General features: G+C 44.8%; 2 protein-coding genes across 3 annotated transcripts; both read right to left on the bottom strand.

Moving 5' to 3' along the window:
• Positions 1 to 9535: 9535 nt before the first annotated feature.
• mfsd6a (major facilitator superfamily domain containing 6a) lies at positions 9536 to 27636 on the bottom strand. Of its 2 annotated transcripts, none has more exons than XM_061715355.1 (7): positions 27412 to 27636; positions 23570 to 25031; positions 19481 to 19578; positions 16701 to 16862; positions 16517 to 16615; positions 15705 to 15988; positions 9536 to 11801 (listed from the first exon to the last, which is right to left on the bottom strand). In XM_061715355.1, exons 2-7 carry the CDS (start codon positions 25027 to 25029, stop codon positions 11628 to 11630), a joined length of 2277 nt encoding a protein of 758 aa, XP_061571339.1. In that variant the 5' UTR covers positions 25030 to 25031; positions 27412 to 27636; the 3' UTR covers positions 9536 to 11627. The 2 variants fall into 2 exon arrangements, with proteins under 2 accessions (XP_061571339.1, XP_061571340.1); XM_061715356.1 differs by having other exon boundaries at positions 27510 to 27604.
• A 4973-nt stretch (positions 27637 to 32609) lies between these two features.
• LOC133425430 (reticulon-4 receptor-like 2) lies at positions 32610 to 35437 on the bottom strand. Its single transcript, XM_061716284.1, has 2 exons — positions 35347 to 35437; positions 32610 to 33698 (listed from the first exon to the last, which is right to left on the bottom strand). Exon 2 carries the CDS (start codon positions 33684 to 33686, stop codon positions 32610 to 32612), a length of 1077 nt encoding a protein of 358 aa, XP_061572268.1. The 5' UTR covers positions 33687 to 33698; positions 35347 to 35437.
• Positions 35438 to 68252: the final 32815 nt, after the last annotated feature.

Here is a 68252-nt window from a genome sequence, read left to right as displayed (position 1 = left end):
ATTGCTATTATTATTATTATTATTATTATTATTATTATAACTATTGTTGGTATTTCTGGTCGATGACCAGCTGATTGATGATGATGACCAGCTGATCAATGATGGTGATCAGCTGATCAATGATGGTGATCAGCAGCTCACGTCTGCAGCGTCCCCTAAGTGCAAAATTTCCCACATGATTTATTTTGTTCAATACAAGAAAACATTTTATCATTGTTGCTACTTATCAATACTATAATGACGTAATTTATTAATCATGTTTTATTTTCTCAACATTCTGACTTTCATATAGGATCAAAATGGGAGTAAGAACTGCTGCTGGTGGCTGATCAAACGGAACATGAATTTGTTTTCTGCGCATGCTCTGTTCACAGGGAATCCTGGTCTTTTGAGTCCAGGAAGTTCTTATAAACACGGAGAAACGCAAGACCAGGCCATGTAAACAGGGATAACCCTGTTTGCTCACGCATGTAAACGGAATATTTCAAATGTTTCAGTAACCGGAATATTAGCAATAACCCACATTTTGACTGCATGTACATGTAGTCATTGTCGTCCGTAGAGAAAAACACGAGTTAGCATCGAGCAACGGTAAACTAGAGTCGTGTAAAAGTTGGTAGCACCCTCTTTTATTCTCATGGTTTTATTTGCAAAAAAGCACATTTTTAGGCGTAGCCGGATGGATGGATGGATGGATGGATGGATGGATGGATGGATGGATGGATGGATGGATGGATGGATGGATGGATGGATGGATGGATGGATGGATGGATGGATGGATGGATGGATGGATGGATGGATGGATGGATGGATGGATGGATGGATGGACGGACTAATTTTTGCACATGGACGGACTAATTTTTGCACATGGACGTACAGGTTCATACCTCACATTTGTGCACATGTGCCTGGTCTCGTCCATCTGACGGAAGCATCTGCCGGAGGCTGCAGATGCTGAAGCATCTGCCAGAGGCTGCAGATGTTAAAGCATCTGTGAGAAGAGCATTTCTGCTGTAATTAGTCCGGTTAGTCACACTTCACTCTGCAGCTCCTTCCCATCCCGCCGTAATTATCATCATAATCCATCATTAACCGCACAGCCGAGCCACACTTCAGCTCGCTAGCTCGCCCGCTATCATTGACTTTTAATGATTAATAATTCATGTCCATTACAAGCACTCTGCGTGCACTCGAACGCTCCTCGTCGGGGTTCAGAGTCGGTGGCAGGAAGCAGCATCTCTCAGCTCCTTCTACTGATCAGCTGCTGGTTATTAATATGAAACGGAGAGAAGAATCCTGCAGACACTAATCTGTGAGAGACAGAAATGAGCACACGGCTCAACGTCAGCGTCGTCCCATCCCGCCTGAAAGGCTCTGGTGAAATTTGGAAGGCAGCAACTATTGTGACCGTTGGATGGAAATGTTAATTTGCTCCCTCGATAATGATGCATGTCATTCCCAAATGTGATTACACCGACAGAATGGTGTGCTTGTAATGTGCTTATGATGTTTTAAAACACATCACAGTGCATGCACACTGTGAAACATAAAAAAAAAAAGCTGTGGGATTAAAACCGCAGAGGAACCCGGCGCGGCTCCTGAGGAACCCCAGGATTACAGGATACTAATTTGAGTATTTAAGGAGATTATTAGATGTGCGGGCTCTGAGAAGACGGCTTTTCTAAGGAGGAAGGAACCAGAACTTATGGACCGAAGCGGGAATTGGGATGGGACATGTAAGGGACGTCTGACTGCGACCTCGTCACCGGGACCGCCGTTAACGCCTGATGGTGACAGGAAGGTAGCGTCCGGGGGTCCTCCCCGTGCCGGGTAAAAACAGACGAGGTTGTGAACTCACCCACTGGGGAGACGCCAGAGTGGCCGCGACAGCTGTCTGCTCCGATACGTCCTGACGGGCTCGGCGCCGCCGGGTGAGCGTTGCTGTAGAACACACAGCAGACTATCGTGGGGATGAGGAGGGAGCTCCACACGAGAAGCAGCATGTTGTTCCAGTAAACCAGAAGGAGGATGAAAGGTCTCCAGGACCGGCAACGGCCAGGCTCCTGGTGTCAAAGTCACAACTTTCTGGACAGCAAGTCAAAGCCACCAGTTCAGGATCCAGGTGTAGAGAAGCTCCTTCAGAGAATCATCCAGGATCACAATCCCTCCTTTACTCACGCTCAGAAAACACCTACAGAGAGCATATGGTCCAGATTATGTTCCTATTGGCTTCTGCAACCGACTCCCAGGAGAGAAGGTCCAGATCCAGACCTGCAGGTCCTCTACAGACCACTAGGGTCCAGATCCAGACCTGCAGGTCCTCTACAGACCACTAGGGTCCAGATCCAGACCTGCAGGTCCTCTACAGACCACTAGGGTCCAGATCCAGACCTGCAGGTCCTCTACAGACCACTAGGGTCCAGATCCAGACCTGCAGGTCCTCTACAGACCACTAGAGTCCAGATCCAGACCTGCAGGTCCTCTACAGACCACTAGGGTCCAGATCCAGACCTGCAGGTCCTCTACAGACCACTAGGGTCCAGATCCAGACATGCAGGTCCTCTACAGACCACTAGGGTCCAGATCCAGACCTGCAGGTCCTCTACAGACCACTAGGGTCCAGATCCAGACCTGCAGGTCCTCTACAGACCACTAGAGTCCAGATCCAGACCTGCAGGTCCTCTACAGACCACTAGAGTCCAGATCCAGACCTGCAGGTCCTCTACAGACCACTAGGGTCCAGATCCAGACCTGCAGGTCCTCTACAGACCACTAGGGTCCAGATCCAGACCTGCAGGTCCTCTACAGACCACTAGAGTCCAGATCCAGACCTGCAGGTCCTCTACAGACCACTAGGGTCCAGACCCAGACCTGCAGGTCCTCTACAGACCACTAGGGTCCAGATCCAGACCTGCAGGTCCTCTACAGACCACTAGGGTCCAGACCCAGACCTGCAGGTCCTCTACAGACCACTAGAGTCCAGATCCAGACCTGCAGGTCCTCTACAGACCACTAGGGTCCAGACCCAGACCTGCAGGTCCTCTACTGACCACTAGGGTCCAGACCCAGACCTGCAGGTCCTCTACAGACCACTAGAGTCCAGATCCAGACCTGCAGGTCCTCTACAGACCACTAGGGTCCAGACCCAGACCTGCAGGTCCTCTACAGACCACTAGGGTCCAGATCCAGACCTGCAGGTCCTCTACAGACCACTAGGGTCCAGATCCAGACCTGCAGGTCCTCTACAGACCACTAGGGTCCAGATCCAGACCTGCAGGTCCTCTACAGACCACTAGGGTCCAGATCCAGACCTGCAGGTCCTCTACAGACCACTAGGGTCCAGATCCAGACCTGCAGTTCATATGGGTACCACCGGAGTCCTGCTGGTCTTTCTCTAAGCTCTGGAAGCAGACGCTCCTGTAGTGAAACCTGAGCTGGAATCACGGGGAAATAGTTGATCAGAATAAATATTGGTTATTATTAAACAGCATCACAGGTGATCCCCGCGGCCTTCCAGACTGGTCAGTTAGCCATTTCCACAACGCTGCCTATGGATGACATCACAGTAGGTTTTCTCCAGTTCTTCTGTTCTTCTTTTACAGTCTCTCCATCAGACTTCCTCATCAATCTTGATTTATGGATTTAGAGTGTAGATCTGAGAGGATATGATGGCTTCGGCTGCTTTACATACATCTTTCATGCATGAAGGAGGGATTTCCCTCAGCGGTGCAACACACGCTGAACAGAAGAGGCAAAATTTAATTAATGTGGTGCCGACAGAAAACTAAATCCTCCACGGTGAAATGTGTCGAGACTACTGATAAAAAGAAACAGCCCCACGAGGGACAAGGATGCCCAACAAAAAGAGCAAGTGCTCCAAAATAGAAAGTCTCTCCCTCCAGAAGGAGAGGCGTGCAGCCGTGTGATTCTGCAGTTTCCTGACAACAGCGTGACACACGGTGGTCTTCAGTCTGACTGGGGTCCCCCCCCCCCCAGACAGCGGGGTCGTCTGGGGGTTTCCTGGACCCCTGCCACACTCTGCTCTGCTCTCTCCCCGGGTTAGTCATGTGGCTCACCCGCAGGGTGAAGCGTGTACAGGTTTCTGGAACAGGGTTTCACTCCCTCCCCTCACAGACGGAGAGTCAGAACCCCCATGGAGGTCTGAGGTCAGACCAGCACCGGGGGTGACATCACCTCTCGTTTGAGCATCATCAGGGCCGAGCTGCGTTTCAATGACTGGATGAGCCTCATCTACGACTCAATATGATCGTTTTAGGTTTTATATTTGTACATCACAAGACTTGCTCTCTTTTTTTTTTATTTATTTTTTTTTACCTTGTCTGCACACATATTAATGATTGATTGATACCATTGATACCATTGATGCCATGACGGTAGAAACCAAAGGCATATATATGTGCATTATTACTATATTTAATATATATACATATATATATGCATACATATGCATACACATAAGATATACTATACATAATAATAATAGTAATAATAATAATAATAATAATAATAATAATAATAATAACCATCTTTGTATAATATAATATTGATAAATTATTAAGTTTTGTTGTCCTGCCAATGGAGGCTCAAATCCTCCATGGCAGGACACTTCCACACCGCATTCTCACCGACACAGACACACAATCACGCACCGTTTCTCCCTCCCCGGGGGGGTCCAGCACCGCCAGAAGGCATCCCGGGCTGCATGGCGAGCCCCGCCAGGCCCGGGCATCACGACCCACCCATCCCAGGCCGGCGAGGGAATGCGGGTGATGTGGGACTTGCTCTCTTAATGCTGAGGACGATGAAAAAAGTACAACTCCCCCGTCAAACCACCATGATGTTTTGATGGTGGATGGGCAACATGACGGGTCACAAATACCATCTGGTGACTGATGAAGGTGGAAGGAATCACAGAAACATGTCGCTAATTAAAAACCTAAAATGTTTTTGTTGGACAAAAAGAATGAGAAAATTAAAATGTACATATCAAGTTTTAAGTGGAACAGACCATCCTTCCATCCATCCTTCCATCCAACCATCCTTCCATCCATCCGAACCACCCATCCATCCCTCCATCATCCATCCATCCATCCACCCATCCATCCTAGAACCAAATATCAACCAGCTACAAACTACAAAAACATCTTCAACACAGTGAAGTGAGATTTGATCAGGTACGAGTGAAAAGGATGGAGGTAAAGGACGGATGAAGTATTTGGCGGCTGTGTGAAGCGTACCAGCGTAACATCGAGCAGACTCACCTGCTCATTCATGAGTCCTTGAACACCTGAGGAGTGAACCTTTACCCAGAATGCACTGGGGCCCTGAAATGTAAGTCTGCTCTCATCCGAGGTGTGAAATGACTCAGTAATGCTGCTGAGCAGGTTTGTTTTCGTCCCTGATCCCTGAAGAGTCTGGGAGGACACCAGGAAGACCCCCCTCCCCCAATTTCTGAGTCGGTAATTGGGTGGAATCAGGGAATTAGGGGAGACAGCAGGATGCAAATGTTGCTTCATTTCTGCAGAATAACACATCCTTGCATCGTCTCAGTGAACGGAAAAGTGGTGGCGTTTTGGGGCTTTTTGCATTCAAATGAGGTCCAGACGTCCTGCCAAAGTGCTCATGAGGAAGCGGCCAGCGTAAGTCAGCACCATGGCAGTGCTGCAGAGGTCGGAGGTCAACGTCTGGCAGCAGCTCACGGTCACGTGACCCCAGCGAGGACCAGCAGCACCGTCGTCATGTTCGTTATTACGGAGCACTTAAGGCCAATCAACGGCGGCGTCGGCAGCGCCGGGGCTGATGGAACTTCTCCACGGATGTCAGACAGGCTGAGCGTGCCAAGACGCCACCATTTCAGTATTTTTTAACTCTTTTTTTTATGACAGCAGTCTAGTTTTTGAGGAAGCCTATTACTGTCCTCCCACACACACCCATCAGTAGCAGGCACACCACGACCTCAATAACCCTCCGCGCGCGCGCGCGCACACACACACACACACACACACACACACACACACACACACACACACACACACACACACACACACACACACACACACACACACACACACACACACACACACACACACACACACACACACACACACACACACACACACACACACACACACACACACACACACACACACACACACACACACACACACACACACACACACACACACACACACACACACACACCTCCACTGGGGCGATCGGAGCGCTACTGCCATCATGTGGCCACCGAGTGTCACTGCAGCTCCAGAAAACACTTCCAATCCCAATACACCCCCTACTTTCTTTCACTCGCCCTTCTTTTCTTCACTACCCATAAAAAAAGAAGCAACAGATTTTAGAGCACTTGAAATCTTCCCAGGGGCCTGTCCCAATTCTCCCCCTACCCCTCGTTTTCATCCCTACTCCTAATCAGGAAGCCCAGAGCTAAAAGCTGTTTTAATTTCAGCTGTAGCGCTGTTAATATGCCACTTTATTAAGTTTTAATATTTTTTCCAGGCGTAAAAGTAACATTTAAGATCCCCAACCTGGGCTCAGTTTATCCAAATAACGCCTGTTAAGAAATTTGATCCGATGTTTTCGGCGATGATGAGACCGGGGCGCAGCAGCAGCAGCAGCAGCAGCAGCAGCAGCAGCAGCAGCAGCCGGTGTAGACGTGATCGCCAAGTCAACCTGCGCCGTCGTCCCGGGGAGAAACCTGCAGCTCTGTGGAGAATTACCGCTGGCTGAAATAAATCATTTAGGAAGATAAATGTTGGTTTAATAGATGAAATCTAACAGTTGTAGCTACGCGTGTTAAGAAATTTGCTCCGAAAATTTCAGTATTTCTGTCTGCCTGCCGGCTTCGGGAGCTGATTTATGGTTCTGCGTTAAATCGATGCAGAGTCTACAGCATAGGGTACGGCGTACGTCGCCGCGTAACCTACGCCGTAGGCTCTGCGTTGGTGTAACGCGGAACCATGAATCAGCCTTCATTCTGGCGAGGTTGCAAAAAAACGGGCAAAAAAGTGATTACGGTATGTACATTCACTGAGTGAATATTATGAAAGTAAAATATATATTTCTCGCTAGAAATGTAATCAAAACTCTTTTATGCAGAAACTAACTCAAAATATTGATTTTATTCACTTAAAAATAAGAAATGTCCGCCATGTTTTTTTTCTTTCTTGATTCAGACAATGACGAAGAAAAGCATTCTGGGAAATTTTTTGGTCCCTAGGTCAGCTAGTGAGGATCGGAAATCCCTCGCTCCGTAGGGACAGATTCATAGCCACTACACTCGTTTTCTCCACTCCCACTAAGTGAAAAGAGGAATTGGGACACCACTACCCTCACGGGAACGTGCAAAATTTAGGGGTAGTGATGAAAACGAGGGGTAGGGGGAGTATTGGGACAGGGCCTTATTAGTCTTCTGTGATCATGTCCAGGTGCTTTTCCTTCTCCGGTGTCTTATTTGCTTTAGGATTCATCGTTTTAATATACAGTATGTTTCCATTTTTGTCCTCTGGGTCTCCTTTTGAGCCTGGAAGAGGACATCCTGGTCTTTCTCTGGGTGCCCCCCCCCCCGGCAACCTAGCTCGGGGTGGGGCTTTCACAACTCCTAAACCATCTCTTACCATCATGGTAACAAGTGAGGTCATCATCGCCAACATTCAACGTTTCTCTTTAACATCAAAGGTCTTAACTTCACTGTGGTTTTATTCAATGTCCAGCAAGTGCAATATATGTTTGTGTGTTTTTAAAAGCCAAAACAGCTTCCTATTGTACCGTTCATTATCTGATGTAACACATTATTAAGTATTCTGCTAAATTGAAGAAAAATAAACAAATTAAAGACAAACTTTGATGCAAAATATTTCTTTCACCCACAATTCTTGGAGGGAAAGTATTTGACTTGTGGGTCATCAGCGGTTAAAGGAGCATGAGGCAGGATTTATGAAAAAAATTCTTAAACGTTTTAAGTTTTCTAGTAATAATGTCAGATGAAGCGTTCCAAACCAAAAAGATTGAGCCCTCTAGCGTATCCCTCCGTTGCCTTGAACAGGCTGTGTGCTGCAATTCTGGGACGGAATTTCCCGCGCTGTCCTGCGGATGTGACGTCACATGACGCACATGACGCTGCATGTGCGTTCTCGGCGGCGCACGAGTAAACATTGGATACGCGTTTGAGTCATGGAGGCAGCTTCAACTTGAATTGGGACTGAAAACAGATGCTGACATGGCTCATTTCGTACTGACCAGGTAAGATTACATTGTATAGACCCTCCAGGAATCCGCGATTCCGTGATCGCGGAATTTTTCGCGGATTTCACGGCTGTCCGTGGATTTACAGACCTTCCGTGGATTTCAATGTCTGGTGCAGAAACATCACTTTTACTGGGGTTAATATTGCATATGTCCGCGCTGAATATGCGAATTATGCGGGGCTCGCTTGATTTCACCGCATCATCGCCGACATTTTCGCATAAAGTTTGGAAAAAGGGGGGAGTGTTGTGAGTGACATATCGGGACGCCCGGTTGCGACGTGCGGGACCCGCCCGGGGACCTCCGCACCCCCCAAACAGGATCCGCGCTGACCGCGCACCACTGCGCCTGCGAGGGCCGGCGGAGGCGGACGCACGTTCCCATCCACTTGGGGGATAGTGGCGGCGGACGCGTGGGGGGGGGGGTGACTGAGCTCTGTCTCGTCCCCCTCGTCGCGCCGGTGCGCCCGGCAATCACCCGAGCACCGAGCCGCGGGTGGAGAGGAGAGAGGCGGCCGGCCCCCGGGCCGGTTGCGTCTCTCCTCTCCACCCGCGCTCTCCTTTTTTTGCTCTTACCTCAGATCAGACGACCCGCTGAATTTATATAGGGAAGAGCTCAGCGCCGAATCCGCAACTTCCTGCATATTTCGCATAGGCCTATTTTGCAACTTTCCGCATATTCCGCAATTTACAGCATATTCCGCAATTTCACCGCATAAAAGCACATAAAAAACCCGCACATTTAATCGCATAATCAATGATTTTAGCCCGCAAAATCAATGATTTTAGCCCGCGGAATCAAGGATTTTAGTCCGCGGAATCAAGGATTTTAGTCCGCGGAATCAAGGATTTTTGCCCGCGTTTTTCTGGAGGGTCTAATTGTAAGTTATTTAGAGCTTGATTTGAAAATCAGATGAGATTACACACGCGCTCCTGTGCCGGCTTCGCTGTTGGCTGCAGTACCCCCGACGGTCGTCGTGTCGCTAATGAGTCTCATTTCTTATTCTTGCCTCATGCTCCTTTAAAAGGTGGTTAAGGTGTTTGATAAATCCAAACAAGTCCCAGTTAGACTCTTGATTTTCCTTTTTTCTACCTATAAAGTCGTAACAAATGCGTTCTAATGGCATTGAAACCGTTCTGAAGCGTTCCAGCGGGTCAGCAATGAGACTGAAAGCTCCGGTACTGACCCGGTGGAGTTTGTGGCGAGATTATCCAGAAAAAACAAAGAAGCGTGAACCCATTTTAAAGACAAAACCTTTTTTTCTCAAATGTCTTTTAATCGTCTGCACAGCAAGACAATAAACAGTTCATCGTCAGACGACATAAAAACACTGAACGTTGGAATTATTTGGCATGAAAATCAAAGACGAGGCTCCGTGTGTGTGTGTGTGTGTGTGTGTGTGTGTGTGTGTGTGTGTGTGTGTGTGTGTGTGTGTGTGTGTGTGTGTGTGTAACCACTGGCGGGAGGCTGCGTTGCAGACAGCACATCTCCGTAGGAGGGAGGTGCAGTAAAGGGTCTTTGCTGCTCACAACTTGGAGCTTAAGAGCTTAAAGAGGCACTTCTTTGTCTCGTCTCCACATCCAGACGTGCAGAAAGAAACGCAGCCTCCGTCAGTAGATCATCCTCCGCTCTTGAGAAGTGCTGGATCTGAAACAAAGGGCCGGGAGATGTGACATCTTTAGGTTGATCATGTGATCCTCTGAGCTGTTATTCTGCAGCGAACTTCATCACTTCATCATGAATATAAAAAGGTCATTTTGATAGAAAACCACCATCAAACCCCCCAACTTACACAAAATATGAACTTTTAAGGGAAGTTCTCCTCACCATTTCTGTTTGGACAAAGACGATCCGCTTGTCTTTGTTGTAATCTGCCTCCCACCGTTATATTTCAGCTGAATTTGCTAAATCACCATGATTCTGTTATAAAACACAACGTTGTTCCAGGCTGAGCCCCTAGGGTTGCCATGGCGACGGTCATCATGTCTCCGGGTTAAACTTTGTTGTTGGACGTCCGAGCAGAGACATCGGAGACACTTCTGTCTTTTCTGTGTTGTCTTTAAAGGCAGGGTAAGTGATTTTTTTTGGATTTCTAGCCCAGAACATTTTTCCTCACATTCAGTCAACTAGCTGCTGAGCTCAGGAGCAAACCACAGGAAACCCAGGTAACAGATGAGACCACGCCCCCCAAAACCAGCCAATCACAGACAGTGGGAGGTGGGAGGGGATGCGGAGCAAAGTTCATGGTGTGGCATGTTTTCCACAGGAGAGATGCCACCCAGAAATCACTTACCCTACCTTTAAATACGGCTTTCGTGCCCTGTGTTTTTAGACCCCGGTCTTACTTGTTGGTCCAGCTTTAACAGTTGTCTCACCGCAGAACCAACTTGACTTCTGGACAGCTGATGCTCTAAAAGGCTTGAAACTAACTTATTATCCTCAAAAGATATCAGGGACCCCCTTTGGAGGACAATAAACTTATTTTGGACAGAAAAGACAACTGGAGGGGGAAATGTGAACAACCAACATTAAACAGAGTACAGAGAGACTCGGGTTTCACCATCAACACGCACCCGGCGCCTTCAACCATTCACTTATCTCAGAAACCTGACGACACCTTCCCGATGGACGCCTCCAAAGTCTTCAAGAACACAAAACAGAGTCCCGTTCCCTCGTTTCAAGTCTTTGAGTCTTTTCTGTCAAAGCTCCTCCTGGCTCTCAACCACGGCTGGAGCGGGACGACGGCCCGGCCACGGCTGCTGTTTCAGGATGTTAAAGTAGTAACAGCATCAACCTGCTGAATAAACCTGAGCCGGGGCGGCGTCTCTGCAGCGGCGGGGTATCCAGGAATGTTCAAGGGTAAAGTTCGGGAACTTCACGGATCCACATCAGTTTTAGTCGTAAAAAGTAAAAACTGCGGGGAGCCTGCGAGTTAAAACTCAGCTGAACAATTTAGAAAAGCCTCAAAAAATATAGTTTTTTAACAAGAAAGACACTTCGTTTACTCAAATAAGTGCTGTGGATTTAACCGTCTCTGTTGGGTCAAATCAACACATCTCAGGCTAATCAAGTGGAGGGACGTATCTGGACCCCGTTGAGGTCAGAGCTGCATTCGCTCACCTCCAGGGCCTCGTCCACCTCAGGTCGGAGCTCCACTAAAACTAAACCGGAATAATTTAATCCTCAAGACCTCGTTAGCTGATACGTCTGATTATTTCACATAGACATTAATTACAGTAAAGTATAAATACGAGTTTAAGTGGTGCAGCTGCTTCAACACTGACTCCGGTTCAGGTGTGTCCTGGTCTCCAGGGGGGCGTGGTCAGCTCTGGAGCCCCTCCCCCGTCTCAGGAGGGGGGGTCTCCGTCCGAGCCCGTGGCGGCGAGCTGGGCGGTGCCTGGCTCTGTTTCCGTAGGAGACGCCCGCCGGTCGTCACTTCGGTCGTCGCTTCGGCCGTCGCTTCGGCCTGGGCAACGCTGCGCCACCGAGTTGTACTCCGCCGGTGCCCGCTCATCGGTCACCTAGCAACAGAGAGAAGACACGTGGATGGAGGTTGACGGCGGCTGAACCAGCTGTTGACATGAAAACATCTGGAAGCATGAAGAGAGTTTGTTTCAAAGCTAGCGTACCCATCTACTTGGTGGCTGACCTTCCCTGACGCTCCGACGCACCGCTCCGTGTCTGACCTGCCAACCTTCTTATCCAGATGTTTTTACTGACGTGACTCTCCTGTAAACTCAGCAAGGTGCTGGGCTGCAATAAAACCTTTTGAGGAAAGAGGCGGAGGCTTGGAGCCGCCGAGCGCTTCACCAACGCTCCTGCCGACGCTCCTGCCGACGCCAGAGACCTCAGGTGACCTCTCTCTCAGCCGCGGGCACGGGAACCTTTACCGACTGCGGACGTTTTTGGCTGCTTCGTTTACCGTAACTCTTACTCCAGAGGGAAATCACAGTTTTAAGATGACAAACGCTGCACACAGTTTGAGCATTTTAGAGCTCCGTCTCCACGGTGACCAGGTTCCTCAGCTCACATGAGTGACTTTGGTAGCGATGAAGCCGCTCAGACACAGTAAAGTCAGTTCTTCGTTGGATACAGGTTGCACCTGTATCCAACCATCATCCAACATCTAGTCCACGTTACCTTACTGTAATTAGACGTCCCGTCTAATTCGTTGTCAGGTTTTAAGCGGAAGCCCAATTTTCAAATCTGTATCATTATGATCAAATGTTGGAATACAATGTTGTTCCAACCTCAGACTAACTTCAGGTGTTACCGCTGCAAACGATGAACCAATTAGAGAACAGGATGTAGTACGACTCTTACCTCCTCCACTTTCTGTTTTAGTTACAACTGAACAATATTCAGAGTTATTGTGAACGAGTTGAATAAAGTTCGACTGACCAGACTGTTTTGTTTCGCTCTATACGTTTTATCTATATGAAAATAGACCTGCTCATTGATATTGCATCTAATGGTCCGCAAACTACGGTCAATCTAATCTAAATAGATGAAATGAGCCAGTAGATCCGAACCCGGCCGGCTCGTTTACACCAGCAGGACTCATTTCATCGCTAAGATTAATTACTATCCGATAGATTTGTGTTGTTCTCCATCTTAAATCTTAAGACTTTTCTGTCCATTTCCACAGTTGTGGGTGTAACATCACAGACAAGCTTTCTTTATTCATCTTTAAAGTTGCAGTAAAACTTAAACTGTTGAGTGTTATTACTGAGCAAAAAGAAATGTTTCGTCTTGCTCGTCGGACAGTATATGTAGTATAGGGTTTATTTAATTTAGACTGAATGCTTTTCATTGCTCATCCATAAAAGACATCCCTTCGTCCCCGAACAACAAATAAACCTGCTTTTTCTTTAACAGGCTCACGGATTCCACACCCAAACCTCCTCATGTTCCAGGTTAGAGTGCGACGGGATCAAACTGGTTTGTGACCTCGTAGTGGCTGAATAACCGAGGGGTTCAGGTCGGGACGGGACGGAGACCAGGACGGAGGTCCCGGGCCAAACCTGCCCGGCCCCTTCAGACCCGGTAACCTCCACGACTCGGCCCACTACCACAACTAGCAGGAGTTTAACCAGCAACTTTCCAGCTGCAACACAACTGTCTAACTTCTCACCAGGACTGGAGACAACGGGACAACAAAACGCTTCCCTGGTCTCGTATCAGCAGTTCTCTTTGGTTCATTTCAGTGAAATATTCCAATGTTGGTTCTGCTTTTATCACTTCTAGTAAAACGTAGGATGTGTTTTGGTTTGATGAAGTTTGCTGCTTTGTGTTTTACAAGATGTTTTTATTTCTGTATTTGGATCCTCTTTATTTTGGGTTGTTTTGTTGGTAGTGTTTGGCCGACAGAGGCTGCAACATCCTCCTCCGTTGCGTTTTTGGCCCGCGAGCGCGGGCGCTCCACTAGAACCGGCCGACCCAACCTGACGGTGTGGTACAGCAGCTGAGCCCGGCAGCCTCAGCGGGCGTGAACCGCGCATGCCGTCAGCAGCCGGTGTCGTGGGAGGTTCACGAGCGCAGACACGGACGCAGGAATGCAGGAACACGCCCACGAGCCTCACGCCCAGGTACAGATTAGTCACCGCCGACCGTGACATCAGCACGCACGCACGCGGAGGACGTCACCGACACACCGACACAAGCGGTAGTTTTCCATCAACCTCCACACGTCTTTCTGCAGATGGCGTGGGCGGCCGGCGAGGAGGAACCTTCCGATTAGTGAAAGATGAACCTTCAACAGGACACTTCAAACCTCAAAGCATCACGGACGCAGCACCAGGAAACGGTGAAACGCCGTCACCATGATAAACATCTGCAGCAGCAGCGGGGGTGCAGTTCCAGCGACAGTGTGACTAAAATTCAACTTAAAACATGCAAAATGTTAGTTTGTCGTCATGTCTGAATTCAGTGTCAAAATTAACTGAGATTATTAGTTTGCCACGACCTCTTTAATTCCAAATGTGCACGTGTTTTCTGTCGTTTACAGCTCGTACAGAAGCATATAAATGTGTATTTGGTATAAAAGGTGTAAAAAAGAGACACAATTCCCAGTTTGATTAAAAACAACAGATAATATAACTTTTTCCCCAAAATCCAAACATTCAAAAGCGCCGAGTTGGTCGACATCAACACTGCTGACCCAACTGTAAATAAACAATAAAAGCCAGATGTTGATGGTGAACTCCTCATGAAAGACTGAGCTCAACTTCCCCAGATATTTATCAGGGTGTCTACAGCTTTGACCAAGTTAGATTTAAGACTTTTTAATACCATTTTCAAAGTAAATTTAAGACCAAAAACACAGTCACACAATGTAACAGTTGACACATAAGCTCACTTATGTTACTTGAGGCACTTGACACAAAACTCTCCCTCACACACACAAATGTCTCACTTTCTCACTCACAATACAATACTCTTCTGCTAAGTTAACATTTACACATATTTGCTTGCCGGCTCTCGAGACTATGCAGACTAAGAAATCCAGCGCTGAGGTCAAGGTTGCCAGATCTAACAGGTACCAGCCCAAACGCGATGTAAAACCCGCCGAAATAAGGAAAAACCAGCCTGAATCATACATTCTCTATGTTAAAACTGTAAATTATTAAATGCATAACACATTTCAAGTCATAAGCAAATTAATCTTCACAACACCACTAAATAGCCAAAAGAAGTTCAGGCTCCAAACAAAAACTACAATTAAATTGAGCAGATTAAAGTAAATATAATATCAGTGAGTTTATTGTGTAAGTTTCTACTTTTATCTGCCATAATGGAAATTTGTTAATAATTTATTCTTAATATTTAGTAAAAAGCAGCCCAGATTTTATCAACCCGTCAGTCCTATATTTTTCAGCCCAAAGTCAAATGAAGCCCAATTGGGCTGAAACCCGCCCAACCTGGCAACATTGACTATTAGGCGATTTATTTCTCCTCAAAAGTATTTAATAAACTTTTTCCTTTTCAAAGTGCAAGAAAACTTTTTAATGTTGAGCAACTTTTTTGTTGATAATTTCTCCTAAATATTTAGTAAAAACCAGAAAATTCAGCCCAAATATGGGCTGAAAGTTGCCCAACCTGGCAACTCAGATTTAGAACCTCCGCAGGAGATTCTCCTCAAACGATGAAATAAACTTTTTAATGACGACTGAATACATTCTCTCTAAAATTAAGACCCTTGGATTGAAATTTAAGACAAATTAAGACATTTAAAGTCCTTATTTTAGGAAAATGGGATTTAAGACTTTCTAAGGACCCACGGCTGCTAGCGTCAGTTTAAATGTGATGGATCTGAGTCAGTTTGTGTTGAGTCTGATGGTGAAAATGCTGGGCGTGTGCAGCCCGTGAGCAGGATCTGGACCCGCCTGCTGTGCCGATGTGCTGGCCGGCGTGTCGGGGTTCACCTGCAGGGGCTGGTTCTCTGCCGGCGGCCCGCCTCTCTTCTTCATGGCCATCAGCTCCCGGATCTGCACCACCGCAAAGGCCAGGCTGACCCAGGGGGCGCCGGACAGAACCCACGCCGGCTTGGTTACGTCCTCCTGGTCCTCCTGGTGCTTGGTCTTCCTGACGGGTAGCACGGCCGGGGCCGGGGCCGGGCCGGCGGCGCTGTGGCTCTGCACCAGGTCGATGGTGGCAATGGGAACCGGGCTGGAGGGAACCGGGATGTTCTCCGCCAGGATCCCGTCCTCTGAAACACCACGGAGCAAACGCCGTTTAGAGGAGGAGGAGAAACACCACCAGCTGCATCCACATATAACCTCCTTCTAGCTCTCTCTTTCTGTTCTCCATCCTCAATCTCTCTGTTCTGCATCCTCTCTCTCTCTCTCTCTCTCTGTTCTCCATCCTCTCTCCCTCTCTCTGTTCTCCATCCTCTCTCTCTCTTCCTCCCTGTTGTCTCTTCCTCTCCCTGTTGTCCCTCCTCTCTTCCTCTCCCTGTTGTCCCTCCTCTCTTCCTCTCCCTGTTGTCCCTCCTCTCTTCCTCTCCCTGTTGTCCCTCCTCTCTTCCTCTCCCTGTTGTCCCTCATCTCTTCTTCCCCCCAGCTGGTCTTAAGCCCCCCCTTATGATCCAGGTGTATTGTAATAAACGATATATAAATATAACCGAATCAAACTGAAAATGAGTTTATGACATTTTCAAATCGCTGCTTCCTGTTTTAGTTTCTCCTAAACTGACGTGTTAATGGCGAACTCTCTCAAAGAAGTGTCTTCACTCCACCTTTGTCTTCACTGTGTCCACTCAGACACTGGATGAAGGAGAAGATGAGGAGGATGACGAGGGAGGCCATGCCGATTCCCCTGAACGTTGCTGCCGCGCCTGCAGAAGAGACACAAGTTGTGTAACCACGGTAACCAGGTTGTGGTACCCGAGCGTTCCCGCTCCCCTCCAGGCGTGGACGTACCGAAGTAGCTGACGAACACTCCCCCCACCATGGCCCCGCAGCCGCGGCCCAGCCCCAGGTGCAGGCCCTGCAGGATTCCCTGCGCCGATGTCCGCAGCGCCGGCGGCACGGCCGCACTCAGGAAGGAGATGCAGGCGGCCCAGACCGAGGCGTGGGTGACGCCTGCAGACACGCGGGGACACAGGTCAGGACATCTATGACAGCTTATTCTGGTTTACTGACACTGAAAAAGATCATTAATGAAGCCCCGTTTATAACAAACAAACCTTTTTACACGTACGCTAAACCGGGTTGTCTACAGGTTTGACCATGGTCAATTTAAGACTTTTAATACCATTTTCAAGCAAAAAGACAAATCACTAAGAAATCCAGCGCTGCGGTCGAGGTTGTCAGATCTGCGATCTGCCCAAACGCGATGTGAAAATGTGAAACCCGCCGAAATAATGAAAAACCAGCTCAAATCATACATTCTCTATGTTAAAACCCTAAATTATGAAATGCCTAATACATTTCAAGCTTCACACACAATTAAATTGAGCAGATTAAAGCAAATAAAATATCAGTGAGTTTATTGTGTACGTTTCTACTTTTCTCTGCCATAATGGAAACTTTGGTTAGTAATTTATTCTAAATATTTAGTCAAAACCATGAAAAGCAGGCCTGATTTTATCAACCCGCCCAGTCCTATATTTTTTAGCCCAATTGGGCTGAATCCTGCTCAACCTGGCAACACAGATTTAGAATCTCCACAGGATATTCTCATCAAAATGATGAAATAAACTTAATAAACATTCTCTCTAAACTCAAGATTCAAACATTAAGACCCTTATATTGAGATGTAGGACAAATTAAGACATTTAAAGGCCTTATTTTAGGAAAAATTGAATTTAAGACTTTTTTTTTTTTTTTTTTTAAAAAGGACTCACGGCCGCACTGTGGTTCCTACATATTATTTTCAAGTACCATCATACGTTGCATATTAAACTTGCTTAAATGAGATGAAGTAATAATCATTTTTTTAAATGTTGAGGCTCTTAAATAAACCGTCCAGCTCTAACGAGTTCAGACTTAGTTTGACTCCCAGCTGTTTGTTTTCACATGATATCTGAAGGTTTTCTGCTGGTGGACACAAACGAGATAACGTTTCAGTTCAACTGTGTTCGTGTCAAAGACAAGTGTGTGCACGTTTGTGTGCTAATAAAACCATCAGAAGTTGAAATCTGATCTACACTCCCCACACTTTCACTTTCACCCCCCAGTTCAGCTTCCCGTCTTCAAGTAGAGCAGGTCACATGACCAGGTCACATGACCACCAGGCCACCGCAGGCAGCCGTTAGCAGCTCAGGTGACAGCAGCACCGTCTCCTCTTTCCACTCTCCTTATCACCATCTCCACTTGGCTTGTATTCAAAATGGATAACTTTATAACTTAAACAGTTCTCAGAGTGAGGGTTTAAATCCCGAACGATGCATCCAGCATCGTGCAGCCGCTCATGTCTCATCACTGCAGCTTGATCAAGTCAGTCTGACATCTGTATTTACTTATTTTTAACTAAGCCGTGTTTCATTTAAAGGCTCTAAGACCTGGTTAGATAGGTTCCAAGTCAAAAATAATGTATAGGTCGTTAGTAGAGACAGATCTCCTGCAAACACTCCACTCCCAGACTTCAGTTTCATCTCTGAACGTCACATGGGGTTAATATAATGGGCCTATACAAACACTGAGTCATAAAAGTGCCGTGTTGGACTGATAGAAAGGGTTTTATTTTATGACTCAGGTCCAAAGTTAAGAGAGGGAAAGTGACTGAGGTGATCCTGAAACCGCAGCACGCTTGCTTCAGGAAACACACTGAACCCGAGCGTTTCTGCAGGAAACCGTGACGGGGCGTCTGCAGAGCACTGCCCGCTTCTGTGAGTGTTTCCTAAATCCTATACAAGCAAAGACATCAGCAGAGAAAGCCTGAATGGACAAAGAGAGGAGCTGCGTTGCTATGGTAACCATGTGTATGAATGCATGTATTGTCCCGCCCCTCGGCTGATGTCCTGGAGGACTTGGCGTGTTTTGAATCCTGAAACGTCATCGGCTGGGTGAGTTTTGAGTTTTGAAAAGCCGACATCTTCTTCCCCGAACATGTTGATGTAATTCACCATTTAGATTTACGGCAGATTATAAGCCGTGAAGTTCACAGCACTTTGCACAGCAACTCAAACGGGATATTTCAGATTATTTCCCAAAAATTTGAGTTGTGACTTCATCACAGTTGCTATAAAAATATAAAATATTCAAAGAGCTGAAATTGCGATTTCTTTACCATAAATATGACCCATGGATCCAGTGTTGTTAAAACTGACAGTCTGAGTTTTAGCTACGCCGGAGCAATGGTCCTCCAATTTGTGCGATTTGGTAAATTTTATAAATACCATACGTTTAGGTGTTTTTATTCAGTAGGGGGATGAAGAGTTAAACAGTAATGTTTGCATCAACATCCCTTCTTTAGCAGCCTCTGTAAAACTAAGAAAAGCATGATGATTGTTCAGGAGGTTGTGCAGCCCTGAGGCCAGATCTCCCGTCAACACAGGGAACAAGATCCTGTAATAGAGTAAGTGGAGCTGATTCACATCTGTGATTTGCAAATTTGCTTTGCCGGCTGATGTCAAACACGCTGCAGGAGGAGAAGAGGGATCCGATAAGCTTCCTGCTGGACAAACACAGGCGTTCCCTTCTGCCCTGCCTCGTCCCCTGGGTCCACCTGCCCCCCCCACAGACCGGGAAGGACTTACCTTGAAGGACCTCCATGGGGAGGACGACCCAGGCGTTCTCCAGGTAGGAGATGTACAGGTAACGGGCGGTGTTGCAGGCCAGGCCGATGTACAGCACTCTGGGGAGAGACGTTCACACACCTTAACAGATCTGAGCTGCTGCTCCTTTTCACTGAGCTGCAGTATTTAAGTCATTGGGAAGAACTTATCAAAAATAATGATTAAAATGTCCTATTTTGATGAAATATTTTGCTAAGTTAAAAGACTTCTCCACCCCCTCGACAGTCATTAAAGCCCAACGTTTTCTCCGCTGCTCCAATTAATGGAGTCATTGTTTCAGCTTCCCTCTTGAAATCTGTGTCAGAGGTCAGTTGTTCTGTTTTGTACACAACAAAGAAGAAACAAAAGCACTTTGTCATCCCGGCCCAGTTGCTTCTGCTCAGCTTTCCTCTCTCACCACCAAACTGAGAAGTTTATCAAAAGCAAAACTAAGGAATCCAAACTGGTGTGTTAAAGTCATGCCCTCTCGTCCTAAACGTCCGCCTGCAACACGCCCTCTGTCCATCAGTCCATCACCGGACCGGATCATGTCAGTGTTTGCTCATCGGCGGCAGTTTGCTGAGCACACACACAACAACAGATGTACAAGCAGAACCATAATGCGGTATAAACAGGTGAAACAAGGTGTTCCCTCCACCGCTTCCTGGGTCGCCTCCCGGAACTCCTCCGTCCAGGAGGAACCTACACCAGGTACTTTATCGGCTGATGTCACCTGGTCATTCCTCCCCCAGTTATGAACGAGAACTCTGATGGAAAATACAGCCGTGGTCCAACTAAATGTACAGACCGGTACTCCAAAAAATAAAACACTGACCTTAAAGATGTTTTTATCTACTCGAATCATACGAATGAATCATCCTTTATGTTTTAAAATCATTATACTTCCTTTGTTTCATTGTCATTCTTCATTGAGACCCTCATGTATGTTCTGACCCGTTTACATGCAACTGTTTAATTAAATCTACTGAAATCTGAATCATCTCTCAAGTCTTATTCTTCAGTTTAAGTCCAGTCACTCACCTGGTTGGAAAGAACATATTAAAGAGCGCTTGATGGATTTTTCCACAGCAAACTCGAGATTATTAAACTCCTCCACTTGATGCACAACCTCACAAAATTCAGTCATGAGCTCGCCTCGTCCATACACACCGTCATCATGCGTATTTCTACTAAAACGTTCATATTTAGCTCTTAATTTGGTGTCAAAACTTCTAAGAGTCGTAACAGGATTTCATTTTTATTTGCTCCAGGTTTTTCAATCAAAATCACTTTTTCAGCTATTCAAGATTTCTATATTGATAAAGATCTGATTTTTTATTTATTTCATATATTACTGCTGCAGAAAAACAACAAAACCAGACGAACATGGTCTGTAAAAGGCCCTGATCATACAAACGCGGCCTGCAGCAGCTCCTGGACCCCGCTGGCTCTAAATTATTGATTAATCTGAGGCTGTTGAGCATCTCCCAGCAGGGTCGTGGGTTTTAATAGGTTAATCCCTTCTGAAACGGTCGTCTCTTGACCTGCACCTCCCGTCCACTCGGGAGCCGTTTCAGGTTCAGCGCCTCGGCCTGAAACCTGAAACGCTGTTCTCGGATGTCCACCCGTCCCCAGAGACAGAGACAGAGACTCTGAGCATCAATGACGGTGTGTATGGACGAGGCGAGCTCATGACTGAAGTGTGAAGCCATAAAAGCACGTTTTTAATATCTCATCATGATGAAACTGCAAAAGAGATGATGACATCAGGGAGGACGGACAGTTTACTCTCACTCCAGACCTGTTACCTCTTCGGTTGCTTTAGAGGGTCTCGCTCTGAGCTAGGGCTGTGCGATTAATCGATTTTAAATCTAATCGGATTTATTAATAAGGACGATGTTAAAAAAAGGAAAATTGGAAAATCGATTCTCCTCTCTCTTTTTCATATAGCTGGAAAAGAAGAAGAGAGCTGGCTGCATTACAGACGCAGCTCGTCTAGTCATCTTTGTTTGGTCAAGAAAATTATAAATGTTGTCACTTTACTAAACTCAAGGAGGATTTACAATATCTTTCAATTGCACTTCATTCCCAATAGGGAAATTTGTTTGCTATTTTTCTTTAAAAATAAAGATAAAATATTTGAAACAATTTATACCATTGTCTTTTGTAGTTTTACCAAAAAAATCGAAATCGAAATCGAAAATCGGGTTTTCAGAGAAAAAAAGAAAATCGGGATTTTATTTTTGTCCAAAATCGCCCAACCCCACTCTGAGCTTCTGGACTAACTCTGTTCCCGAACGGTTTCCTTCCTCCTCCCTCACTTTTTAAAACCTTACAGAGTGTTTAAATTACCGACCTCAGAAACCTGCTCATCTTTGCATATCGTGCTTTTACAATCAAACTCAACAGTTTCTTCTTAAAACACTAAATAACGAAGCCTGGGAGGACGTGTGTAGAAATAGTATCTAAAATGAGCCAATCACAGTCCAGCTCTTGCTGGAGGGATGATGGAGCAGATGCTGCCAATCATACCCATATATTCTGGTCGTGTCCCAAACTAAAGACGTTCTCGGGTATTTGATGGTCTTAAAGAGGTTTTTCAACAGGATTTATCCAAAGATCCTACTGTGATGCCTCAAGGAATAAACGGGAGGTCCGAAAAATATCTTTTAAACATCTTACTTACAGCAGCACTGAAGTGTATACTCTACAACTATTGGATGGTCGAACCAAATCCCCCCTTCATATAATATATGGATCAAGACGGTTTGGACCTCTATCAGATGGACATTACCTATTTATTAAGGCTCCAAAAGTCCATCTTTACTAAACGGTGGAGTCCCATAGTGTCTTTATTAACACAATAAGACTGGATAGGCGTCTTCTTTTATATAGCTCATACAGTGACTCACGATGTTTTAGTGTCCTGCTGGTTTCCTTATGACTTATCTGTATGTTTGAATGTGTATATTTGAATTAATATATTTATTGTCCTAATTTGGGAGTAGATACCTGTTTTCGTTTGGTTTCTGTTTGATCCTCATTTGCTTGCAACCTTAATTTGGATATAATTTTCATCCACAGCTGGACAGAGAAAGTCCAGAGAAAGAAAGTGTATATACTAAATGGTGTTGCTGAAAATGTAACAAAAAATAACCAGACCGCTTCTACTGTCAGCAAGGCTCCTCTGTGGGTTTTAGTCACATAACAAAGGCTGGGTGGGTCACGAAGGGTCATGTATGACCTGTGAGCTGTGATGTCTTCAAATACTGATGTTAAAGTTGTAGGAAGACCTCACTGCAGACGTTTAGTCTCCATTTTTCTTCTCTTCCACCTCGAATTGGCCTGTGTTGAAAAGATCGACTTTCCAATTCTAAATCGATTCTCATTCATTCCTAAAAATCGATTAATATGTCTAAAGATCGATTTAAAATCACTACAATACAAATTTTGTTATTTTTTTGTTTATGGCCAAAAAAGGAATGTTTTGTTGGACATGAGAATAACTAGTGGCATGTTTTTGTCTTTAAATATGTTGGGGTTACATTTGCATAAAATGCTAAAAACCAAATTCTCATAAATGGGAAAAAATAAAAGCGATTTCCTCCGTCTCTGTTTGCTCTCCTGGATCTGTTTGGTAATTCTGACCCACAGATGTTTCCTAAAGCAGTTCTATCAGCATTCTGGGAGCTGACTGGTCCTTACAGCATCATTAGCTGCAATACTTGCTGTTGAATCTCAATGTAATACTAGTATTAATATATTGCAGAACTACACAGTCATATAATTCATGCAATAGCTGAAAAAACATTTTTAACAACACCAACCAAATGGATATCGGATTGAATGGAATCGGATCAAAAGCATGATAATCGATTCTGAATCTTAAGAATCGGAATTGAATTAATTCTTGACATTTGAAATGATCCCCAGCCCTAACCTTAACACAGATGCAACTCCCCAGAGATGTTTGGATCTGGCCCAGCTCAGCCCTGAGGCCAGAGTTTCCCTGAGCTGGTTCTGAGTTCGGTTCCCAGATCCAGATTAACTCAGCGCCGCATTGGCTCTTACCTGACGTGTCCCACCAGCTCGATGAACTTGTGGCTGGTGAAATAGGCGGCGAGCTCGGAGACGTGGCTGACGACGGAGCAGACCCCGAACAGCGTGGGCGTCCCCTTCAGGTCCTGCAGGTGCCAGTACAGGAAGCTGAAAACGAAGCCGTAGCCGAAGCCCATGAACCAGGCCACGAAGAGCACGGAGCTGTAGCGCAGCGTGCACAGCAGCCGCAGCAGGTCGCCGTAGTGGAAGTCCTGGCCGGGGCCGGGGTCGGCGCTGGCGGGAGTCTGGTCCGAGGGCGGCGCCGGAGGGCCTGGAGGGCCCACCGACCCCTCCGACCCCTCCAGCTCCTGCTGGTAGTCTCCGCCCTTCTCGAAGTAAAACTGCGTGGCCACGATGAAGGCCACGCCCATCAGCACGCCGAAGACGATGAAGGCGATCTGGTAGTTGTGGAAGTCGGGCAGGACGCAGCCGTCGCCCTGGACCGGGGCGCGGATGTGCGTGTGGTCGATCCAGATGCCCACCAGCAGCATGGCCAGCCCCCAGCCCAGCGAGCCCCACATCCTCTGCAGGCCGTAGCGGTCGCGGGCCTTTCCCAGGTACTGCAGCGTGACGGTGTCCACGATGGTGGCGGCGGGCGCGCTGAAGAACTCTCCCACGATGATGACCAGCAGGATGAGCAGGAAGATCTTCTCCACCTGGTCCTGGTTGTGGACGATCTGGTGCTCCTTGGCGGGGGTGGGAGCCGGCGAGGGGGTGGCGGCGCTGCCGGTCTGTGCCGTGGAGTTCGGCCTGAGCCTGGTGGAGGAGTTGGGGGAGGGCGACGTGGCGTTGGCGCTGACGGAGAAGAGCGGGACTCTGGGAAGCTCGGGCGGCTCCGGGGAGCTCCGGCGGCCCCTGGAGCGGTTGGTGGAGTTGCTCTGCTGGGTGACGTTCCCCAGGGGCCGGGCCGTCGTTGTTGTGGTGGAAGCGCCCACCACCTCACACGTCATCTCGGCGGGCTTGACGAAGCCGATGCCGGAGTTGAAGAGTAGCCAGCAGAGGACGGAGAACAGCAGCACGGCCTTCCCCTTCCGGAAGCGGTCGGCCACGATGCCCCAGAAGGGGGCGCTGCAAAACTCGATGAAGTAGCGGATCCCCACCAGCAGCCCGCTGCGGCTGGCCGACATGCCCAGCTGCTTGTAGTACAGCGCCAGCAGCGGGTGCAGCGAGCCGTACGCCGCGTAGAAGAAGAAGTAGAAGACTTTGGAGATGAGCAGGTGGCTGTTGATGCGGAGGCACATCCTCTCGCAGCAGTCGACGGCGGCGGGCTGCAGGGCCGCCGGCTGCTGGGCCGCCGGCACCGGGGCGGGCGGCGCCGGCCCGCCGGGGCGCTGGTCCAGGGACAGGGTGTTGAACGGCTCGGCCAGCACATACCTCCTCTTCTGCTCCTCCTCGTCCTCCGTCAGGATGGCAACCTTGTCGTCGGCGGCCATATCTGGGAGATAAGAAAATGAGCGTCAGAGCAGCCCACATTTAAAAACCAAATGACGGCGAGTTTCACGCCGGCCAGAAGTTTCTCTGCTCGATGAACCGACACCGCGCCTCATTTCCAACACCAGAGAATATACTCCACCATCTAAAACACTTTTTTCCAGGAGGTTTCTCTCCCTCTCGACACCTCGAGAGGCTTTCAAACATCAACATCTGTCTTTGTGTCATGAAACAAAGTAAAAATAGCATCTGAAGAGCTTTAAAAACACCAAACAGCTTTTTTAGGTAAAAACATAAATTAAAAGTGTGACAGAAGAACATTTATACCTGATTTTCAACCGACCTGTATCGTCCAATTATTTGGAGAGAAACACTTAAATTACACCTCAGATTTGCACCATGTTGTGAACCAAAAGGTTGTTTTTTTTAACAAAATCTTATTAAGACAGAAGTTCTGGTTCAGTCTGGCTCCTCTGAACAAGTTTGTGAGTTTTTGAAGGTAAAAATTCTGACTTTTGCTCGTGGATTCATGAACTTAGATTTTGTTGTTTCTCTCATTAAAGGTTAACCTCTTCCACATCAGAGCAGTTTATCTTTCCACTAATCGTCCAAACATACTCAGATCAACTTAATTAAGAGCTTCAGATTAAGAAAAAAGCTTCATAGAAGTGTTTTATGCTCGGATACGTACAGACGAGGCCTTCTGGCCATATCCCGCGTTTTTACAAAATAAAAACTCTGCTAAAATGTGTCTTCATTTTCATTGACCAAAACGAGACGAGACGAAATGTTCTACCAAAGATCCTTAATGTCCATGTTTTCAGTAGTTTCTCTGGTTTAATGTCCATGTTTTCAGTAGTTTCTCTGGTTTAATGTCCATGTTTTCAGTAGTTTCTCTGGTTTAATGTCCATGTTTTCAGTAGTTTCTCTGGTTTAATGTCCATGTTTTCAGTAGTTTCTCTGGTTTAATGTCCATGTTTTCAGTAGTTTCTCTGGTTTAATGTCCATGTTTTCAGTAGTTTCCTCTGGTTTAATGTCCATGTTTTCAGTAGTTTCTCTGGTTTAATGTCCATGTTTTCAGTAGTTTCTCTGGTTTAATGTCCATGTTTTCAGTAGTTTCCTCTGGTTTAATGTCCATGTTTTCAGTAGTTTCTCTGGTTTAATGTCCATGTTTTCAGTAGTTTCTCTGGTTTAATGTCCATGTTTTCAGTAGTTTCTCTGGTTTAATGTCCATGTTTTCAGTAGTTTCTCTGGTTTAATGTCCATGTTTTCAGTAGTTTCCTCTGGTTTAATGTCCATGTTTTCAGTAGTTTCCTCTGGTTTAATATCCATGTTTTCAGTAGTTTCTCTGGTTTAATGTCCATGTTTTCAGTAGTTTCTCTGGTTTAATGTCCATGTTTTCAGTAGTTTCTCTGGTTTAGTTCTGCTGGGTGACGTTAGTCCTCAATCCAGTCGCTGCAGCGGGGAATCAGATCCAGAAGATGCAGCTGCAGGTTAGAGGCTGATGCCGTTAACGCAGAGCTCTAGGTTCACGTCCATTAAAAACAAAGTTACATAGAGAAACACTGGGATCTGCTCTGGGGGGGAGAAGAAGAAGATCCATCTTTGGATACACTTTCTACATAGACGTGGAAAAGAAAACCCAATGTGTCGTCGGAAAACAAAAAGATGGGGAGAAATGGGGAAAAATAAATATGTTGTAAACTCAAATTAGAGTCTTCTGTATCTGGAATGAATGTATTATTGAGTCTATAAAGATAACAATAATATAATAATAAGACAAGCTTGTTTGAATTGTAAATTGGGTTTGGCTAAATACAATCTTTGACTAAAACTAGACTAAAATGGTCCTGGACAATTCTGACTAAAATAAGAATAAAATGCTCAGACTTTTAGTCGACTGGAACTTGACACGACTAAAAGGAGAATGAACGTGACTGAAACTAATAAAAACTCAAATGATAGCTCGACCCAAAGACTAGATTAAAACCACTAAAATTGAAACAGGCTGACAGAAACAACACTACACAGATAAACCCCGCCCAGCGCCAGAAACGGCTCCTCAGAGAGGGAAATCAGACGGACCCTCCGGGTCCCGCACCAGCGGTTGGAAACCGCCTGCTCGGCTGTCACTGATGCTTTAATGCGGAAGAATGTGACAATCTCGAACAAAGAGAAATACATTAGAAACCCAGCACAACCGAAGTGGGTGAAATAAAAAGATAAATCCAAGTAAATGCCCGGCATCTCCTTTATGAGCCGCTTAAACGGGCAGGAAGCGACTTCTTCCTTGAACCTAAATAAAAACCCTTTGAGATTATATTAGACATAATACAACGTAAAATAATGGAAAAAGCTACAGTCAAACACGATAAATGTTTTACCTGCTCAAGTCACCGCTCCCATTAAACTATGACTGCGCAGTTTCTGTTCAATTTCTCGGTCATGTTTCGCACAAAAGCCGCCAGACTGGTTATCTTACTTTAGCAGACATAGTTTAAATGACAGTGCGGTGTCCGTGTCTGTTTCCCCGTGTTACGGGTGTTTCTCGGACTCTTCTCTTTGTATTAACAACAGCAGCCCGTCAGACCGGAGATCCCACCTGTCCTCAAGCCGCGGCGGCACGGCACAGCTTCCGGCCCCGACTTTCAAAATAAAGCGCATCTAATGAGGAAGTAGTAATGTCCGAAATGCCATACTAAACATTATATACTCAAAAAAGTATACTTAAAGCAAGAAAAAACGTGTTTTTCATAATAGGTCCCGTTATATAAAATATATAAAATATATATAAATATGTATATATTGACAGCATCTGTCCAGTAATTATGTTTCCAACACGTACTTAAGGAATATTTAGTTCTGCAAAGTTCGTCGTCACTCAGAGCAAGTGGATTATTTACAATCAATATGTCTTTGATATGAATAAATAAATAAAATCGAAAACAAAAGACAACACTTTGAAAAGAAAATAATTTTAAGACCACAAATTAGTTGGTTTTTGTCTATTTTCAGTTTTAACAAAGAACTGATTTTCTGAAAGTTTCTGGACACGTGCTCAGATAACACAAGAAATCCTGCGTTTTGTACTTTAAATATCAGAACATTATTATATACACTAATACATTTTTATTTGCTTTTATTAAGGATCTCTTAGAAATCCAATTACAAGATAGTAAATACCTAAATTTAAAACCTGTCTCTGTCCTAGTAGTAATTGCATGCAAAATAACCTTCTTTTAGTTCACGTTCACTTATGATTCCAACTTCAGGCTATTACTTTGTCCACATCCGGTTTCTGTCAGTGGGGATTTCTGAAGCTTGAACAGTCGCCTAAACGTCTCTGTTTCCTCAATTAAAGGGAAACTTCCATTCATCACAATGAAAACACAGCAAAGCGTCCTTGTAACTAATTTTAGAAAGTGACTGCACAACTTTCTGAGCTTGAACTGACTCCAGGACTCACGAGGTGAAATTATTCTTCAAATAAAACAATAAAATCACAGGAACCCATTGAATATACAATGAAAACCTCAATAATAATGAGGGAAAATTGCTTGTTTTATTATTATTTAATAATAATAATCCATATTACAGGAAATAACACACAAAAGGAGGATTTTAAAACAGAGGAACAAAGTAGTTCGAAATAATTTTAGATAAAACAAACCCGCTCTATAATTTGCTGCATATTTTCCACACCTTTCTTTGTATTCAGCAGAAGTGAGTGATGACGATTTTAACAAAGTGCTCGAGGCAGGTGAGAAGAGATGCTTCATTTATAAAAAAAATAAATAAAAGAAAGAAACATAGGTGCTCCTGGAATACAAGTTATGAAGTGAAACAACGAGGAAATGACAAACCACACCCTGCCCTTCAAATGAACTGCGTCATGACGTCACACGGCTGCAGTGGCTCGTATCTGCCTGCAGGGGGAGCTGCAGACTTCCAGCTGCACTGACAGCTGTTTTCTGGTTAGAGAATATCACACAGGTTCATATTTTATAGTCCTGGGGCATTACCACTGGGTTCTGACATCCACTCAATAAAAACATGTTTTTTTTAGTTTATAAATCAGTTAAGTGTGTGGGTTAAAGCTCCTTCAATGTGTGTTGAGAACTAGACTCTAGTTCTCGAGACCGGTCTTTTTTGTGGTCTTGGTCTTGTCTCGGTCGCTCCAGGTCTCGGACTCGGACCATTGAGATGCCGTTGCACAGCAAGGTGACAGAATCTGGTGATCAGCAGTTGTTCCTCTTGTTAACATACAGTTTAGTAAACTATTTGTGTGTCAATTGGACAAATCAGAGAACCACAAAATTGAAGCTTTAGTCAGCCCTTTGAAAAGCTGCTATAGATTCACCTCTAGGCTAAGGTGGCATTGGTGCAATAGCTTGTATGTTTTATAAATGGAATATTTTGTATATACAAGCAATAGCTTGTATGTCTTATAAATGTATATTTTGTATTTTTGTATTTCTTTTTTATATGTTTTATATTGTATTATGTTTTATACCTGGACCTGTGTCTGCAATAAAGTTGATATATTATTTGTTATTTGTATTTGATGAATGTTTTGGTGCATCTTCATGTGTGTCTCTATTTAATTACAGTTTTGTGTTTATAACGGCATTTTTTGACTAAGTATATGGATAATATTTGCATATCATTGTGATTGATTAAGCATCAGGGGCCTCATTTATAAAAGAGTGCGTAGGATTCATACTAAAAGTGTACGTGCGCTCAAAAGCCGAAAATGGCGTGCGCACAAAAAAATCCTGATTTATAAAACCGTGTGCACGCACACTTGCACGCAATGTTCGCTTTATAAATCACAGTCCAGCTGGAAGGTTGCGCATGTGAATTCACCTCATATCCTGCCCTCTACTCCACTTTATACCTTGAATGGTCAATGCAAACTACATATAAATGAGCCTGCTGAGCATGTGCAGCGCCACCTGCAGTCTGTTTCTGCTGCATCAGGATGAATGAGACGTGTCGAGCCACTAAATTTCACGGAGACCAAGATGGAGATGTTGTGGATGAGGTGGAGGCAGGAAAACCACATTGGTCACAGTAGTGGCATCACTAACAAAAAGAAAGCGAGTGAGTGGCAGCACGTCGTTGCTGCGCTAAACGCCGTGAGTGCCACGGACAGATCTGTGGCAGAAATAAAAAAGAAGTGGTGCGATCTGAAGGTGGAGGCCAAGAGGAGAGTGGCCCAGCACTCATTTGTTCTGTCCTCAGTCACTGTATAGTTGTCGCGGTGGTGACGAGGAGGTTCCGGGCGTGTCCTGCACCGCGGCTGCAGCATCAGCACCAGCACCAGTACCAGCACCAGCACCAGTACCAGCACCACTACCAGCACCCGTACCTGCACCAGCACCAGTACCAGCACCCGTACCAGCACCAGCACCAGTACCAGCACCACTACCAGCACCCGTACCAGCACCAGCACCAGTACCAGTACCAGTAGCAGTACCAACACCAGTACCAGTACCAGTACCAGTACCAGCACCAGTACCAGTACCAGTACCAGCACCCGTACCAGCACCAGCACCAGTACCAGCACCCGTACCAGTACCAACACCGAAACCAGTACCAGTACCAGTACCAGCAGCAGCAGCACCAGAGTCCTGACTGATGCTGAGCTTCAAACACAGAGGGACACAATCAGCGCTATTATATTATAAGTCTGATATTTGATGACATTAAGAGTATGACATGAATCTGGCTTCATTCGTCTGCGTCGCCAGTTCCCCATATCTTCAAAATGTTTGTGCGCTAGGATCAAAGTTTGCGTAAAGATACGCACATTTTTCCGTTAGTTTTTTTTTTTTAAATCCCAACCTTTGCGTAGAAGGTGGTGTGCACATCTTTCAAGCCCTGTTTTGTGCGCAAGCGAGCTTTATAAATGAGGCTCCAGGTCCATTTCAGTGATGCTGATATACGGTGTAATCTGATTACTTTAATGGTAAATAATGTAATTTCAAGTTGATAATTGTATCTTTAATATTTAAAATTCAGGTTTCATCTCCAAATCAAGTCCAATTTAAATCAGTAACATTTATATTAATTACTTTTCTGAGGTGCAGGGGGGTGTTGGAGCTGGTTATTCTGCTAGAGGACTTTGGGACTAGTTAGTAGTCGTGTCAATCCTTAAAAGCACTGGAGTCAATCCTCCAATAGTGTAGAAATAGCGGTAGTGCAGTCGCCACACATATCTGATCTCAGCTGATGGATGAAAACATTTATAGTGAGTTCAACATCATCATCCACTTCTCTGTGTTATTGATCTGCAGTTGAAAACAACCTCATATGGAAACTAGCTGAACCAGGATGGAGCTGATGTTCTACAATCACGCAGGATCAGGAAATAACTAGGTTTGTTTTGGTCTGGGTCTTGATCTGAACTGGTCTTGGTCTCGGTTTAGACAGTTTTGAGAACAAAACAGAAGTGTCAGAGTTTCTCACAGCACGAAAAGATGAGTTTATGGGAATATGCTGACATAGCATTTAACCGGTAATGTTTGTGTTTGCTGGGTGTGTGTGGATGTTATTGGGAATTTACTGGTGAAAGAAGTTTACTGTGAAATACGACCATTTCTGAGCTGTAATCGGGAGTTTACTGACCCCACTTTTTTTCACAGAAGTGTTGATGGCCGTTTGATGGCTCTCGATGGCTGCATCACACATCGTGTAAACTGTAAATTTGAAACAATGCAGTGTCCCCGCCCCTCCTGCTATAATATCAGGTGAGTTCAACTCTCCCAGACTAGTAATATCAGCATGAAAGAACAACAGCAAGGAAGGAGAAGAACAACAAGGAAGCGACATTTCTGTGTATACTGTAATAAGACAGTTTCACATTCTACCTACTATTCCCAGTGTCACAAGGGAATCCATCTTCTCAATGGTGTTTGGCATACAGCTGGACTAACAGGTAAGTTATTCAAATTGAACTACAGCCGCAAACGTGAATGTCAACTAATTGCAGTTACTTGGGTTTAAATATGTTGTGTGTGTGAATGAAGCTTATTTGTTTTGTTTTTTTTATAACTGAAGGTAATGATGATGAAAAAAACAACCTTGATCCAAAAGCCAATGGGATTTGGAATTTGTTTATTTATTTATGCCACTCCTGTACTATACTGTGTCTTGTTCAATTAATTGGATTCAGCCTGTGCAAATAAAAATAAAGACTGGTTTTGTGCCATACAATTGTTTCTAATTTGTCATTATTGAATGTTCCTGGGATCCACTTTAACTTTAGTTGAGATTCAGATTAAGATATTTTTGTTTTGTTTTGTTTTGTTTTGTTTGTATTCTGCCAGCATGGCACCCTGCTGGGTCTGGCACCTCCAAACACAGCAGGAGGTCCCAGTACAATACGGGAGTTTCCGGACCGGGAAAATTATTAGTTTTCGGGTGGTTTACCTTACATAAATTCCTGTGCTAGTGCCTGAAATACCGGTGGTATACACAGCCGTAAACCCTGTTTTTTTTGCTGTGTCTGTTGAAGATTAAGAACCCTTCTGGCCGGATTAGAGAAACAGCAAATCCTCAGGATGAGTTTCAGAACAGCTCAGAAGTCTGACTCCTCAGAGAAGTCCTCCCGCTGCGTCCAGTGCATCCCCTTCCTCCTCTTCCTCCTCTTCCTCTCGGCCATCAGCATGGCGGCCAGCACGGTGACCACCACGGTGACGGTGATGATGAGCACGGTGACGGTCTCCGCCACACACAGCTCGCCGTCCACGTCCATCAGCAGCTGCTCGGCGAGGGCGTGCGAGGCGTTGCAGGTCAGGTTGCGGTAGTCGTCTAGGAAGAGCCTCTGGATGCTGCGCAGCTTCCAGAAGACTCTCTGCAGCTCGCAGTCGCAGGACCAGGGGTTCCCCCGCAGCAGGATGTGGGTGCGCTGAGCCTGGATGCTCAGGAAGGTCTTGAAGCTGACGTCGGCCAGCCGGTTGTCGGCCAGGTCCAGCAGCGCCAGGCTGACCAGCGGGTCAAACACGCCCGGCTCCATCTGCTGGATGCGGTTGCCGGCCAGCTGCAGCAGCTCCAGGGAGCGCAGCATGGCGAAGGCGCCGCTCCTCAGGGACGCCAACCGGTTGTCCTGCAGGTGCAGATGCCGCAGGCCGCTCATGGCAGCGAAGGCCCTCGGGTGGAGGCTGTGGATGCGGTTGCTGCTCAGGTTGAGCCTCTGCAGGCCGTCCAGGTGCAGGAAGCTGCGGCCGTCCAGGCTGCTCAGCCGGTTGTGGGCCAGCTGCAGCTCCCGCAGGCCGGCCAGGCCGGCGGAGAAGCCCTCCGTCAGGGCCGGGAGCCGGTTCCGGCTCAGGTCCAGCTTCTGCAGGAAGCCCAGCGGGGAGAAGCTGCCGTCCTCCACGGCGGCGATGCGGTTGCTCTGCAGCAGCAGCACCCGCAGCCGGCGGCTGCTGCTGAAGGCGTGAGTGGACAGGCTGGAGATGGCATTGTGGGACAGGTCCAGCAGCTCAGTGGAGGGGGGGACACGGCCGGGGGGGCGGCTCAGCCCGGCTCCGGAGCAGACGGTGACGCCCAGGTCTCCCCGACAGTCGCAGCACTGGTCGCAGCTGCTGTTGGAGCTGCTGTTGGAGCTGAGGGACGCCGCGGCCACCACCAGCAGGAGCAGAGCCAACTCCTTCATGGCTGCTCAGCTCTGGGAGACAACGAGAGACAGGTTTATGTCCAGACAAGGCACCCACGTGGACGAGGATCAACTAATGTCTGACCCACTGATTTTGGGACAAGTGAGGATAAAAACTACAACTAGTGTCAGAAAGAGAATATACACACACACACATATATATATATATATATATATATATATATATATATATATATATATATATATATATATATATATATATATATATATATATACATTATATATATATATATATATATATATATATATATATATATATATATATACACATTATATATATATATATATATATATATATATATATATATATATATATATATATATATACACATTATATATATATATATATATATATATATATATATATATATATATATATAGATATATATATACATTATATATACATTATATTATATATATATATATATATATATAGATATATATATATATATAGATATATACTTACATATAGATATATACACACATATACACACATATATATATATATATATATATATATATATATATATATATATATATATATATATATATATATATATATATATATATACACATATATATAGACATACATATAAATATACACATATATAGACATACATATGTGTATAGATGGTCGGGTGGGTGTCAGTATGAGACAAATACAACTCAGATGAACAACAGCTCAATTTTCTTCACCGTGTCCATATTTATTAACAAACATGAAGCAAAAAAATTATCATGAGGGATATAAAACACTCATGATCCAACAGCTTCTCAGGTAGTCATTGGAAGTCGTTTCCTGTTTTGGTATGTTCTTCTGAACAACATCGCTTTGGTCCATCGAGGCTGCTGGATATTTATTTAAGCATAACTATTTTTTTTTATCTAAGTCTGATGTTTGCTGCTGGTTCCTTTCCTGGTTCCTTTCCTAGTTCTCTTCATTTCTAGTTGTGTACTGGCTTTATAACAATGCAGACTGATGTGCAGCGACAGCGTCTCCTCTTAGACCACTGCTGATGTCTTTCCTTCCTAGCGTTGTGTTAACACACACCTGAATGCAAAAACGTCTGCTTTCCTAGCAGCCTGCACATCTGCTGGTGACCAGGAGCAGTGGTTTATTATTATTTCCTGTTCTGCTTGATTTTTATATTTATAAAACGAGCGAGTGGAAAGAAGAACATCTTGTTGTTTGTTTGAGGTTGAACGTCCCTGAAAACATGATGTTTTTCTACCAAAACCCGACCGAAGTCTACTTTTCACACACCGGTTCTGTTGGTACCTACAGTAGGTGTTGTATAGCAGTCGGGCTCTGCTGCATAAAGACTTCTCTTTTCAAGCCTGCACTCGTAGATAAACGATCAGCTTGTAATCCATTGAATTCATTCAGTCGCTGACTCACAAACGGAGGCATCAGGGTCACATTTAAGAGTTGGTTAATGATTCTCCATCCTAGAAAAGTCTGAATTTGTACTTTACATCAGTTCTTCAGACAGGTTCTGGAGCAGAAAAGATTCCTGGTGAATGTTTCCTTGAAAAAGGATCTTTCCTCCAGGTTTTTTCTCTCTTTAACACCAAACCATGACCTGAATCACAGAACAGAACCGGCAGTGGAACAGAAACAGACTGAAACAGGTCTTACCTGCAGCTGCTGCTCTGCGTCTACCTGCTACTGACACGCCTCAGCATCAGCAGCAGCAGGTGGAAACTGGACCCGGGGGAGGCGGGGCGGCTGGTCGCCACGGTGATCCCGACGAGTGACACCACAAAGACGGAGTGATGGAAAGAGACACAGAGAGGAAAGGGGAGGGATGGAGAGATCGTCAATTATTCACCGGGCGGCATCGAGTCTGGCGTGTGTGTGCGTGTGCATGTGTGTGTGCGTGTGTGTGTGTGTGTGTGTGTGTGTGTGTGTGTGTGTGTGTGTGTTAGTTAGTTTTAACAGACTGAAGCAGAACTGGGACACGGAGCTCAGAATTAGAAGCCTGGACAGATTTAACGGGTTGCAGGGCAGAAGGTTTATCTGCAGACTTTTATTCTTTATTAAAGCACCACAGTAAAGAAGTTGATCCTGAAAAATCAACGCTGAAGATTCTTGTTTAAAGAAAAAAACAACTTAAAAGAAAACTGTAAAAAAAAGCATAAATGTAGGATTTAAAAAATTGTGAAAACTGCATGAATCATTAATAAATAAATAAATATTCCCTTTAGAAATTTAGAGTTTTAAAGGGTGAAAACTCTAGGGCAGAAAAGAGAGGGCAGAGTGCGGGTCACATTAATCCCTAAGTATCTAAAGCCTGACGGGCTGAGTTTAAAGGGGATATCAGATTGTTTGAGTTGTAAAGCAGAGGAGTTTATGGGGAAGCATTCACACTTGTGAAGATTGACCTTATAGCCGGAGAAGGATCCATAATTCTTCAACAGAGATAATATTGGTGCGATGCTGGTTAAAGGGTCAGATACATATAAAAGGAGGTCGTCTGCATAAAGTGACAATTTAAGTTCCACATTGGACCTAGAGACTCCGCGAAATAGAGGAAGAGTTCTTAAAGCAATTGAAAGTGGTTCGACGGATAGAGCGAATAGCAAAGGGGAGAGAGGGCAGCCCTGTCTCGTGCCACGTGATAATGTAAAATAAGTGGAGTAGTTGTCATTGGTGTGAATGCTGGCCTGAGGGGAAGTGTAAAGAAGTCTAATCCACGATATAAACCTGTGTCCAAATCCGAATTTATGAAGTGTTGCAAAAAGATAGTTAAATTCGACATGATCAAAAGCTTTCTCAGCATCAATTGCGATAACAACTTCAGGGAGTGGAGAAGAATCTTTAGAGAGAATCACATTAAGAAGTGTACGAACATTATAGAAGAGCTGGCGTCCCTTGATGAAACCATTCTGCTCCTCAGATATGATGCTAGGAAGGATCTTATCAAGACGAATTGCTAGTGCTTTGGCTAAAATTTTGACATCTACATTCAGTAAAGACAAGGGCCTATAAGAAGTGCATGATTCAGGGTCCTTGTCCTTCTTCAAAAGGAGGGCAATAGACGCCTGCATTAAAGAGGGAGGCAATGAGCCATGATCAAGGGACTCATTGTACATTGAAAGTAAAAGGGGGGCTAATTTGTCTTTGAATTTTTTGAAAAACTCAGCTCCGAACCCATCGGGACCAGGGGCCTTGTTGCTTTGCGTAGCTTCAATGGCGGCAGCAATTTCTTGCAAGCTGAAAGGAGCATCGAGGCCATTAGCCACATCCAAATTAATAGTAGGGACAGTGATATTATCAAGAAAGGAGGTCATTTCTGCTGTGTCAAGTGGAGATTCTGACTCATAGAGAGAGGAGTAGTATGATTTAAAAATTGTGTTGATGGCGATTGGATCGGTGGTAAGTGTGCCATTAGAATCTCTAATGCTGGGAATCAGTCTCGACGTTGCTTGCCTTTTTAATTGGTGAGCCAATAACCTGCTTGGTTTATCGCCGTGTTCATAATAGTTGGCATGAGCGCGTAATAGGAGCCGTTCAGAATCGGCTGTCGCTATAAGATCGAATTTTGACTGCAAATCAAGCCGTTGTTTCAGTAAACTCGGACTCGGGTTAACTGAGTTTAGTCTGTCTGTGTCCTGAATTTTAGATGTGAGCTCCTGTAATTTAGCCCTGCGGATTTTACTGGCGTATGCTGAATAAGAGATAATCTGTCCTCGCAAATATGCTTTGAGTGATTCCCATACTAGCGAAAAACTGGTAGAATCTGTTTTGTTTAATGCAATGAAATCATCTATTGAAGCAGATATAGAAACATTAAATGCATCGTCGGATAAAAGCAATGGATTAAACCTCCAGGGAGAAGAAAAACGGGGGCGCTCAGACCATGTTATATTCAAAGTTAGAGGGGCGTGATCCGAAATAACAATTGGGTGGTATACGACAGAAGTAACTTTGGGGAGAAGAGAGCCATCAACAAAAAAATAGTCAATACGTGAATATGACTGATGTACTTGTGAAAAAAAAGAGAATTCCTTATCTCCAGGATGTGAGACCCTCCACGGATCAACAAGCCCGTTCTTGACTGTAAAATCGGTAATAGATTTTGACATAGAGGATTGAGTCAAAGTACGAGGATTCGAACGGTCCAAAGAAGGATTAATAACACAATTCAGATCACCGCCCAGTATTGTAATATGCGTATTTAAGAAAGGGAGGTTGCCAAACAGCCTATCCGTAAAATTGGGGTCATCAAAATTAGGGGCATATATATTCACCAACAATACAGGGTTACAGTATAGAGTGCCCGCAACAATAAGATATCTACCATTCTTATCGGATATTGTCCTGGAGACGGAGAAATTGACTCTTTTGTTGATCAAAATTGCTACTCCTCTAGACCTAGAATCAAAATTTGAATGAAAAATATCACCCACCCAAGCTCGTTTGAGTCTGAAATGATCTTTATTTCGCAAATGAGTTTCCTGAAGGAAAGCTATGTCAGTGTCCAGGCGTTTCAAATGTGAAAAAATCTTTGATCGCTTAATTGGATTATTCACACCTTTCACATTCCAGCTAGTGAATGTAATGTTTGATCCAGTATCAGGCTTGCGCAGATTACGATCGTTCATAGGCATTCTCTGAGAGAAAATAAGACCGACTCACCCACCACCAGAGGAGATATAAGGAAAAGAGGTAAAAGGGAAAACCAAAACAAACAAAACTCAGGAGTATATACATACCTACAGAGACAAAAAGCCAACATCCCATAACCCCCGCCCACCCACCCAACGCACATTAGATGATCCCATCCCCAAACGATGGAAACAGCCGTGCTGGCTTCAAAGGAAGCCATTCTCGAAAAGAGATGCTTTCGACTATAAAGCTAAATACAAAAACAAAAACAAAATTAGCTCCTGCAGAGTTAAAACCTTAAAAAAAAAAATAAAATAAAATATGAGGCATATGAAACCATCAATCTGAGGCATTCTGACGATCGCTGTCTTGTCAGGGTAACAACAAACGTAAATTAAGGAGATCTTTGGCCTATAGAACAATAATATATACATATATGTTTTTTAAGCAAAGACAGGGGTGTGTGCATATTTTCTAATCAAGGCATCATACCAGAGAAATGATTAGGCCATCAATTTAAAACGGTGTTGTTCCCATTGATAGTTAGAAGAGAAAAGAAAAAAAAATTAATAAATAAATAAAAAATAAAAAATAAAAAATTACGACATAAAGTCCCATTTTCTGAATTGACTCAGTCACTCACCCCGGGCCAGAGTCCCGCACGGACATCAAGCTGGATAAATCGTCCCAGAAAACTAGCTGGTAGTCACTTTTTTTATTTTCCTGATGAATGCCAGGGCTTCATCTGGCGACGTGAAGTCCCGCTGCTGGCCGTCATGGGTTACACGCAGCCGGGCGGGGTACAGCAATCCATACCGGACTCCTTCAATCTCCCGCAGCTGACGGCGCACGTCATTAAAGGCAGCGCGCGCCCGCGCTGTCTTGGCTGTGTGGTCCGGGAACACGGAGATGCTCATACCCCGGACTTTGATCTGCTGCCGCTCTCTCGCCTTTCTCAGGATGTCAGCGCAGTCGGTGTAATAATGGAGCCTTGCCACTATTGCGCGGGGCCGCTCCCCGGGCTTCGGTCTCGGCATGAGGGTGCGGTGGGCTCTATCCACCACCGGCTCTGCGTCGAGGGAGAAGGCTTCCGCCAATAGCCTGGAAACACCGGCTGCAGATGAAGAGTCAGGATCCTCCTCCGGGACGCCAATAATCCGTACGTTCTGCCGACGAGACCTTGACTCCAAATCCTCGCATCTGTCCTCAGGCCGCGGGTTAGCTGGAGGGTTATTCCCCGCTTTAATGGACTTTGGAGGCATTTCCGTGGTAAGTTGTCGAAGTAACCGCGTTGAAAATAATTTAGTTAAAACCAAAGCCGTGGGAGTGATGCAAAAAGTGCCTATAAATGTTGAATTAAAATTAACTCTGCAGGAGCTCCGCTAATCACGTCTCACCCCATGTACAGCTAAGCCGGAAGCCCTAGTTTTGTGTTTTTAACAGCCTTGTTTGAATAAATATATGAATAATATTTGCATATCGTTGCTATTGATTAAGCATCAGGTCCATTTCAGTGATGCTTATATACGGTGTAATCTGATTACTATAATAGTAAATAATGTCATTTCAATCTTTAATATTTAAAATTCAGGTTTCATCTCCAAATCAAGTCCAATTTAAATCAGTAACATTTACTATTCATGACTTTTCTGAGGTGGAGGGGGGTGTTGGAGCTGGTTATTCTGCTAGACGACTTTGGGACTAGTTAGTAGTCGTGTCAGTCCTTAAAAGCTTTGGAGTCAATCCTGTAGAAATAGCGGTAGTGCAGTCGCCACACATATCTGATCTCAGCTGATGGATGGAAACCTTTATAGTAAGTTCAACATCATCATCCACTTCTCTGTGTTATTGATCTGCAGTTGAATACAAGCTCATATGGAAACTAGCTGAACCAGGATGGAGCTGATGTTCTACAATCACGCAGGATCAAGAAATAACTAGGTTTGTTTTTGGTCTCGATCTGGAGCTGAACTAGTATTGGTCGGTCTTGACTACAAGTCTGCCTGAGATAATCAAACGGGTGGAAGCAGAACCAACAGCCTCCTCTCTTGCTCATCATATCTAACTCTGATTCAGGTGGAGGGTTTAGTGAAAGTTTACAACAAAGACCTCTGCCTGCATAATTAATCACGGACCCGGCGGGTGGAAGGACGCGGCAGATGTTTCATGGGGGATGGTTGCGACCACTGAATCATTGATGACGTGGACGGGTCTTGGTGGGACCGGGTCGGTCCAGACACATCAGCAGGGTCTCAGAGGAGAAACCAAGATTAAGAGATGATCAACAAGTGGCAAAGCTTCAAGGAGGGGACGCTCTGGAAAACTGACCTCAAGGTCAGACCGCCACCCTCGGAGAAACGGTGGCACCTACATGTTTATTTCCTTTCTTAGTTACTTTAGGTAAATAATTAATATAGTCATAAGATGTTTTCTTGAAATGACACTTTTGTTCCGGCTGGTTGAGCTGCATTTCTTTAGGACGAGAAATCGAACGGTTCGTCTTCCTGTCTGTGGGGGAGGAAAGGTCTACAACACAACACTACAACACATTTAAATAATAATTCATAATAATTCATTATAAAATAATGATCCCACCTCGTAATATTCAATTCAATTCAATTTTATTTATATAGCGTCTAATACAACAGAGTTGTCTCTAGACGCTTTACAGAGACCCATACCCAGAACATGACCCCCGAGCAGTTATTACATAAACAATGGCAGGTAAAAACTCCCCTAGTGGGAGAAAAACCTTAAGCCAAACAGTGGCAAGGAAAAACTCCCCTTTAGGAGGGAAGAAACCTTGAGCAGGACCAGGCTCATAAGGGGGGACCCTCCTGCCGAGGGCCAGACTGGTGGGTCAGGGACGGCAACAGCACAGCAGGCAGGTGGAAGCAGCAACGGGATGACCAGGGGTGGGGACCGCAGGCCAGCACGCAGCTCCCGAAGCTCCGGCCCAATCAGCAAGTCCCAGGTGGGGGTGCAGGGTCGGGGAAAGACTTGTGCTCCGTAATGCAAGCTACAAGCCACCCACGACCACCTGCAGGACAAAAGAGAGAAAAGGGAGGAATAAATAATAAACGGTGTACGACCTCTGGACCTATCACCTGCATCGTGCCTCCTCCGGATCAACGGCATGCCTGTCAAGTCTCCCGTTTTTGCCGAGAAACTACCGTATTTTACCCCTCTTTCCCGTCGCCCTCCCAAACTAAATTGTCACTAGCCTCGCGAGAACCGCCCCCTGCTGCAGCCTGGGTGGCAGTTCTGGGAGGTTAGTGGTGACAACGGGAGCAAACTCAACAAATCAGAGAGATGGATGAATGTAACGACAGAGAAGGTATTTCTACCCAAAAAGTGAAGACTTCGTGTAAATATCTCTAAAAATGGGAAATTAAATTTACTTTCCTAAAGATGAGCAGGACGGGGCTCAGTTGCCCGTTCTGAAAGCTTTGCAACTGTTTTCTTAGTGTCTCTCACGGGGGAAGGACCGATGTCAGTGAATACCTTATGAGTGAAAATGACAAATAAAAAGAAAATGTAAATGTTTCATTTGAAGACAATCACTGTGTATATAAACTGAAAATATTTAAAAATAAATAAATGTGCTTTAATTCCCCTTTGTGTTTTCATTTAGGCTCTATTATAGGAATAAGAAGTCCTCAGCATCTCAGTGTCAACAAAGGTCCTCCTATCAGATTTTGAGCACATAATTGTAGTTTGTAAGTGGTTGACAGGTAGATATTTTAGATTTCTCATAAATCTGTCTTGAAATGTAAGATACTGGACCTGGGTTGGTGGAAAATTTCCCTTGTTAAATCTAAAACTTTACAGGTATGATCCACGGATGTCCCTGCAGCTGCAGATGTGTCCAGCTGAGGGGATCAGCTGTGGGACCATCGGAGGACAGGAGGATTACTGTCCACCAGAGACCCCGGCGCTGGTCCCTATACTCCCTAATCCTGCAGGATTACCCGGGAGACCTGCTGCTGAACACAAACCTGTTTCCTCTGAAGCAGCAGGAGCTGCTGCAGTGTCGGCCGGCGGCCACAAGAGGGCAGAGCAGCTCCGTCAGAGAGGAGCCACCGAGCAGGACTGTCAGGATCAGTTTTAGAAACATGTAGGCTGTAGTCAAGACCAAGACCAGGACCAGACCAGAGAGTATCAAGACCAAGACCGAAAAGAAACCTACTAATTTCATCATCCTGTGTGAGTTGTAGAACATCAGCTCCATCCTGGTTCAGCTAGTTTCCATATGAGCTTGTATTCAACTGCAGCACAATAACACAGAGAAGTGGATGATGATGAACTCTATAAATGTTTTCATCCATCAGCTGAGATCAGATATATTTGGCGACTGCACTACCGCTATTTCTACACTATTGGAGGATTGACTCCAGAGCTTTTAAGGATTGACACGACTATTAACTAGTCCCAAAGTCGTCTAGCAGAATAACCAGCTCCAACACCCCCCTCCACCTCAGAAAAGTCATGAATAGTAAATGTTACTGATTTAAATTGGACTTAATTTGGAGATGAAACCTGAATTTTAAATATTAAAGACTGAAATTATAAACTTGAAATTACACTATTTACCATTATAGTAATCAGATTACACTGAAGAACTGGTGATCACATGACTCTGTCTGGATTCCGGATCCAGACCTGCAGGTCCTCTGGAGCAGCTGTCAATCAAACCTCTCACATCCGTCATCACATGACTGAAAGACAGACAGCGCGTGAACGTGGCGTGGCAGCTGTGACGTGGTGACAGCGCGCTCCTGAGGTGCACGCGGAGCAGTCACTCACGAGGACGAAAATACCGGCCTATCAAATAAGGACATTAAAAACATGTTAAAATGGCTTCCGGTTTAGCTCATGGAGTAGTCAGACCAACACAGTCTCACTCCGGAGGCGTCGGATTCCGACGAACGGTCAAGAGCCATTGGCGCCATCTACTGACGCAAAAGGTACCCTTCTGCGTCTCTTTCAGACGCAAGTAGGCTCCAATTGACTCCAATGTAATCCCGTCTGCGGCTATATCTGACGCTCAGAGCAGCTGATCACCACGTCCTCATTCCTCTTTTAAAATGCAAATACTTCAATTTAAACATTTTTATCCCACAATCTCTGTTCAGTGAGTATCATGCATGGTTTATCAGTTATTAAGAAGCATTTTTCCACTTTGACCAGAGTGAAATGCGGATGGAATTGGGCACCAACAAACGACAGCAGCCTTTTTGAAAAATATATTTTTAGTTTAATGCATTGCATGCATGCGTTTATAATTCCCATATATTCTGTGGCTGTAGCCTACTAGTTGTCTGACATTTTTGGGAGATGTATATATATTTTAAAAACTTAAATAAGGGACTAGTAGCCGTCGTCTCGCTTTATATCCTCCCCCCACCTTTCCGCTACCAAATCACCATGACAACCAAACACTACACTCCCGACTCCTCTCACATAAAAACGTACCCTGCCTACTTGTTCCAAGTACAAAAACGTAGAGGGATTACAATAATAGCCCTTGAATTGTATAAATACATTTTTCTGACTATTCCTTTTGCGACCAAGTCACGGACTTTCAAGATTCGGGAACCCCCTCTGGGAATTCCCTCTACGTCATAGTGACAGGGGGGATCCTGGACACGTGACAGATGTCCCGGTCGTGGGCCGTTGACTGGTATCAGCCCATGGAATGAGGCATTATTTAGTCCCATAAGTAGGCTAGTGGGGGGCTATTAACCTGCTAGTAGTTAACGGCCATTTGTTTCAGTTATGGATAACTGAAACAAATTGTTTGAGTAGCCCAGTAATGATTTGTACGCTTGGTAAGTCTCAGCCAATCACGGGGCTGGTTGTTAGTAGGTAGGGACCCGGATCATGCCAGCCAATCAGAATCCTGGAAAAACATCAACAAAGGACACGTGTAACTTCCAGTTACTTCCAAGACGGAACGAGTCTTTCGTTGGAGTGACAGAGAAGTGGAGTTACTTTTAAGTGTGACTTTAGAATATTAAACAGGTAAAATACAAGATAATATTGACGGTGGCCAAACTAATTGTAAACACAGATCGCACACGTGACGCTGGTGAAGAAAAGAGTTGTTTTTATCAGTGATGGATAATTGTAGGCAATACACTACCCATAATCCTCAGCTACCGTTGCTATAGAGACGACGCCAGTCCGCTTTGCTTGACAAAATCGTTTTAACTATTTATATTTATTATTATTATTATTATTATTATTATTATTATTATTATTATTTATATATCAGCAGCATTTCGTGTCTATTTTTGAACAGTTCACTAATGCTTTGAGCTACGAGGCTGAAATTCAGTGGATGAGAGTCACCTCCTGATACAGAGTCTAGAATTTCAGCCTCTTAGCTCAAAGCATGAGTGAACTATTCAAAAAAAGACACAAAATAGTCTTTGCAGGCTGAAAAGCGTGACCTTTGACACTTCTGAAGGTCACACAGATCTGAAAATCCGCACAGTGGATGAGAGTCACCTCCTGATACAGAGTCTAGAATTTCAGCCTCGTAGCTCAAAGCATTAGTGAACTGTTCAAAAATAGACACGAAATGCTGCTGATATATAAATAATAATAATAATAATAATAATAATAATAATAATAATAATAATAAATATAAATAGTTAAAACGATTTTGTCAAGCAAAGCGGACTGGCGTCGTCTCTATAGCAACGGTAGCTGAGGATTATGGGTAGTGTATTGCCTACAATTATCCATCACTGATAAAAACAACTCTTTTCTTCACCGTCACGTGTGCGATCTGTGTTTACAATTAGTTTGGCCACCGTCAATATTTTCTTGTATTTTACCTGTTTAATATTCTAAAGTCACACTTAAAAGTAACTCCACTTCTCTGTCACTCCAACGAAAGACTCGTTCCGTCTTGGAAGTAACTGGAAGTTACACGTGTCATTTGTTGATGTTTTTCCAGGATTCTGATTGGCTGGCATGATCCGGGTCCCTACCTACTAACAACCAGCCCCGTGATTGGCTGAGACTTACCAAGCGTACAAATCATTACTGGGCTACTCAAACCATTTGTTTCAGTTATCCATAACTGAAACAACTGGCCGATAACTACTAGCAGGTTAATAGCCCCCCACTAGCCTACTTATGGGACTAAATAATGCCTCATTCCATGGGCTGATACCAGTCAACGGCCCACGACCGGGACATCTGTCACGTCTCCAGGATCCCCCCGTCACTATGACGTAGATGGAATTCCCAGAGGGGGTTCCCGAATCTTGAAAGTCCGTGACTTGGTCGCAAAAGGAATAGTCAGAAAAATGTATTTATACAATTCAAGGGCTATTATTGTAATCCCTCTACGTTTTTGTACTTTGGAACAAGTAGGCAGGGTACGTTTTTATGTGAGAGGAGTCGGGAGTGTAGTGTTTGGTTGTCATGGTGATTTGGTAGCGGAAAGGTGGGGGGAGGATATAAAGCGAGACGACGGCTACTAGTCCCTTATTTAAGTTTTTAAAATATATATACATCTCCCAAAAATGTCAGACAACTAGTAGGCTACAGCCACAGAATATATGGGAATTATAAACGCATGCATGCAATGCATTAAACTAAAAATATATTTTTCAAAAAGGCTGCTGTCGTTTGTTGGTGCCCAATTCCATCCGCATTTCACTCTGGTCAAAGTGGAAAAATGCTTCTTAATAACTGATAAACCATGCATGATACTCACTGAACAGAGATTGTGGGATAAAAATGTTTAAATTGAAGTATTTGCATTTTAAAAGAGGAATGAGGACGCGGTGATCAGCTGCTCTGAGCGTCAGATATACCCGCAGACGGGATTACATTGGAGTCAATTGCAGCCTACTTGCGTCTGAAAGAGACGCAGAAGGGTACCTTTTGCGTCAGTAGATGGCGCCAATGGCTCTTGACCGTTCGTCGGAATCCGACGCCTCCGGAGTGAGACTGTGTTGAATAGTTACCGTTATCACTGTTCTGTGTTTTTTTCTGGGGGAGATTGTTGTCACCTGTGATGCTCATGCCAAGGCTGGATAGCTTAAAGATTACGTCTTTGAATGTAAATGGCCTACGACATCCGATTAAGAGGAGCAAAGTGTTGGCAAAGTTAAAAAAGGATAAATCACATGTTGTAATGCTGCAAGAAACACATTTGTCTAACGAAGAACATAATAAGTTGAAGAGGTTTGGATATTCAAATTCCTTTTTCAGTGCATGCAAGAACAGCAGGAAAAGAGGAGTGGCTATTATGATATCTAACTCTCTGAATTTTGACTTGATTAAGGCAGAAGGAGATAAGGAAGGCAGATATGTTTTAGTCAAAGGAAAACTTGATAACATATTAGTCACATTTGCTTGTATCTATATACCTCCAGAAAGTGATAAAAAAATCTTTACTCAGTTTTTTGATAAGATTGTCACTTTCAGTGAGGGTATACTGATCTGTGCCGGCGACTGGAATACAATCCTGAATTACTCATTAGACACGACAAGTAAAAAACAACACAAACTGCATATGTCAAAAAGCCTTAACATTTTAATCAAAGAGTCTGGTATGTTCGATGTCTGGAGGAATCTTCATGGTTCAGAGAAGGACTTTACCCATTTCTCAGCCACACACCAGACTCACTCTAGAATAGATTTCTTTCTGATGAATATCTCAGATAGACATAGGGTGAAAGAATGTTCAATAGGGACCTCGGATGTTTCAGACCATAATGCAGTCTACTTAACTATACAATTAAATGACAGACATAAAAGCACACTGTGGAGAATGAATATTGGGATTCTGAATAACACAATGACTGTTAAGGATATAAGACGAGAAATTAAGGACTCTATTGAAAATAATACTACAAGTAATAGTGAAGTGGAACCAACGATGGTATGGGATACGATTAAAGCAATTATGAGAGGGAATTTGATTTCACGGACAGCTTACATGAATAAAGTGAAGAGGCTAAAATATGAAAAATTACAGGAAGAATTGAAAAAATTAGAGAAACAAAAACAAACGGATAAAGATGTAACACTGACGAATCAGTTAAAAGAAATCAGGAAACAAATAGATGCGATTCTTACTGATGAACTTGAAGAGAAAATTAGATTCACAAAACAATTCAATTCAATTCAATTCAATTTTATTTATATAGCGTCTAATACAACAGATGTTGTCTCTAGACGCTTTCCAGAGATCCAGAACATGAACATGAACATGAACATAAACATAAACATAAACCCCCGAGCAATTATTATATAAACAATGGCAGGTAAAAACTCCCTTAGTGGGAGAAAAGCCTTAAGCCAAACAGTGGCAAGGAAAAACTCCCCTTTAGGAGGGAAGAAACCTTGAGCAGGACCAGGCTCATAAGGGGGGACCCTCCTGCCGAAGGCCAGACTGGGGGAGTCAGGGACGTCGACAGCACACAGCAGGCAGGTGGAAGCAGCAGCGGGATGACCAGAGGTGGGGGGAGGGGCGTCAGCAGCACACAACAGTCATGTGGAAGCAGCAGCGGGATGACCAGAGGGGGGGGGGGCGTCAGCAGCACACAACAGTCATGTGGAAGGAGTAGCGGGATGACCAGAGGGGGGGGGGGGTGCAGGCAGGCGGAAGCAGCAACAGCAGACATCCACGTAGGCAGGTGGAAGAAGCAATGGGATGACCAGAGGGGGGGGAGGGCCGGGAACACAGGCCAGAACGCAGCTCCTGAGGCTCCGGCCTGCAAACATACACAAAAGAGAAAAAAGGGGGGCCGGCACAAGAAACTACAGGAACGATGGACAAAAATGATAGCTATGAGATATTTATAATAAATAAAAATGGTAATGGAGAAGAGAGGCAGGGAAAAGGAGAGGAGAAGAAGGGTGAGAGGCACCGCCCAGCGGATCATGTCGGTGCCCCCCTGCAGCATAAGCCTATAGCAGCATATCTACCGCGAAGCTATATTTGAGACCAACTATTATAGTTTTGTTCTATAGCTGCGACTATGACTACTGACTCTAACACACTAAAGTTTACACTACCTAGAGATTTACCAACACCAGCTAGAGGTTTACTAAACACTAACTATAAGCTTTACTAAACAGAAAGGTTTTAAGTTTAGTTTTAAAGGTGGAGGTGGTGTCAGCCTCCTTAACCCAGATTGGAAGTTGGTTCCAAAGTAATGGTGCCTGATAGCAGAACGCCCGCCCTCCAAATCTACATTTAGATACTCTAGGAACTACGAGTAAACCTGCACCCTGGGAGCGGAGAGCTCGGCCAGGAACATAAGGCACTATCAAATCTTGTAAATACTGCGGAGCTAAGCCGTTTTGGGCTTTATATGCAAGTAATAAAATTTTAAATTGAATTCTGAATTTTACAGGTAGCCAATGGAGCGACGCTAACACTGGAGAGACGTGGTCTCTCCTGCTAATTCCTGTCAGTACTCGTGCTGCTGCATTCTGGATCAGCTGGAGCCTATTCAGCAAATTACTTGGACATCCTGCTAACAACACATTACAGTAATCCAGTCTAGAAGATACAAACGCATGAACTAGTTTTTCTGCATCCCTCTGCGAGAGGATTTTCCTAATTTTTGCAATATTACGGAGATGGAAAAACGCTATTTTACAAACCTGATTAACATATGGTTTAAACGACAAATCCTGATCGAAAACAACACCAAGGTTTCTCACAGTTGCACTGGAAGCCATCACAACACCATCTAATCCCTTCCTAAGATGCTCTGGACCAAGAATGATAACCTCTGTTTTATCTGAATTTAGAAGCAAGAAATTTCTGGACATCCAGTCCTTGATGTCCCTAAGACATGCCTGAATACCAATATGGACACTAATCCCTTATCTGAGGCCATAAGAAGGTCATTCGTAACTCGAACCAGTGCTGTCTCTGTGCTATGATGCATTCTGAACCCTGACTGAAAGACTTCAAACAGATCATTTCTATACAAATAGTCACATAACTGGCTTGAAACTGCCTTTTCCAGAATTTTAGATACAAATGGAAGGTTAGAAATTGGCCTATAATTAGCTAAGGTGTCTGGGTCAAGGGAAGGTTTTTTAAGTAAAGGTTTAATTACTGCCAATTTGAAAACCTGTGGTACATATCCTAAGCTTAGGGATAGGTTGATTTGGTCCAGTATTGTCACACCAATAAGAGAAAAAACATTTTTGAATAGTCGAGTCGGGATGGGGTCTAACATACATGTGGTTGACTTAGCTCTATTAACGAGTGAAGTCAGCTCAGGGAGGTCTATAGGATCAAAATAGTCTAGAGACAAGTCAGAGCCTAGGGAAGTCGCTAAAGCTGAAGAAACGCCCACAACCGGCTGGTTGATTTCTTCTCTAATTCTCGTGATTTTACTGTTAAAGAAGCTCATAAAGTCCTCACTACTGAGAGCTGCAGGAATACACGGCTCCACAGAGCTGTGACTCTTTGTCAGCCTGGCTACAGTGCTGAACAGAAAACGTGGGTTACTTTTGTTATCCTCTATCAACGTTGAATAATAAGCTGTTCTTGCTTTGCGAATGGCTTTTTTATATACTATTAGAATATCTTTCCATTCACGATAAGAGTCTACAGACTTACAAGAGTGCCACTTCCTTTCTATTTTACGCACGCTTTGTTTCAACATGCGAATATCTGAATTGTACCAGGGAGTTAAGCTCCTGTGGCTAGAAACCCTCCTTTTCAAAGGAGCAACTTCATCTAAAGCTGAGTGCAACAGATCAGCAGTGTTACTAACAAGAAAATCAACATCAGAGGTAGAACCCAGGTCACTGGCCTCTATTGCTTCAGTAGAGGCTTCACTATTTTCCACTGTCGCAAGACGAGCAATGGTCTCCTTAAATTTAGCAATAGCTTCATCAGACAAACATCTGCTAAAATAATACCTCCTGCCCTGCACTTCAACATCAACAACATTCAATTCCAACGTTATTAAATAATGGTCGGATAAAAGGGAGTTAACAGGTGACACCAACAGACCATCAGTTTCAACACCGTAGGTGAGAACGAGATCGAGAGTATGACCAAAACAATGCGTCGGCCCGTCCACTTTTTGTGAGATACCCATTGATTCTAGAAGAGAATTGAAAGCTAATTTAAGATTATCGCTTTCAACATCCATATGAATATTAAAATCACCCACTATGATGAATTTATCTGTACTGATCAATAATCCAGAAAGGAAATCTGAAAATTCAGACAAAAACTCTAGATAAGCGCCAGCAGGGGGCCGATACACTACCACTAACACAACTGGCTTCTCTGATTTCCAGCTCGGAAATTTCAGACTAAGCGTGAGGCTTTCAAACGTATTATGATTGCACTTAGGTTCAATTTTTGTTTGGAGACTGGAGTTATAAATTGCTGCGACTCCTCCGCCCCGGCCCGTGTTTCTAGGAATGTGATGATTAAAGTAGCCGGGCGGAGTTGATTCATTCAAACTAACATACTCTTCATCCTGTAACCATGTTTCTTTTAAGCAGAAAACATCACTCCTGCTCTCTGTAATTATATTGTTTACTAACAGAGACTTGGAGCTTAACGATCGTATATTTAGTAGTCCGCATCTAATTTTTCGGTCTCTTATTGGTACCAAATGTGCATTGGTTTTAATTTTTACAAGATTATTTTGGTTAACGCCTCTATAACGCCGCACCTGGTGAACTAGTGGAGGGCGGGGGAACTGCAACTACTTCTATTTTGCTAGGCACCTGGTTAGAGTTACCAGTTACATCATGTAATGTTATAGTTTTGTTGGCAGGCGTTGGTCCTCGAGAAGCAGCAGAGAAGTGTGTTAAACTACAGCTCTGGATCCTGGCCTGGACCCTGCGATGTCAGGGAGAGGGTCTAATGAAACAGGCCAAATTACTAGAGACAAGAGCAGCACCATCCCGGGTGGGATGAATGCCGTCTCTTCTAATCAGACCGGGCTTTCCCCAGAACGTTTCCCAATTGTCAATAAAGGCCACGTCGTTTTCTGAACACCACCGATACAACCAGCGACGGAGCGAGAGCATGCGACTAAACATGTCATCGCTGGTCAGATCAGGTCAAAACAGACCTTTTACGAATCTGGTCCTAAAGCAACAAAGATCCTGGCACGACGCCTTAGAAATCAACAAATTAAAAGCTGCATATCTAAGATTAGAGACCCATTGAATAACGTTATAACTTCTAAACCTCAGGAAATAGAAAATTGCTTCGAAAAATATTATGTGTCATTGTACTCGGAACCAGATCCAGTGGAAGATGAGATGATTAGAAAATACTTACTAACATTGGATCTCCCCTCCATAGGCAAGGTACAAAACGATTCTTTATCCGCTCCAATTACAAAGAAAGAACTAGACAGAGCTATAAGTAATTTGAAAAACAATAAGTGCCCAGGAAGTGATGGCTTCCCAAATGAGTGGTACAAGATCTTTGCGGAGGACCTTGCACCTACATTACTTAAATCTCTGAATTGGACTCTTAAACATGGTAAAATACCTCCATCATGGAAGGAAGCAGTGATTTCGGTGATACTAAAGGAGGGCAAAGACAAAGAGTTGTGTGAATCTTACAGACCGATTTCCATATTAAACGTAGACGATAAAATATTCACGTCCATCATTTCTAGAAGGCTGGAACATCTTCTTCCTTACTTAATAGATGAAGACCAATCAGGGTTTATAAAGGGCAGACAGACGCAAGATAATGTCAGACGCACACTACATATTATAGAACATATTAATAAAAGACAACTTAGTACAGCCTTGATTAGCCTTGATGAAATAAAAAACTGACTTCAAATTTTAAAAAACTACCTGAAGAAAAATAAACATGACCCTTGAAAATGGAGAAATTAAGTTAAAAAAAACAACAAAATCATAAAGAAATAAATGTTACTGTAGAAAAGGAAAGTGAGTCTGCAACATAAAACATCCCTGAATTGAATTGAATAAATAAAAGTCCCTTTTGTCAAGAGAAGTGAATGAAACCAAAACATGTGGTGTCAGAAATGTTGATAGAAAAACTATTGAAAATTAAAGCTGCAAGCAGCGATGAACGGGCCCTCACGCATGCAATTTTCACCAATGAAGGTTAAGTACTCAAAACTAAGTCCGATGACACCACCCATGACTCTTTATGTCAAACCATTCAAAAGTTATGTCAGAAAATAGGAACTATCAAATATTGACCAATCAGAAGAAGGGGCGGGGCTAATTTACATCAATGAAGGTTAAGGACTCTAAACCAATTCCAATGACACCACCCACATGTCTGTATCACAACCCGTTCAAAGGTTATAGCAGAAAATAAGAACTATCAAATATCTACCTCAGCTACTAGTATCACTTCCTGTTTAACGTTGAAGATTGACGCGGTGCCACGGCCACGCCATTTCATGAAAACTCACAATTTTGATAACTTTTCATCGTTAATGTCTTTTGTGACTACTGAGCGAGTTTTATGTTGAACGGATGATCCTGCTAGGAGGAGTTCGTTAAAGTACGACACATGAAAATGGCATAAATTGCGCCAAAATGACACGATTAATTTAAAATGGCCGACTTCCTGTTCGGTTTCGGCCATGGCGCCAAGAGACTTTTCTTTAAGTTGCGACATGATACAGGTGTGTACCGATTTTCGTGCATGTACGTCAAAACGTATTGTGGGGCTTGAGGCACGAAGTTTTCTAGGGGGCGCTGTTGAGCCATTTTGCCACGCCCATTTATGCAAACCATTAAATATCAAATTTTACGCCAGGCCTGGCTTGGTGCAAAATTTGGTGACTTTTGGGGGGGACGTTTAGGGGGAAAAAAGGCCCTCATTTTGTCGGAAGAAAAAAAATAAAAACGAGGAAAAAAACGAAAAAAATTCCTACAGATAGAATAGGGCCTTCGCATTGTCAGTGCTCGGGCCCTAATAAAGGAAATTGTTAAATGTGACCCTTCAAAATAAAAATTGCTGTTACAATTTATAAAATAAAAGCTCTGAAATATATAAATCTGACAAAAGAACAAAGCCAAACATTTACATCATCAGTGGAGGAGAAGTGGAGGAGAAGTGGAGGACCGCTGGTGTGGACCCTGACCCCTCTGTAGACCAGAACCTGTCCAGACATGAAGACCTCTGTCTGATATGTCCTTCCTTAACTTAAATTATGGGATGCTGAAAAACTTGATGTTCTGGTCCATCTGACTTTGTATTTGATTGATATCAAAACGATGAAATTATGATGATTGTTTTTACACGGAAAAACATGGGATACAAGACACATCAGTGTGTTTGTGCGTGTGTGTGTGTGTGTTTGTGCGTGTGTGTGTGTGTATGTGTGTCCTAGGGTTGCCACCTTTCAGAAACAGAAATAAGGGACGTCCCGATTTCATGACTGTACAGACAGCCTGAACCTGAGCATGGTCATCGTAAATTAAACAAAGTCTGCCTGCATCGGCCAGTTAAACAGAACCGCACTTAAATTAAATGACAAAACGACAAAAGACAAGCAGCTCCTTGTCTTTCAGAACTGTGGTGTGGAACTCCGAACAGGTCTGCTCAAAGTTCAGTGATGAGGAACTCCACAGAGCAAAGCACGATATTTTAAGCCTTTTTTGTTATAATTTTGATTATTTAATTCTTTATTGATTTCATAAAATATTCAAATGTTTTGAGATTTTTATTTGGGGTTTTCTTAAGCTGTGAGCCATAGTCATCAACATTATAACAAATAAAGGCTTGAAATATCTCACTTTGCATGTAGTGGGAAATAATATATTTGTTTCACCTTTAGTTGAATTTACTGAAACGAATTAAGTTTAGCAATATATTCTAATTTTCCGACCTTCACCTGTATATTATGATCAATAAATAATATATGTCCCGTATCACACCATATTCAATTCAATTTCAATTTTATTTGTATAGCGTCTAATACAACAGATGTGTCTCTAGACGCTTTCCACAGACCCAGAACATGAACATAAACCCCCGAGCAATTATTACATAAACAATGGCAGGTAAAAACTCCCCTATAGGGAGAAAAGCCTTAAAGGGGACCTATTATGAAAAAGACGTTTTTTCTTGTTTTAACATATATAAAGTGGTCTCCCCTCACCCTGCCAGCACAGGGGAGACAAAATACCATGAATTTCTGCAAGCTCTCTGACCCCCGCCGGACAGAGTCCCCCAGTGTCACGTGGTTTTTTTTGAGCCGATTAAAATCTGCTCCCGTCGTTACGTAACGACAGGAGCAGATTTCCATAGGTTCAGCCTCCGCTGTTGAAACCACGCCCACAACCAGCTCTGGAGTGGTGCTTCCTTCAGCCAGTCGGACGCGGCGCCGCGGCGGAGCGGATCCGGGTTAAATCATCCAGGTTCCGGGTGGTTTGGGAGCTGGGTCCTTGGGGGTCTGTCCCAGGTCGGACCAGCTTCACCCTCCGAGATTTTCAGGCAAATCTGTCGGTTTGATCACCAGTAACGGGCGATGCGCATAGGATGCGCTCCGGAGCCGATCTGTGCGCCGGCCGTGGGGTTGCAGCGCCCGTCGCGCAGCATCCGCCGGGCAGATCCGGCTGAAATTCCGCTGGTCGGTCCCCGGGAGTCCCTGCTACCAGTCCAGGCCGGTTCCTGCGGTCCCGGCCGGTCGGAACCGGTCAGATTCCCCCGTTAAAGCCGCGGTGATGCGCGCTGCTCCAGCAGCGCTGCTCCCGGGCGCCCGGCGTGGCTCCGGGGCCAGCGTTCAGCATCCGCCGGGTAGATTCGGCTTAAATAGTGCATAAATGTTATTTATATACAACTCATATTTTATTTTTTTAACAATAAAGTTTCCATTTGTGAAAATTCAGTGTTGTGATAATTTACAGGCTCGGGCTGCTCTGGCGGAGCGAGGTTTATTCTCCTCCCCTCCTACACGTCATTCAGGGAGCCAATCAGCACAGAGCCTCATTATCATACCCCCCCCTTCCCTAAAATTGAGGCGCAGAAAAAGAGGTTAGAAGCGGTAAAACTAGTGACAGGGCCCACAGGCTGGATTTATGATTTATGTAGAAAAAACAAGCTTTAGATTGTTTTTAAGACATTCAAGGCCTGTTTAAAATATACATTAAATGCCATAATAGGTCACCTTTAAGCCAAAAAGTGGCAAGAAAAACTCCCCTTTAGGGGGGAAGAAACCTTGAGCAGGACCAGGCTCATATATATATGAGGACCAGGCTCATATATATATATATATATATATATATATATATATATATATATATATGTGTGTGTGTGTGTGTGTGTGTGTGTGTGTGTGTGTGTATATATTCAAGTAGCCTCATAGTTGTATCAACATCTGCATCTGACTGTTATATTAAAAAAAGTTGATATTTGCCACTTAACATGTGTAACTTGAATTAAACATATTTTTTTCTCTTAAAAATAAAGTAGATTTTATTTTATTTTTCAAATGCTATCTTATTTTATTTCTCTACCAGCAGTTTGAATTTCCCCTTTTCTTTGTTAATTGTCTCAACACATTTTTATAATAAATGAATATAAACACATCTTAACAATTTAACAGTTTTGCAGTTTTTCTTTCTTCCCCTCTTATAACCTTATGCCCCCAATTTCTGTCGTTCAGTGAGAGAACTGAGCTCTAACTTCCCCTGTCAGGACTTTAAATCTGGGCTGGATGGTGTCAGGTTCTCATGCACATGTGGAGGTGCTCATTGTTGAGCCTGAAACGATATTTAGTTTTAATAATGTTCACTGTGGAGAAAGCTGCTTCACAGCTGTATCTGGACCCAAACATGGGCAGGATGTTTTAAGATGGTCAGTTTTTTTTTCTTTGACTTCAGTTCAGACTTGAGTGGATATGTTTGATGAAAAACTTTGTGTTTTGTTTCAGTGGCGTTTCACTTTCGCACTTTGAACGCCACGGTCTCTGAACGTATGAGACACTGGTTTTGTCCCAGTGGGAAGACTGAACCAGGATGAATCTGTCCATTCCGGGTTGCATATTTAAAAATACAGCGAGGACAAAACTTAGTTATTTACATTAATAAGTTGTCAGGACTCAATGTGTCGGGTTCATCCAAGCCTGATCAGCTGCGACGGGCACAGCCCGCACCGCAGCTCTCTGGTCGCGCTGCAGCAGTTACTTTCCGATGCTTTTTCGAAAGCCCGAACAGTCCAGTCCAGCAGACACGACAGCCCACGCATCTACATCTACCATCCTTCACCAGTAACGACGGAGCCCACCGCCCGAGCGGCAGCCTCAGCCGACCTCCCCAGCCGCGGGGACGCGCCGGGATAAACGATCACGCTGAGCGCGCTCGCTCTGGGCGCAGACCCAATTAATCGATCCCTAATCCTGGCGGATCTAAACCTACTCTGTGCAAAATGAAGGATTTTCTCTGTAAAGACACACAATTTCTCTTACTATTACACGTACAGCTAGCTGAGTGTCTTCTTCTCCTCATTTGGTTGGGAGTTGCTATGCAGTCCCGCGGCCCTCGCGGCCCACACGTACAAAACTGAATTTTTTTGGCGGCCCACTAGATGGCGCTCGCGGCCCAAGTGTGGGCCGCGGCCCTATGGTTAAGAATCACTGCTCTAGGACAGGGGTGGGCAATCCTGGTCCTCGAGGGCCGGTGTCCCTGCAGGTATTAGATGTTTCCCTGCTTCATTGCACCATGATACAAGTGACTGTGTCATTAACATAATTGTGCAGCCCTGGATGACAAGCTGATGACGAAGATTAATTAGAATCAGGTGTGTTAAAGCAGGGAAACATCTAAAACATGCAGGACACTGGCCATCGAGGACCAGGATTGCCCACCCCTGTCCTAGGAACTACGAGTAAACCTGCACTCCGAGAATGGAGAGCTCTGCCAGGAACATAAGGCACTATCTGAGGCCTCATGTACAAAGGGTGCGTACGCACAAAAACATGGCGTACGCCCTTTTCCACGCAAACGTTAAGATGTTTCAAGAGTGAAATGACCGTGGAAATGTGCGGTGCCCGACGCCAACTTCATGGTTGGCGTACGCACGTATTGGTCCGTTGCCGACACTTAGTGGTGATGCTGGGAAACTGTTAATAATGTGAAAACAATTAGCCCTCAGAGTGATGTGCACATCAGAGACACACTGATGAACAATTAACACATTCAACTGTCTGCAATTACACGAGTGGATATAAAAGCAAAGTGGTGCAGAAATACCGTTAACAACAATGGCAGCTTTGGGAGTGTTAGAAGAAAGCGCCAATGGCGCAGTAAGAAGAGAAAGAATATTTAGCCGGTTTTCCTAACGTAATCGGAGCTATCGACTGCACACACATTGCTATAAGAGCACCATCACTGGATGAATATGTGTACATTAACAGGAAGCATTTACATTCCATTAATGTACAGATTATATGATTAATTTATGTTATTTGTGAAGTTATTTCTTGGAAAAAGGGGCAGATCAGATAAGATTCTTCTTCTTTCTGCTTGCTTTTCATTCACGAGTTAAGAACATTTGTATTTGTATTGAATTATTTTATTTTTTTGAATGAAATAAAGAATATTAAAACAAAAATAAAAAAATATGTCACAGGTGTCAAACTGAATCCCAGAAGGGCCGGTGTCCTGCATGTTTTAGATGTTTCACTGCTTTAACACACCTGATTCTAATTAATGATCGTCACCAGCTTGTCATCAAAGTCTGGATAGTTCTGTTGATGACACAGCTCCTTGTATCATGGTGCAATTAAACAGGGAAACATCTAAATTTGCATATTTAAATGGGGGCGTGCGCTCAATTCCACGTTGATTGGGATGTACAAAGGAAATGTGCTTGGATTCATGCCTACGCACAGTTGCATACATCTGGATAATTTTGTGCGTAGAACGTTTTCTGGATTTAAGCGTACGCCATGTTTCAGTAGGAAATCCACGAAAGTCTTTGTACATGAGGCCCCAGGTCTTGCAAATATTGCGGAGCTAAGCCGTTTTATTACTTGCTTTATACGCAAGTAATACAATTTTTAATTGGATTTTGAATTTTACAGGTAGCCAATGGAGCAACTCTAACACTGGAGAGACGTGGTCTCTCCTGCTGATTCCTGTCAGTACTCGTGCTGCTGCATTTTGGATCAGCTGGAGCCTATTCAGCAAATTACTTGGACATCCTGCTAATAACACATTACAGTAATCTAGTCTAGAAGATACAAATGCATGAACTAGTTTTCTGCATCACTCTGCGAGAGGATTTTCCTAATCTTTGCAATGTTACGGAGATGGAAAAATGCTATTTTACAAACCTGATTAACATATGGTTTAAACGACAAATCCTGATCGAAAACAACACCAAGGTTTCTCACAGTTGCACTGCAAGCCATCACAACACCATCTAATCCCTTCCTAAAATGCTCTGGACCAAGAATGATAACCTGTTTTATCTGAATTTAGAAGCAAGACATTTCTGGACATCCAGTCCTTGCTGTCCCTAAGACATGCCTGAAGTTTAACTAACGGTTCTGTTTCATCCGGCTTCATAGACAAATAGAGCTGCGTATCATCAGCATAACAATGAAAGTGTATGCCGTGATTCTGGATTATACTTCCCAATGGCTGCATGTATAAACTGAACAAGATTGGCCCTAGCACTGAACCCTGCGGAACACCATAACAGACCTTCGACTGTTCTGAAGGAACCTCATGTACATGAACAAACTGGAACCTGTCAGATAGATATGATTTAAACCAACGTAGAGCTGTCCCTTTAATCCCAACAACATGCTCTAACCTGTGCAGTAAAATGCCATGATCAACAGTGTCAAAAGCAGTACTGAGGTCCAGTAGAACCAGTATGGACACTAATCCCTTATCTGAGGTCCAGTAGAACCAGTATGTACACAAATCCCTTATCTGAGGCCATAAGAAGGTAATTCGTGACTCGAACCATTGCTGTCTCTGTGCTATGATGCATTCTGAACCCTGACTGAAAGACTTCAAACGGATCATTTCTATAAAAATAGTCACATAACTGGCTTGAAACGGCCTTTTCCAGAATTTTAGATACAAATGGAAGGTTGGAAATTGGTCTATAATTAGCTAAGGTGTCTGGGTCAAGAGAAGGTTTTTTAAGTAAAGGTTTAATTACTGCAACTTTGAAAATCTGTGGTACATATCCTAAGTTTAGGGATAGGTTGATTTGGTCCAGTATTGTTGCACCAATAAGAGAAAAAACATTTTTGAATAGTGGAGTCGGGATGGGGTCTGACATACATGTGGTAGACTTAGCTCTATTAACGAGTGAAGTCAGCTCAGGGAGGTCTATAGGATCAAAACAGTCTAGAGTCAAGTCAGAGCCTAGGGAAGTCGCTAAAGCTGAAGAAACGCCCACAACCGGCTGGTTGATTTCTCTAATTCTCGTGATTTTACTGTTAAAGAAGCTCATAAAGTCTTCACTACTGAGAGCTGCAGGAATGCACGGCTCAACAGAGTTGTGACTCTTTGTCAGCCTGGCTACAGTGCTGAACAGAAAACGTGGGTTACTTTTGTTATCCTCTATCAACGTTGAATAATAAGCTGTTCTGGCTTTGCAAATGGCTTTTTTAATATACTATTAGAATATCTTTCCATTCACGATAGGAGTCTACAGACTTACAAGAGTACCACTTCCTTTCCATTTTACGCACGTTTTGTTTCAACATGCAGATATCTGAATTATACCAGGGAGTTAAGCTCCTGTGGCTAGAAACCCTCCTTTTCAAAGGAGCAACTTCATCTAAAGCTGAATGCAACAAATCAGCAGTGTTACTAACAAGGAAATCAACATCAGAGGTAGAACCCAGGTCACTGGCCTCGACTGCTTCACTATCTTCCACTGTCGTAAGATGAGCAATGGCCTCCCTAAATTTAGCAATAGCTTCATCAGACAAACATCTGCTAAAGTAATACCTCCTATTTTGCACTTCAACATCGAAAATATTAAATTCAAACGTTATTAAGTAATGGTCGGATAAAAGGGAGTTGACACCGTGACAGGTGACACCAACAGATCATCAGTTTCAACACCGTAGGTGAGAACGAGATCCAGAGTATGATTAAAACAGTGCGTTGGCTTGTCCACTTTTTGTGAGATACCGATTGATTCTAGAAGAGAATTGAAAGCTAATTTAATATTATCGCTTTCAACATCCATATGAATATTAAAATCACCCACTATGATGAATTTATCTGTACTGATCAATAAACCAGATAGGAAATCTGAAAATTCAGACAGAAACTCTAGATAAGCACCAGCAGGGGGCCGGTACACTACCACTAACACAACTGGCTTCTCTGATTTCCAGCTCAGAAATTTCAGACTAAGCGTGAGGCATTCAAATGTATTATACCATATGTATATGATATGTACCATATCAAGCTCAGGGGATGTTCCAGGTATGAAGAACTGTGCAACAGATGCCTGGCTCCTCTGGGATGTTATATTACGTTTGTGGAGGGTCCCCTGCAGCATGCTGTCTGACACACCTCCGGGAGACCTCTGTTTCCTCTTTTAGGATGAGGTGGGGTGTCTGGAGCCTCTTTAGACATCTTGACTTGACTGTTTTTTAAAGCCGCACGTGGCAGTGCAGTGAGCAGCAGTGAGAGGTAAAGGCTGATTTATGGTTCCGTGTTAGACCAACGCAGAGCCTACGGCGTAGGGTACGCGGCGACGCACACTGTACGGTGCGCGTTGTCGCATACCCTACGGCGTAGGCTCTGCGTTGATTTAACGCAGAACCATAATTTAGGCTTAACTAGGCAACGGAGCGCAAAGGGATGGGCCGTCTGCAGGGCAGGCAGAGAGCGCACTGACACATGTTGCTGTCTTTAATATATCCTGTCCTTTATTTTGTTCATTATTGTTAGTTCGTTGTTCATGTGTGTGCAAGTCTGTGTGCGTGTGTGACAGACGTGCATGGGACAATTGTGAAATACAAAATATTCAATTCAATTTTATTTTTTTTATATAGCGTCTAATACAACAGATGTTGTCTCTAGACGCTTTCCAGAGATCCAGAACATGAACATAAACATAAACATAAACCCCCGAGCAATTATTATATAAACAATGGCAGGTAAAAACTCCCATAGTGGAAGAAAAGCCTTAAGCCAAACAGTGGCAAGGAAAAACTTTAGGAGGGAAGAAACCTTGAGCAGGACCAGGCTCATAAGGGGGGACCCTCCTGCCGAAGGCCAGAGTGGGGGAGTTGGGGACGTCAGCAGCACACAGCAGTCATGTGGAAGCAGCAGCGGGATGACCAGAGAATAAACTGCATTCCGTATTGGTTCAATACGGAACGTAACTTTTAATTCCCAATGACGTAACAATTCCGTGTTTCAAGGGACGGGTGGCAAACCTAGTGTGTCCAGAGCAACAGTCGATAAAGAAAACACCTCCAGGGCAACTGGTAAAAGAAATGTGTGTGTCGGTGAGCGAATGATTTAGGACACACACACACACACACACACACACACACACACACACACACACACACACACACACACACACACACACACACACACACACACACACACACACACACACACACACACACACACACACACGTCTCCAGTGGTTTGCTTGTCAGTGCGGATCCATCACACCAACAGGAGGGAAACGGCGACCTCCAAAAACACTCCTCTCCTCCCCTTCCTCCTCCTTTCGTTTCATTCCCTTCCTCCTCTCCTCCTTCCCTTCCTCCTCTCTTTGTTTCCTTCCCTTCCTCCTCTCCTCGTCTCCTTCCCTTCCTCCTCTCTCCGTTTCCTTCCCTTCCTCCTCTCCTTCCCTCCCTCCTCTTTGTCTCCTTCCCTTCCTCCTCTCTTCGTCTCCTTCTCTCCCTCCTCTCCTCATCTCCTTCCCTCCCTCTTCTCTCCTCGTCTCCTTCCTCCTCTCTTCGTTTCCTTCCCTTCCTCCTCTCCTCATCTCCTTCTCTTCCTCCTCTCCTCGTCTCCTTCCCTTCCTCCTCTCCTCATCTCCTTCCCTTCCTCTCTTCATCTCCATCCCTTCCTCCTCTCCTCCTTCCCTCGCTCCTCTTCTCTCCTCGTCTCCTACCCTTCCTCCTCTCCTCCTTTCCTCTCCTTCCCTTCCTCCTCTCCTTGTCTCCTTCCCTTCCTCCTCTCCTTCCCTTCTTCCTCTCTTCATCTCCTTCCCTTCCTCCTCTCCTCTCTTCATCTCCTTCCCTTCCTCCTCTCCTTGTCTCCTTCCCTCCCTCCTCTTCTCTCCTCATCTCCTTCCCTTCTTCCTCTCTTCGTCTCCTTCCCTTCCTCCTCTCCTCCTTTTGTCTCCTTCTCTTTCTCCTCTCCTTCCCTCCCTCCCTCCTCTCCCGTCCTCGTCTCCTTCCTTTCTTCCTCTCCTCGTCTCCTTCCTTTCTTCCTCTCCTCGTCTCCTTCTCTCCTCTCCTCATCTCCTTCCCTTCCTCCTCTCCTTTCCTTCCTCCTCGTCTCCTTCCCTTCCTCCTCTCCTCTCCCCATCTCCTTCCCTTCCTCCTCTCCTTCTGCTCCCCTTGAATCGTCCGCACCTCGTGTGTCGAGTATCTGGGTCAAGGTTGTGTTTCTCTCTCTCGCCTGGACACACACACACACACACACACACACACACACACACACACACACACACACACACACACACACACACACACACACACACACACACACACACACACACACACACACACACACACACACAGAGGAGTGCCCCCCCCCCCTCGAGACGTCAAAGCTTTTAGGCCGATCGTGAGCTCCAGCAGCTCCAGCAGCTCCATCAGCTCCAGCAGCTCCATCAGCTCCAGCAGCTCCAGCAGCTCCAGCAGCTCTAGCTGAAAGGATGAACACACTCTGAATTATTCAGCGTCATCATATCAGAGTGGGGACAACAGAGTTTCGGGTTGAAGGAACTGAATTTGAGGAGAAAGTCCTGCTGGGATTGGTTCCTGGGTCTGGTTCCCGGGTCTGGGACCCACAGTGCAGGTCCTCCGGTCCTGGTCCTCTCCCGGGTCACATGTGCAGGACGTGGAACCGGCTGTCAGATCGGAGGTGCTTGAGGCGACAGAACGCAAGAAAAGAAAAGAAATATATTGATAAATAAATGGTATTCAGACCCATAATGTACCGGGGCCGACCTGGGTCAGTCCAGGTCCCGGGTCAGTCCAGGTCCCGGGTCAGTCCATGTCCACCAGGAACCTGCTTCAGGTCTAGGATCTCTTCATGGAGGTGTTTTCTGGCTTCCGCGGATGTAAATAATAATGATGTTGACATGTGACGGCCACGCCCCCCCCCCCCCCCCGCTGAACGCGTGTGGGGTCGGGGTCCGACGCCGACACGCAGCAAAGGTCACGGCAGTCAGACGGAGGGTCCCGCGGCTCTCCGGGTCCCTGGAGGCCTGCTGACCTTTCAGCTCCAGTGGAGCAGCTTTCAGGAAACACTGGGATGAGCGGTTGGTTCCCCGGTGCTGGTTCACGCCCGTGTGGAGGCTGCTGGTTCGGTTCCACTGAAGCTGCCATCCCCAGACCCGACCCAAACCGTCCGAGTCCAGGAGCGGTGCTGAATCAGAGACCTGCTCCTGCTGGGCATCACGACCCGTTACCTCGGTAACTCCTGCTCACTGCGTTACTGGCTAAACAGTCTCCTCGCTAAAGTTCTCAAATATAATCGATGGTGGCATGTTGGTTTTTAAGAATCTTTTTGCCCAGAATAAAAAAGAGCGACAACAACGACCCATAACTATGTTCTTCTCTGGAAAACACATCTGCACAGCGGGTTTAGGAGAAAAAGACGCTACAGAGTCAGGAAGGATGCAGCGGCTCAGAAGAGCAGTGAAATACGCGCCAGTCACAATCTGTCCTACTGTACTTCATTTATTCTTTTTCATAATCATTTTTTATTTTCTCCCGTTCAAATCCAATTACTCGGGTCACGGCGGGGAGTTGCTGATCTCTGCAATTTGAAGCCTTGTGTAATAATTGTAAAAGAAATAAAGGTTGCTACTTCACGGATTTCACCTATCACGGGTTCTTTTTGGAACGTAACCCCCGCGAAAAACGAGGGATTACTGTATTTCTTATTCTCTTATTTAGTTACTGGTTTTATTATTTTACTTAGGATCTTTTTTTTGTGATGGATCTTCTTTAAACACTGGTCTTTCTGCTCAGCTACCTCAGTATACTTCTGACTTTAAAATAAGTAGCTAAATAAGTGACTCTAATGTCTTGTATTCTTAAACTATCTAAAATACACTAATTCTTTTAGATCTACCGGCACAATAGGTGTATTTGCACAATGTATCGGTATTGGATTGGTATCGCCGATACCAGCCTGAATTTGACTCACTATCAGACCGGAAAGGAAATGGCTGGTATCCAACATCACTAGTCTGCAGATCTTTTTACTGGACTGGTTCTAGTGATACAGAAACATCCGTGCTCGGTAAACTAAAGCTAAACTCCAGTTTGTGTGTCTGAAACATTAGTTTAGAGCAATACACTTGTTTAAAGATGAATCTGATGCAACAGAAGCAACCAGACTGTGTGTGTGTGTGTGTGTGTGTGTGTGTGTGTGTGTGTGTGTGTGTGTGTGTGTGTGTGTGTGTGTGTGTGTGTGTGTGATGCGTCCTGTCTGCCTGGTAACAACACCCAGCTGTGTTTAAAGCTTCATGATCTTCCTCGTGCACAATCAAGCCAGTTCTCCTCCAGAGTATGAGATGAGAAGATTTCCTCTCTAATCTGCGGCTGTAAATATTGGATCTCTGTTTGTTGTGCAGCACTTCCACAAATACCGCGCGCCTCCATTATTCATGCTCCTCTCACACTGAGCAGCATGAGGAGCAGCAGAGTTTCCCCTCGCTCCTCCTGGGTGGAGCTGATCCTCCCTGACAGCTCCGCGGGAGGATGCGGGTGTGCCGCGCTGCCGGAGCTGCAGCTCTGCAGCCACGCGCACCAGACGCACCCAATCAATCAGCCAGAGATCGATCAGCCAGAGATCGATCAGCTCCGGGAGAAAACCGGGTTTGTCCGGGTTAAATCTTGATGAAATGTTCTGAAGAAACGTTTGAAATGTTTTAACTGGTCCTGGAAGCAGGTGACCCGCACTCCCACCAGGTTCACCGTCAGGGCGTCTGAGTGCTCCTGCACTCCTAAATATTTCACATCTGGCTGGAGGCAGACGCACGTCCAGGTGTCGGAGGAGTGATGACGTTCGTGCAGGAGGTCCTGGAGGAAACAGGAGGTCCTGGAGCTCCTGGAGGAAACAGGAGGTCAGGAGGTCCTGGAGGAAACAGGAGGTCCTGGAGGTCCTGGAGGAAAAAGGAGGTCCTGGAGGAAACAGGAGGTCCTGGAGGTCCTGGAGGAAAAAGGAGGTCCTGGAGGAAACAGGAGGTCCTGGAGGAAACAAGAGGTCCTGGAGGTCCTGGAGGAAAAAGGAGGTCCTGGAGGAAACAGGAGGTCCTGGAGGAGACAGGAGGTCCTGGAGGAGACAGGAGGTCCTGGAGGAAACAGGAGGTCCTGGAGGTCTTGGAGGAAAAAGGAGGTCCCGGAGCTCCCGGAGGAAACAGGAGGTCAGGAGGAAACAGGAGATCCTGGAGGTCCTGGAGGAAAAAGGAGGTCCTGGAGGAAACAGGAGGTCCTGGAGGTCTTGGAGGAAAAAGGAGGTTGTGGAGGAAACAGGAGGTCCTGGAGGAAACAGGAGGTCCTGGAGGTAAAATGAGGTCCTGGAGGAAAAAGGAGGTCCTGGAGGTCCTGGAGGAAAAAGGAGGTCCTGGAGGAAACAGGAGGTCCTGGAGGAGACAGGAGGTCCTGGAGGTCTTGGAGGAAACAGGAGGTCCTGGAGGAAACAGGAGGTCCTGGAGGAAAAAGGAGGTCCTGGGGCCTGTACTACGAAGCAAGTTCAACATACCCAGGATATCTTTTCCTTATCCAGATTTGCAATCACGCTAAGCGGTCACACGACGGTGGTTATCAACTCGGTATATCAACCCAGGCTTCTCCAATCTGGATATGAGCGCGTGCACATAAAAGGGGCGGTGTTTTCAGCGCATGACCAATCGCAAGCATGGAGAAGTCCGCTGTCAGAGCCGCTTATTTCAGTAGCGAAGAGCAAACAATAATTTTACGGAAATATGATGAGTATAGGCATATAATACATGCAAAAAGCAACACAGTTGCAGCTGCAAAATGCAGGAAAGACAGCTGGCAAAAGATCGCTGACTGTATAAATGCGTAAGTTCATAGGGATATAAACATCACTGCCCCATCATTAGGGCATAAGTAGAATTACAGTTGTCTATTCTGTTAAATGCATGTGTTGCTTAGATGTATTCGTATGGCGTGTATGACAATTGTAGCCTCATTCCTTCAGCTGCAACCCCAGCGGAGTGAAACGCACATGGGAGCAAATAAAAAATAAATATAAAAACATAATTCAAAGCGGTAAGTAGGCTCACTTTCATATCTTAGAAGTACAACAAGTACAAGGCTTTAGTGTTTCTATCACTCTCTGTTTTAGGATGATATCAGTATACAAAAGCACAATGAAATAGCATTGACATTACTTGCAGCAAACAGAAAAAAAAATGACAAGAAGAAGATCGGAGGGATCCTCTCACGATCCGCGCTCCACTGGATTCTCTTCGAAAGGGCATGCCATTTTCCAAGAGAGCTGATTGGTCAGTGGGCGGTGCTTTTATACCCGGCGATCTGTATCTTGAACATAACCTGCTCCGGAGCAGGTTAGCTGTTCAGCATAAGTTACCGTGGCAATGTACCCCGGTAAGAAGTGAACCACCGTCGTAGTCCTGAAAACCCAGGGTTAAACCTGAAGTTACCTTGCTAACCCCAAATCCCGCTTCGTAGTACAGGCCCCTGGAGGAAAAAGGAGGTCCTGGAGGAAACAGGAGGTCCTGGAGGAAACAGGAGGTCCTGGAGGTCCTGAGGAAAAAGGAGGTCCTGGAGGTCCTGAGGAAACAGGAGGTCCTGGAGGAAACAGGAGGTCCTGGAGGAAACAGGAGGTCCTGGAGGAAAAAGGAGGTCCTGGAGGAAACAGGAGGTCCTGGAGGAAACAGGAGGTCCTGGAGGAAACAGGAGATCCTGGAGGTCCTGAGGAAAAAGGAGGTCCTGGAGGAAACAGGAGGTCCTGGAGGTCCTGGAGGTCCTGGAGGAAAAAGGAGGTCCTGGAGGAAACACCGACGCAGGTCTGGAGGTGCGGCTCCACCCGCAGCACAACAACAACAAACACAACAACAACAAACAACATGTCTCACATCTGTCTCTTCAAACACAACGAACCCAAACTGCTGCTTCACAAAGGAGGAAAACAAGAACTTTATTTGAAGAGTTTTCTGAAATGTTTTGTTTTTTGTTGTAAAATCCTCCATCATCCATCCATCCATCAATCATCCATCAATCATCCATCCATCCATCCATTAAATCATCCATCCATCCATCCATCAATCATCCATCCATCCATCCATTAAATCATCCATCCATCCATCCATCCATCCATCCATCCATCATCCATCCATCCATTAAATCATCCATCCATCAATCCATCCATCCATTAAATCATCCATCCATCCATCATCCATCCATCCATCCATCAATCCATTAAATCTTCCATCATCCATCCATCCATCCATCCATCCACTTATCCATCCATCCATCCATTTAATCATCCATTGATCCATCCATCCATCCATCCATCCAGCAGGGTCTCCTGCTGCAGGAGGGGCCATACAGGTCGGTGCAGTGTATTCTGGGTAGGAGCTGAGGGTGTAGTTTCTAAAACCGACTCTTGCTGGAAAACATTTCTTGGTTCCAGTGAAGCGGGAGCCACAACATCGTGCTTGGATGATTGATCCTGTCACAAGCAGGCGAGGTGGACCTGCTGAAGCTGCAGGAGCGGCCCGA

This window comes from Cololabis saira, chromosome 24 (assembly GCF_033807715.1).
Source record: "Cololabis saira isolate AMF1-May2022 chromosome 24, fColSai1.1, whole genome shotgun sequence".
Classification (NCBI taxonomy): Eukaryota; Metazoa; Chordata; class Actinopteri; order Beloniformes; family Belonidae; genus Cololabis; species Cololabis saira.
This window is presented reverse-complemented; position numbering and strand designations above follow the sequence as displayed.

What these genes read in the sequence shown, in the direction of transcription:
- mfsd6a (XM_061715355.1), bottom strand. Translation starts at nt 25,029, where the DNA reads ATGGCCGCCGACGACAAGGTTGCCATCCTGACGGAGGACGAGGAGGAG. An exon ending in GAGCTGGTGGGACACGTCAG is followed by an intron (nt 19,579 to 23,569) that starts GTAAGAGCCAAT and finishes GTCTCTCCCCAG; the next exon opens with AGTGCTGTACATCGGCCTGG. An exon ending in CCCCATGGAGGTCCTTCAAG is followed by an intron (nt 16,863 to 19,480) that starts GTAAGTCCTTCC and finishes GCGTGTCTGCAG; the next exon opens with GCGTCACCCACGCCTCGGTC.
- LOC133425430 (XM_061716284.1), bottom strand. Translation starts at nt 33,686, where the DNA reads ATGAAGGAGTTGGCTCTGCTCCTGCTGGTGGTGGCCGCGGCGTCCCTC.